The 71,635-nt window shown below is 43.3% G+C and overlaps 2 protein-coding genes across 3 annotated transcripts; one reads left to right on the forward strand and one right to left on the reverse strand.

The window, feature by feature from the left end:
* Nucleotides 1-814: 814 nt before the first annotated feature.
* On the forward strand, nucleotides 815-57,394 carry arid1ab (AT-rich interactive domain 1Ab). Of its 2 annotated transcripts, none has more exons than XM_085263537.1 (20): nucleotides 815-2,119; nucleotides 24,308-24,529; nucleotides 28,194-28,892; nucleotides 29,708-29,815; nucleotides 44,163-44,403; nucleotides 45,199-45,273; nucleotides 45,761-45,931; nucleotides 46,436-46,736; nucleotides 48,223-48,371; nucleotides 48,511-48,608; nucleotides 48,691-48,900; nucleotides 49,039-49,243; nucleotides 51,074-51,206; nucleotides 51,583-51,758; nucleotides 51,844-51,973; nucleotides 52,097-52,216; nucleotides 52,397-52,493; nucleotides 52,664-53,483; nucleotides 53,770-53,900; nucleotides 53,997-57,394. In XM_085263537.1, exons 1-20 carry the CDS (start codon nucleotides 1,223-1,225, stop codon nucleotides 55,929-55,931), a joined length of 6,918 nt encoding a protein of 2,305 aa, XP_085119663.1. In that variant the 5' UTR covers nucleotides 815-1,222; the 3' UTR covers nucleotides 55,932-57,394. The 2 variants fall into 2 exon arrangements, with proteins under 2 accessions (XP_085119663.1, XP_085119664.1); XM_085263538.1 differs by having other exon boundaries at nucleotides 815-1,101.
* Nucleotides 57,395-63,688: 6,294 nt separating this feature from the next.
* Nucleotides 63,689-65,215, reverse strand: LOC146549675 (uncharacterized). Its single transcript, XM_085263182.1, has 4 exons — nucleotides 65,088-65,215; nucleotides 64,950-65,008; nucleotides 63,812-64,866; nucleotides 63,689-63,744 (listed from the first exon to the last, which is right to left on the reverse strand). Exons 1-3 carry the CDS (start codon nucleotides 65,126-65,128, stop codon nucleotides 63,815-63,817), a joined length of 1,152 nt encoding a protein of 383 aa, XP_085119308.1. The 5' UTR covers nucleotides 65,129-65,215; the 3' UTR covers nucleotides 63,689-63,744; nucleotides 63,812-63,814.
* Nucleotides 65,216-71,635: the final 6,420 nt, after the last annotated feature.

Consider the following 71,635-nt stretch of genomic DNA (forward strand, 5'->3'; position numbering starts at 1 on the left):
ACATGCGCCACAAACATGCACAGGTTGTAATTTCATGCTTTCCTCCGCTTGTGCTGTTGTAGACACATGGAAGCAGTCACTTCCACCCATTAGCACACTCTTATAGAAGATGACATTGTAGCCTATTTTGTTCCACCCCTTTCACCAGCTGATAGAAACCCACAAATGAATGTAACAGAAGCGCTCACAGCTTAAGCACGAACTGCACAGTCGTGGCTGAAATAAAAAAAAAATAGTATGGCAAAAGAAGGGACGGCAGAAGTGTTTTGATAACACAAAACAGTCAGTATTTAGCAGTGAGATATATAAGGAAAGACCATGAGCACCAAGCACGTGGCTATTTGAAAGATATTTGAAGTAAAAATGAAATGTGGGAAATTCTGGTTATTTGTAACGACAAACAGAGCTATTCAACATCTACTTTGTAAAGTTACGTGTATCTTAGCAGGTAGTATCCCCAGTATAAAAGCATACAACTAAAATCGTGTTTTATTTACTAGGATTATATTATGTATTATATTATAACGCATATTGATTAATTCCTATTTAAAATGAAAGACAGCACAGAGAATTAGTGTAACTTATTTTCTAAATAAACATCTCTCCAGGAGACATTAGCTTTTTATTAATTTGCGTCATTTAATTACCCTCTGTACGGCTGGCACTTTATGCTAACAAACACCGCTTCTCGAATACGTCGACGGTTTTATGTATGCGCTCAGTTCAAAGCGTATTAGACCTTCAATAACGGCTCTCCTTGTGTATAAACAACAGGGAACAAGCAGTCCGAATCCAGTTGCTGTAGATTCCGCTCCGGGTTTTTATTTTCTCGCGACATGTCGGTAAGATGGCTGTATCTCGCGGAGCCTCGTGCTGGTTTGGTTGATTTCTAGCTCGCGCTCTCGTTCTGTAACAGAAGGCCCCCCTCCAACACACACACACTCACTTGTGTCGGTTAAATTCACTTCCCTGGCTCTGTATTTATACATTTTTTCTTTCACAAACTTTCCCCTCTCTGTTTTAACTTTAAACGGAGTCGCGGTGGATTACCGGATACCGGTCCGGGCGGAGGGAAAAGGGGGGAATGAACCGGGACAACGGGTACGTTGTTATAAATATACTTGTATTTATATTCAATGGTTATTCGAAGTTTGATTGTGTGTGAGTCGCCGTGCTGAGAGAGAGGCAGAGAAAGAGTGGGGGAGAGAGAGAGAGGGATATCATGGCCGCTCAGGTCGCTAGCGTCGCCACTCTCAACACTAGCCCGCCATCCGAACTAAAAAAGCCGGATCGGGACACACAGGAGGAGTCGGTACCGGGAGAGAAACAGCATGAAAATAAGGAACCGGGACCTGACGGCGGATCTCCTGGGCAGAAGGAGCTGCAGGACGGGACCGATGCTGGAAATGCTGGGGGAGGAGGGGATCCTGACATGAAGAACGGCAACGGGAATTTACCCAGGGTAAATAATAATAGCAGTAATCAGAATGATACAGGCGGGCCCGAAGGGAATAACCATCCCGGGATGGGACACCACCACCCGGGCCCCTTTCCTCCACCTCCTTACGGTTACAACCAGCACTACACCCGGGCCCCTTTTCATCAACATGGCGGACAACAAAGCCCTGGCATGGCAGCTGCATCGGGGCCGGGCATGATGGACTCTTACCCCCCTAATTCACACGAACACGGCTACCCCAACCATTACAACAACTACAGCCCGTTCCAGAACAGGACTTCTTACCAGGGCCCGGGATACGGGGCCATGAATTCCCCGCGTAACAACCAGCCTCCGGCTGGGGGGCAGCCAGGCAAGCAACAGCCAGCAGGAGGAACCACAGCTATGGCTGCCTCTTATAATAATCAGAGATATAACATGGGAAACCAACAACCTACGTCTACGCCAACTTTAAATCAGCTTTTGACATCCCCCAGCCCTACCAGGAGCTACCCGAATTATCCCCAAGGAGACTATAACAATCAGGAGGGGGCCAACAAGGGACCAGGGGATATGGGCAGCAGTCAGTATGGTGGGGTTCATCCGGCTTGGCAACAAAGGACCCACCATCCGCCTCCCATGAGCCCGGGAAACACTGGACAACCTCCAAACAGAAATCAGGTAAACTTCACTCACTGCACTGACACACTTTGGCTGACTTAAAGTCTCTCAGTCGCTGAGAAAAAGCACTGTAGAGTTGAATATTGCATTGGACCAGCCATTGTCTATGTAGCAAGAGCTCTAAAATGGCTGCCTCTCTCTCTCTCCCAATACCACCCCTGCAATAGTGTTTAGACAGAGAAAGAAGCCGCATATTCCGTCAGAAACAACTTTCCGAGACGTGGGTATCGGTGTGTGTCCCTGCTTGGTACAGGGCAAGAGTTAGACTAAGTAGAACAAGAGTTAGCGGGGAGAAAGTGTGTGCGTGTGTGCAGGGAGATGAGGTGATATTTGTTCGCGGTATTGCTCTAGCCTCGCTGTCAGTGCTGTAACCGCTGTCATTTCTGCGAGAATCCGCAGCGAGTCCGGTTCTGTTCGGTGCCGAGCTCCCTCCGGTGCTATCAAAAGTTGTGTCAGTGGCTGTCGAGGCGATAAACAAGATGCAAATGACAGCGATAGCCGTTAAATAATATTTGCATAATCATTAAGAAAAAGAGCGCTGTGTCTGTTAAAAAGCCGCTGCAGGCCGGAGTAGAGATGTGTCTCAGAGTCGGGAGAATGGCAACAATTCCATCCCGATAAAGTGTTTACTCGGATCAAAGTGTGATTGTGACCGCGATTGATTGTCTCGACTTGAGGGTTTTCATTCATTGCGGGATCGGTTCGACTCGGTTCGCTGTCTTTTTTTCTCTGCCTCTTTCCTCCATGTGCCGCCTGTAAACACGGCCCCGGCGCTCGGAGTTGGCAAAGTGCAGATTGCCTTTGCTTTGGGATTTGAATTATGGAGGTAAAATCCTGCTGTCAGAGCCAGGAGACAGTTGGTCTTAGGTTGACATGCGAGCCGAGATCTGATTGGCTCCCCCATCCCTCTGCTCTCGGCCATTTATAATTGCATCTAATGGAAGGCTGCAGAAAAACAGCCCCCTCTGCCCAGTGTTCCTCCACTGCGTAAAGAAAACATAGTCCCTGCCTCTCTTTTTTGATTTTTTTGTTGTATTTATTATCATTTTGAGCGATTTTGAATGCAGCTATATGGTCGTGTAATTAAAAAGAATTGTAAAAACATATTTATTATTCTAGTGATATCAACAGAAATCTAAAACCCAAAGACTACTTATTTATCTGTAAATGCTAACCTATGATTTGGTTGCATTTTATTTGTGAAAGCATTTTGAGAATACAGTTTGCTCAGTTCCTCCCACTGCAGTAATTTGCATGATGATGTAGTGATGTGGAGTCACCGTTGTTTTTATTTGTGTGATTAACCTGACACGTGCTCAGTCACTGCTTTGCTGTTATTGACCTGGCATGTAAAGTTTGGGGGTTTTTTTTCTTCATTTTTTCCCATTTTTGCTTGTGGGGGGAGGGGGGTACACAGCGTGCACTGCTCCTTCAAGTCAACTGACTCCAGAACAGCAGAGAGAGTAGGTGTGGTCATATAGCCCCTCTCCTACAACTGTGTTCTGTGCTGTTTCCAGATCAGGAGTTGAGGAGACTGGTGTGGCCCTGAAAGTCTTGTGGCCACGTGATGGAGCCTGCCTGGCTGCAGTTGTGTTTACAAGCAAGCAAGGTGTCAGCCAAGTGTCACAGCTTTTTTTTTCTTCTTCTTCTTCCCGGCAGGTAGCCTAATTTACTTCCACAGGCAGAGTATGTCAACAGTGCTTACCTACATCTTTCTCTTAAGAGATAACGGCCCCTTGTGTAGTGTTTTATGCTACAGTTATGTGTCATAGGCAATGTAGGTAGGTAGAGTTGGATGCATTTGAGAATATTTTGTGGGTTTTGGCTTAATTAATTAAACATATATAGGCCACAGAGGGATGCTTTATCTGTGTACATACAGGATTGCGGGAGGCATAAAATTAAACTCTTTATTTGACATTTGCTTAAAAACAACATTTTTATATCTCTTCTGTATTCTCATTTACTTTCAGTGTCCGTTTTCTCAAAACATTTTGCACGTGGCTTTTGTAAATGAAAAGTGATAGATGGGCTGTTTGTTTTTATTTCCCACCAAAAGATGTTTCATCAGACTTTTCATCCAGAGAGGTGAACCCACCACTTGTTGCTTTAAACTTTTAAGGCGACAGCTTTTCACACATTTTGATTGCCGCTTTCGCTGCATCCACAACAAGTTAAATTGCCTGCACTTAGAGCCGGATGGTGCACAGTTGTAGAGTGGCTGCAGAAGTGCTCGGTTCAGTGTGTTTTAGAACAAACACCCAGATATTCCGCAGCAATTGGACACGGGCCGTGTTTGCTTATTGCCGTCGCTTTATACAAAAAAAACCCCACATATTCCAGGACGGATGAGGGGTGTCGCGCTGAGTGCGCCCATCTTTCTCCGGAGGGCCCCTCGCTGCTGTTTCCAGGAAAGTTAGGATGCTCCTTTTTACTTTCAGTTTGTCACCTCCAGCATGTGGAATAGTGTCTGTGCCCGGGGACGGCATTAAATTTAGGCAAACTGGGAATTGCTGCTGTCAGGGTGGATGAGTTCAATTTGAGCAGGGTCCAGCCTTTATTGCTGTAGAGTTGCCATATTTACATCACTTGCTTAAATATTGGATGTCGGTAGTTAGATACATGCAGATTACGTTCCTGACATTGCATATATATTAAATAGTGCACATCTGAATCCTATCTCGTTTTATTTCTTTTCAGTTGAATATATTTTAGAAAACCTTGCACATTTTTCTAAGTGTCAGTGTGTCTAAATGGCATTTCTTTCATTTCTAAACTGAGCATTCATCAGGTTTGCGTAGTACTCAGGGTGTCAGATTGAGAGTTATGAACTTCAAATAACCCTTTTTTATATTTTCTATAATGTGTCAAAGAAATGCCCTGCCACCTTTCTTGGAATTTGTTGCTATGTTTGTGGTCGGTGATAGATTGTTAGCACAACATCTTTAACAGATTCAAATGATATTTGTGGGGGAGCTTTAATTAATTATTAAATACGCTATAGAAGGTGCTCAGCTGTAAATATTTTAATTGCCAAGTACCTTGTTATTGCAGTGTTTCCCACACATAGACTATACTTGGGCAAGCTGCCCAAATGTAGGGTGCCCTAGTGCATCTTTTTATTACTTTATCCATTCTTTTTAATGTTAGTGACTAGAGTCACCCTTGGGTAGGGTGGTTAGGTGCCTGCTGTGCTGGTCCTCGATGTCGGTCCGCTGTTTGCAGTGTCACATCCTGTAGTTTGACAGAACTCCACAGTCTTAAACCACACCAGCTGTAGTTCTTGTTTTGCTCTATAGAACCACCATAAGCTAGAGGGCAACTCTAACCAGACCCTGGAGTTCGTGGAGAACTGGTTCATGTTCCACCATGCTTAGCCCACTAAGCCAGCATCAGTAGATCTTCCTTTGCAATCTGCAGTTGAGGGAAACACTGCCTGATATGCTCAGCTGCCTCTCCAGTAAGTCTCAGTGGTCCTTGTTCTGCTCTGGAGGTGTGTTGAATGCTGGACAGTCACTTTAGTGTGAACCTGTGATGCAGGTGCCTCTACTGCACTAATTTGACAGCTAAATAGCAGTGACCTTAGCAAACTGTCCAGCCAGGAAATGGTACTGGTCAGTGCTTGTTGGTTAGCAGTAGGTGAACTTTCAAAATGAGATACTATGATGTGCCTCTACAGCTAAGTGTGTGTGAAATGCTGCAATTAATTCCCAGTGGGTGTCAAACTCTAAGGCTACGTTCACACTGCAGGCGAAAGTGCATCAAATCCGACTTTTTTGACCCTATGCGACCCATATCCGATCATGGTATGACAGTGTGAACGGCACAAATCCGATATTTTCAAATCCGATCTGGGTCACTTTCGTATGTGGTACTGAATCAGATACATATCTGATGTTTTAGAAAGCGACTGCTGTTTGAACGGTCATGTCGCATTAAATCCATCTTTTACGTCACTGACACAAGACAGACGCCAATTATCAGCTCCGGAGAAGACATTGTGAACGCTTCCTGGCCATCCAGTGAAACTGTTGGGAAGATAACGTTGAAGAAACGTGAACATTTTATTTGTACTGTATAATCTGCAGACTCTGACAGAAATCTGCAACTATCCTTTGAAGCACCGCTCCTCTCAAAACAGCAATAAGGATAATTATTAGGCCATATGCAAATAACAAAATAACTTTATAACTTAAAGCAAAATTTGGAAACGTAAAGTCCAAAACAAGTCTTTATATTAAGGGCCATCAGGCAAACAATACTGTTTAGTCTGGATCTAAACAGAGCGCGTTGTGTGCGACGTCTTCTTTTGCGCATGCGGGCCGCTTTGAGGGTTCACACTAGAGCGCGTTTGTTGTCACATTTTGTTTGTAGTGTCAACAAGCAGACAAAAAAATCATATTTGATCAAAAAATTGGAATTGAGCATTAAGACCTGCAGTGTGAAAATGGGTTTAAAAAATACTGCACATGGATTGCTAAGTGTTCTTTGATAGCAGTCACCCCCAGTGAAAGCAGTGAATTATCGTTAAAATATGCAAACAGAAGTTATAATGAGCTAAAATTTGTTAATAGAATGATTTAGCTTGAGAATGCATTAGCTTTGTTTGTGTTTATGTCCTTTTAGCCTTGTATTTTCTCAATTTCTTCCACAGGAAGACTGATGTCTAATCCAATACTTTTCCTTCATTGGATTTAAATCCATGGATGCTTTTCCAATGGGCTAATGAGCCTTCAGAGCAATTCCTTGCAAAAGAATTCAAGGTTTTGCTGGAAAGCTGGAGGATAATTGAACATTTTTTGGTTGTTAAGCAAATGTAAAGGTAGCAATGACTGTATTTTAGCAGAAGGCAAAAGGGCTTTGACAAACTATCATTAGTGTAACTGAATTGAGCAGACTCACAGTAACTTTAACTCTACAAGAGTTTGTCTTGATGTCAGTGGTCCAGGTGCAGAGAACACATTACCTTAATGGATATGATCTAAGACATGGTGTGTGGAGGACAGGACCTTTCACTAAGGGCAAATAAACACGTGTGGGACCCAGACTGTTTTCAAATCATAGCAAAGATATGTCACATGAGGCCACTGCTACATGCTTGTTATGTTTAGTCAGGGAGATTGTATGTTTGATGTCTGACTGCAGAGTTTGATGTGGCAGTCAGTAGACCAAAGTTCAGGTCAGTTTTTCACACAGGCTACCCTCGGCTGAAGTGCTGCCGACTACATTTCAGCAGAGTTTATTAAAGGCTTCAGCTCTTCTGTCATGAGCAGTGGCACGATCAGCCTTTTAATTGGTGGCTCTGGTAATAATTCAGCAGCTGTTGGTTTTTTTTTTTTTTGGGTTTTTTTTTTTGTTGTTGTGTTTTTCAACAAGCCACTCACCTGCCTTGGGCCACCTGCTCAAGATGAGTTAATGCGTTAATTGAATGGTGGATAAGGGCTCATATTATGGGTTTCCATAACACCTTGCACACAAACAAATACTCTGAAGTGGATTGTAGTGGGGTTTTGTTTTTTTGTTTTTTTTGCTTCTTTGTTTGGAATGGTGTAACGCCAGGTGTGTCCCCCACCTCCCACCACCACCATCACCAGAGATGTTCAAAAAGTTTCCCTTTTGCACGGGTAAGGCCACAATTACACATTTATTAGTTTATTTAATTAACCAATAATGACAAAGCACAATAAACAAAGTTGTAGATTAACTTGGATTTATTGTTATTATTGTTATTATTATTTTTGTAGGTACTGTTTGAGAGCGTGGGAATTTGTAATGACATTGTTTGCTGCTGAGAAAATTCTAATTTGCATTTGGTTTGAGTTATTTTTTTAGTTTATTTTTTCCACTTAAAAATCGAATTAGAAAATAAGTGAAGATAAGAGAATATTTCCATAGCGTCAGTGACTAGTTAAATTTCAGTCTTTGCCAGCTTTTTTGGGTCCAGCCTCTTGAATCTGTGCAAAATTATCTCTCCTAAAATTAAGCGTGCATAGTTGCCTCAGTTTAGTCATTGACAGGAGTACCACTACTGAGATACAGACTGTTTATACACATCACTGTATAGCACACTATCTACCGTTATTCAGTCACTTGAGAGCCTAATGCTGGTCTTTGACAGCTGGGCCAGCAGTTTCTGTTTTGTTCCTGTTCACTAAACACAACTCCCAGTTCTAAGAAAACACACAGCGCAACTTCCCACTACGGTTTGGACCCCTGTTTAATAGGGCTTGGTGCCGTGGAGAAGAGGAACACTGAGCATTCGAAAAGGAAGTTCACTCTCGGCTCTTTAGTCTGCTCTGCTGAGTAATGATTCTCCACAGGCCTCATGGACAGCATGCTGCCTCCTGGCAACTGTATTTGTGTGTGTGTGTGTGTGTGTGTGTGTGTGTGTGTGTGTGTGTGTGTGTGTGTGTGTGTGTGTGTGTGTGTGTGTGTGTGTGTGTGTGTGTGAGGGAGAAACGGTGTCAGTGATACCCGGGGGAAGGGGTGGTGGTGGTGTTTTGTGAATGATCTTCGTCTGCCCCTGACAGCTGTGTGTATTTCTGTGTAAAGTGCAGCAGTTACGTGGTTGTTGTGTGTTTGTGTGTCTGCCACTGCCTCAGGATCCTCTGACCTGCTCTTACTCCACGTGTCACCAGCCATCCGTCTTTCTTTACTAACATCGCTCTTTTTTTCTCTCTCTCAGCCACAGCACACAGCTGTGTGGTCCAGCTCAGTGTATTTTTGTTGTTCTTTTTTTTGTTTTTCCTCAGCTTCTTGCTGTTCCACCGGCATCTCCCAAACTTTATTGATTTCAAGTTGTCTCTAAAACAGTTTGTGTTGGGAGTCTGGTTTAATGACTCAAAAGGTTAATACAGACACTGTCATGGTGGAAATGACTCGATCTGAATAATTGTATCCTCTTTGTTGCAATTGAAAATACATTGGGAAAAACAAGCTCCTCGTGGACAAATGTCAGGCTTGGGCTATTGCATCAGGGCATGCTGGAATGTAAAGGTAATTCATTTCTTTTGACATTTACCTTCTAAAAATGCTTCGGATTAGCATAGTAATATCCTTCTGTGGGCCTGTGTGGGACTACAGACTTCATTTACATGACGTATGGTGTGTGTGTTTTTATGGAATAAAGTGGTTAACCTTTAAATGGGTGCAGTTGTTGATACTCTGTGGTAGAGAATGATGCTTCCTCCCAGCTTTCATGCAGCTTTCACCTTTGATCTCCGCAAAGGGGGGAAAAAGCCAATGGCTCATCTATAAAGCAGGGGGGAAAGGAATATAAGGGCACAAGATGCTGCTGATCTTTCTACCTTCATTTCCTTTGTGGAACTCGGCCGTGATGTGAGCTGGAGGTGTAATTGTGCCCGCTGGTCATTACCTCGCTTTCTGTTTTGCCTAATGTGATATTCACAGGGTGTTTTTTTTTTTTTTTTTTTTTTTTTTTTTTCGTTGCTGTCAATAAAAGCAAAGCTGTGGAAATGACAATTCCTGTGAAAGCCCCATGTTTGAGGGGAAAAAATTCTGTTAGTGATTGATAGAAAATAAATGTGTAACAGTGAGGTAATAAAAAGCTACAACATCAGAAGCAAATGAGAAAAAAAGATTTTCTGCCTTTAACAGATTAGTTAGAAAGTAGTATTAACTGTTCTAATTAATGATCATTTATCTTTTTTCAACGAATACAGTTGGTTGAACTTTTCAGATGTTAGTACAGTCATTTTCTTTTTTTATTGTGTGACCTGCAATTTCTAATTTTGTGTGAGTCTGACTTTCAGTCTTGCTACAAAGCATATTTTGTTATATGGAAAATTCAGTTTATAGTAAAATTAAAACAACAACAACAGTAATTTGTTAACTTTTATAGGTTAGTGAACCTTGATCGCTCTGACAAAGATCAATATACTGTAAAGTAGTGTTGGAAAAGAACTCGTTAGCAAACCTCCAGAATTCTAGGTAGCACTGGGTGTTTCTTTCTCACTCTGTCTTTGTGCACTTCAAAAAATGCATACTAAGCTTAATCTATCTTTGACCACAATAAGATCTGAAATGACTCCCAATGAAGGAAAGGAGATCTGATCTGAGTCTTTGGTGAAAACAAGCAAACAAACAGAGGGCATATTGCTCATTCTCAAATCAATAACTGATCATAGGGAGTATATGTTGCAGACTGTGTAACTGCTTTGTAATTGTAATGTCTAGGTATGTTTTCAGAGAGTCACTGCTGGATACTTTGACATACACACAATACTGCTAGATGAAGTATTTTTTTATGCAACTGGTTCCACATTTCTGTTTTTTCACATTATTAGTCTTTCATGTTAACAACTACAATTTTTGGGTTTTGGACTATGACAAAGCGGCTATGTTTGACAGTTTTTAAGAGTTTGTAGATGAAAAGATGAAGTGTCTGATAGAGGAAATAACTGATTAGTTGGCAGCCTTGAAGTGAATCCCCTCTGGACTGTCGGTGAGATAAAACTTAAATGTCACTTTTGTGTCTGGAAATGTAAGAGGCAAGCTTTACTGCTCTTTGACACAAGAGATTATAAAGTAATCTACTTAACAGTTTAATTGACAGTGCACATAATCAGTAGCAACAACCTTAGCAGTGACTGACATCAGAACAGTTCTTACTGCTGGAGTCTGACTTAGATTCTGTTTAAAGTTCAAAATGATGCTATTAAAAGTAAGGTACTTGTTGTTGCTTGACATAAAATAAATATCATACACTTTTACAATAAAAACAGGCCACGTTCCAGTTCAGTATCGCAGTTGGTTCCTGTACCAGGTATCAGCACCCTGTTTGGTTGATGGTTTGTTGAGCACATGGATGAGCAACCAGTGCTCAGTAGGTGCAAAGTTGCACAGGGACAAGCAGAAGAAGCAGTTTACTAGCGGTGTTGTTTCTGCCTTGTGTAGCGGGTGATTTCTGATGTGCCAGGCTGCTGTTAAGATTGTGCTGCTTTGGTGATACCTGTGGTGGCATGGCTGTAGAAAGAACAGTAACAGGCGTTGACATATTTCTCTCTCTACCTAGACATTTGCATGAGCGTGTATGTGAGAGGCGATTCTACCCACAGGAGAGTGCAAATTAACAACCCCAACGGTCTCACCACTCCAGTTTACTCTCTCTCATTTGTTTTGAAGCGTGTTGAGAACAGTTTTTTTTCTTTGTTTTTTTTTTCTTTGTTTTTTTTACAGCTGTCTAGCTTTATTTATGTATGTGTTTAGATTATTTTAAGACTAGAAAGCCCTGCTGTAAAGTACAAAACCCCTTTTATTTCATTAAAATGACCCGTCTGTGATTCAGATTATGACCAGGCATGTTTTCCTTATGTTGACAGAGTGTCTGACGTCAGCATCAGAGTTGTGACTCTAACCATGAGGCAGCCAGTGACCCAGCCAGGTCCTTAAGTGGCTTCGCCTCATTCAGCAGCCAGGGTATTTTTGGCATACTAGTGAGTGACACACTTATCGTAATGGGTCGTCCAGGGTTCCAATGGTCAGCCTGAATAAGCATCCTTCTCGGCAGTGCCTGCTGAGCCTCGGCAACGTGATGTAACCGATCGCTGTCTTGCCTCCAATGCTGACAGAGCATTGGAGGAGTTGCTGTGCCCGCTAACCCATCGAGTGGCTTATCTCTGAGCAGGAGAGAAGAGCAGAGACCACTTTTTCTTCCATGAGCGTTCCCGTTAAAGTGTTGGTGTGACCAGAGTGCCAGTGCCACTCTTGAACTGTACTCAACAAGCCACACAGGTGTGCTTTACAGGATGAGTGTCCACTGTAACTACATTTTAACAATATTCTAAGGGTTGCTGTGTAATTGTTAATGTGTCATTAGGTTTCAAATTGTTTCACAGGTTATAATTGAAGAAATGTTTTGGCTATGTTTCACAGTCAAGGTGGGCTTAGTGTATTTTATATTAGTTCAGTATTCTGCTTTTTTGAAACCTGATTTGAAAGTAAAAATGCATTTTCAAAATGCCTTTTGTTCTGTTTAACAGTGTGTTGATAAGTTCTTCAACAAAGGTGCAATATACATGTATTACTTTCTATTACGCCACTGTTGCATGTTGAACATCTGGTTTGCTGCCTGCTGTTTCTCACCACATGCTGCACTCTTTCCACTGGCTTGCTCTCAGCCCTGCTGATCTCCCATCCAAACTCACCTTGTCTCACTCCTGGGACACAGCCGCTGTCACCTGGAAATATATGTTTGGCCTGACAGTTTGACAGCTGGGAGTCACAGCCAGTGTTCACTCTCTTGTACCACCAAACCTTAACATTGCACTGACAGGTCAGGGAGTTTTCCTACGCTTTTTTTGTACTGGGTGGTAACAGAAAGATTTTCTGATCTACCTAATTGGAGAGCCACACACACTGAGTCTATCAGTACAGTGTGGGAACCAGTTAGCACCTCACAGCTATGTTGTTAATCATCAGTAAACAGTCGCTCACATGTGCCAGTCGCCACAGTGATGTTGGTACTGATGAGTTGAGTTTCTTATTTTTAAAGTTATGGTCAAGTAACATTTTGGTCAACTGTGCAGAATCATGGTTCTGTATAGTTCTAACTACCTTTGGTCATGCAATGGTTAGTGAAGTCCTACTATGGAACGCTCAGCTTATTCAGTCATGGTTTTAGTTCTTTGAAAGCAGTCGCAGCAGAATGGCAGACACACATTGGCCATTGTCTTTTAACGGACACGTCGTTAGCATGTTTTGTTTAGTCTTGAACTTAATGAATTGATGCTTTTTTTTTTTTCTTTTTTTTTTGTAACAGGATAAGTGCAGTCACAGGAAACCCAGTGCCAAGTTTGGGCTTTAACGTAACACCCCAGCTGTATTCATTTAACAGAAACATGATTAAGCTCCTGTATTTAACACATATTAGCTTCAAATTTCCTGGTGTATTAACATATATGTTTTAGCATAAAAATGTCTAATAATTGTTATAGCAACAGATCATATTTCTGCAATCTAACCACAAACCACTTTGAGACAGGGGAACTGGAAGTAATTATTCAAAACTTTTCAACATTAATAAAACTGCTGACAACCTTGCTGTAGTTTTCACCTGCCTTCTCTACACATACTGTCAGAAAGCCAGGTGTTTCAGATTCCCCTATCTTTAATATCACATGACTAGGGTTTAAGTGGTGCCTACTGGTTCTTTAACTTTATGAACTCATCATTTGACAGTCACACCATATTCACAGGTTTTCTTGATAATTTCGCTTGGAAATATGTCAAATTATACCTGTTTTTAAACCATATCTCTTGAGCTTTTCTTTCCATCTCGAGTGTGGATGTTTAAATCGGATATGAACAAACTTCCCTTCAAAATGCGTGGATGGACACAAACCACTTGTACTGTTGTTATTATGTCTGGAATTTCTCCTTATTTCTCAAACTGTCACAGAAGATGGCTTCCCCTCCCTGAGCTTGGTTCTGCCAGTTGTCTCTTCCTGTTAAACAGGAGTTCTTCCTCCCCACCATTGCCATGCTTGCTCATAGGGGACATCTATCCATACCTCGCTTCATCTTGATCTCGAGAGAAGTAGTTTGAAAAAATAAATTTGAGGTTGAGTTGTTACCAGATCTCCCATTTTTTTGTTGGAAGATTGAGTTGTCTGAGCTCATGATCTGGTGGGATGATGAGCAATTTAGTTGTTATTATCTGAGTATTTGTTCCCCAAATGCAATTGAAAGTTCAAAAGCTACAAAGTAGAGCTCCAGTTAAGTTGTTTTTGTCAAACTACATTGCCATTAACTGAGCCAGCAGCATGTGCAGACACTGCTGTCTGTGCTGCCGCCACAGTTTATTTCTCCCTGTGTGATTGTTAAATGTCAGAGTAAAGTGGAAGCTAAAGAAAGAACCGACTAGTCTTTAAGGTTTTACAAATGTTCTGCTATCAAACCTTATATTAACAGACCCAGGAATACCTGTAATATATGCGACATCTACCTATGGCTGCTTGTCATTGGAAATAAAAGTGCCCAGAAATGCAAAGGGTCCCTTTTAAGCAGCAGTGCTTTCCTTTATACCTTTTAACCCAACCCTAATTCATGCAAGAGCAGCGCCTTGTTTTTTTCTTCTAGCTCCTACTTTTCTGTTGTCGCCTCTGTTGTTCTTCTAAGCTTTAAATAGCCCTGGAAAAGCTTCACTTCTTCCTTCATCTCGCAGAGATGTGAAAGCAGATTTTGTCATCCGAGTGCACGAGTTCCCTTCTTCTTCTCCTCCCAGAACAGCTTTTGAGTTCTTTGGAACAGCTGGGTGAACATCTGGGTGTGTAGGGTGCTGTTCCCTCTGCTCAGTACGGATGATAGCACCAGCAGGCGCCGGCTGCCGCCCCCTCTACCCAGCCCAATCCTCGTGCTTGCTTTTATTCAGAGTCATGCAGCGGTCAGCACCAAGTAGAGGTTGATGCATTTGGAAAGCTAAGACTTAATTGTTTAATTGAGAATGTGCCCCCCTTCTTAGCTTGCTTACTGTAGCTTACAGGTATAGATTTTTCCACAACTATTTGGACACATTGGTAGGCTTTGCTTAAGCTTTCCTTAAGCTCTTCTGAACAAGCAATCTCAATTGTTTACTACGCTGGAGTTGGGACTTTGCTGTGTTTGGCACTCGGTTCAGTTACTATAATGATCACACAGTTTTTAACACCCCTGGGAAAATTTTAAAACTTGTCTTTTAATTCGATTTAAATAATGTTATGAATTATTAAGGTAATAAGAATTTTTAATAAGGTTTCCCAAAATGTAATTAGCCCTTAGATACTGATATCCAAATGGGACTAACATTACAGCCTGGGGCAGGTCTTGGTCATCATTTATTTAAATGAATCAGTATGATTGGTCATTGCTGTAGTGCAACTTTTTTTTTTTTTTTTTTGGCATAAAGCTTCTGATGCGTTTTTATATTACTTGAAAAAATGTCTGTACTGTGCTGATGTGAGACCTGAGTTCTGGTTTCAGGATGTTGCGTTTCCTGATATGTCACGTTGAAGAATATGAATGTTTTTTTGTTGTTTTGGTTTTATAAGAAGGACTTTCTTTATACTAATCACTATAGCCTTAGTTGAATAAATGCTAAATGATGTCAAAACATGGACAACATCAAGATCAGTTCATATCACGGTCTAATGTAATTAGGACACATATAAAGAGTAGGAATGGAAATGGGTTAAAATTACAGCTAGCTAAATTATATTCCAAATAATCTTTAGGTGGAAAGTTTTTTAAATCCAGCTCTCCAAGTTTGGTGCTATTTTGTCACTGTCTTGTATCATTTAACAAAAAAAATCTGTTTTAAGTCTAATCTTAAAAGTGCACAGTGTCTGTCTCCTAAATCTAAACTGGGAGCTGGTTCCACAGAGGAGGGGCCTGAAAGCTGAAGGCTCTGCCTCCCATTCTACTTTTAAGGAACCACAAATAAGCCAACAGTCTGAGAGTGAAGTGCTCTATTGGGATGATTTACAATGACTTTAAATTTGCTTCTGAATGTAACAGGGAGCCAATGAATGCAGTCAAGGACAGCTACAAGCAGCTTAGCCAGCGACAGGATTGCTTACGTGTAACAGTTTTGTACTCTGGGAGCGATGAAGGCTAGAAATTCTAAAACAAGTCATCAAATTTATTTGGATGTGAGTTAATGAAATATGCGGTTTAGGTATATTTTATGATGATTTTGGTTTTTCCCTTGCATAAAAGATAGGATGACTTCCACCAAAATCAAAAACTATACATGTTCCAGATGGGGGAATAGTTAATTTAAGCATTATTTCCACATTGAAGACACCCATAAACATATGAGTAGGTGAATTGAGAATAAAATAATCCCTACAGGTGTAAATGGATATAAATCTAATAATACTGTATTTTTTGGACCGTAAGGCGCACCGGATTATAAGGCATTAAACGAAACAAAACAGTCAGATAAGTCAAACTTTACTCAACTCATTCCTCTTGCTTCCTCCACTTCTATACCATTGATTCATTAATGTTGAATTCTCTGGTAGCGGCTCTATAAACACTGGAACAACAGTATATGTTGTTCCAGTGTTTTTCTAATTTTTGCTTTGTAACTTTGCACTGTCCACTTTCTGCTGTAACAAAACAAATTTCTCACGTGTGGGACTAATAAAATGTTTTCTTATCTTACATTAATGACTAATCTCATATTGTGGCTGGATTACCTCAGTTGTTCTCCCCTACTGAAGTTTGGTCCATTTACAGCAATTTTCCATGCGATTGCATTTGTCAAAATAAAACATCGGGAACTTTTATCAAGTGGAAAAAATTTAGCGTTCATTCTCCAGGTTCACTGTGTTACGCTTTGTTATGCTAACATAGCTGTGTCGCTAGCGATCACTAGCACAGCATTATATACCATCTAATCCAACTTCAGTAACCCTACAAACGTCACTGTTGTGTAGTTTTCTGTCTTCATTCATGTTGGAAGTGATAGCAGAGCTGTACATTTTATTTTTTTCCAGAAATCTCTCAGTCAGAACATGATATATCATGTTTAGATAACTAGCGAAACAAGCGAGCTAACTTCCTGCTTACTTCTAACTCTGTTAAATTAAATAAATTCTGTTTTCATGGATGCCTGGATGTTAAACTTAATTGTTACACCTGGTAAAGCAGCAATACTGATCATTTTGTTAAAGATGAAAGAATTTACACAGTGTTCGTTTGACTTTGGGACCTGACGCGGACGAAGTTTTGGACCCAGATTACTATGAGTTGCGAGGCTCCTGACTACGGTAGCCATAATGCTCAGACAATCCATCCAGTGGTGCGGCTTCGTAGCTTAGCAAAGTCCTACTAAAACATTTTTTGACAGATTTTTGAGCGCCGTGTACCACATAAAATCGAGGTCAGTAAACACAGCCAGAATTCATAGATAAGGCGCACCAGATTATAAGGTGCACTGCCGATTGTTGAGGATTTTAAGTGCGCCTTATAGTGCGGAAAATATGGTAGATGTAACGGCAATTTTTGCTGCTATACCATAAATAAAGACAAGAGGTTTAATATTCAGCCTAGGTTCTTGGTCCTCTGTCTGCTGTATGTGAGTTCAAAGGGAAGTGTTACCAGCATGACTCCTTACACAGCTGTAAAAATGTCACTAGAGAAAGTGGATGAGGAACACCGTCACTTACTGTGGAGGAAAGTGCTTAACCCTTCACTTGTACAGCGACAGTGTTCGGAGCTTAAACAGTGAAGTCGGGTCACACTGGGCAGCTCCCACTGTGAACGTGAGTGCCGGCATTAACGTGGGGTCAGTTTTCGCTGCGCAGGTTCACCTGACGGACCCTTAGAAACAAATCTTAGCCTCTGACTTGACATTGGTGATAAAGAGCAGGATATCCTCTCTCTTTATGGATGTGACTTGTATGACGTAGCCACCGTCTGAGAGGGGCCGTAGCCAGCAAGTGTTGTTGCTGTAGTGTGTTTGCATGTCCAAGGGCTTTAACACTGAACAGTAGTGTGTGTGTGTGTGTGTGCCGAGTCAAGGCCATGTGGCTGTGTGGCGGATTAAATTAGCAGCAGTCCCCCCCCCCCCCCCCCCCCCCCCTCGGTCCATCTGCTCTGCTTGGCCCCATAGACTCCAGCTTTGCACTCAAGCTTTGCCCCACCCACTTCACCCTCCCCAGTGCCTGACAAATCCCTTTCCCCAACCCCATGTCACACACGCGCTTTTGACTAGTTGCTATATCCACCAGCAGCCCCTGTTATCATGACACAATATACTCCATGCAACCTCTTCTGCCAAGAGTGCTCTGGCTTCCCTCTATGCAGATTAGCCATGTGCTAATTGTAGTTATTTTTTTATTTTTTATTTTTTTATGGAACAGAGGGGAAGCGTTTCCTTCAGAATTGATTAGATGACTGAGCAGAAAAAGGAAAGAGTACCGTGTTGTGGCTTGAGACGTAATCCAGCACGCATAGTTAAGGCTTCTGTGTGAGGAAGGTTTGTTGTAAACCTTTAAGTCACGTCGAGTCAAGAACGATGTGCCAGGAGTTTAGTGAGATTCTGCCTCCAAACAAACACCTCAGAGACTTGAACTGATTCTGATGAGTCGGTTTGTAATACATTTTGATGAGTGCATTTATACTGATATCCTTGGTTTTAGTGTAAATTTTATTGATTTAAATCTGTTATATATTATTCATGAGGAAATGTAGTTCTAATCATTTTTGCAATGCCAAATTATTTCCATAGAATACTGGTTACTGGCATATTTTCATCTTTCGCATGATAAGATGCCAGTAACCTTTCTAAAGGTGTAAAAAAAACAAAAGAAAAATCAACCTGACAGGAAAAAGTGGTAGCTGCAACACTTTGTCACATACCTTTTGATCTGTGTTTGTCAGGGAATTCCCCTACATAACAGAACTTCTTTTTTTTCCCCCCAAGTCACATTACTTTTATAATGCCATACTAAAAATTTAATACCCACTGAAAATGAATGTTAACTTATTTTACACTCTGATTTATGGCTAAATGCTGAGGACAATGACGGGCACACCACCTCGCCGGTTATATAACAAGCAGTCTATTTCATGAGAATAGACTGTCATAGAATATTTTATTTGTAATTGGAATGAGTTATTTTCAGATACCATGTTTTTTCTTTGTTGTCTGATTTGCTCTTTTATGTTATTTATGTGTGGCTAAGGTAAACCACTGGCATTCACAGGGTCATGGTAAATGTTAAAAATTAACGGACATCTATTATGATCCTTTTCTAAACCTTATTTTTATATTTGGATTCTATCATAATAGCTTTGCATGATTCACAGATCAAAATAATTCTTCATTTATCTCGTGCTGAGCCTCGCTACTGCTCCTCTGTCTGAAATGAGCCTCTATTTAACTTCTTATTTGCTGCCCCTCATAATCTTGCTACAGAAGATGTGTGACATGACCATATAAGGGATATGCTCTCTGATTCTCAGTGGCACCACACAGATCCTACAGGAGAAAATATATGTGTGTGTGTGTGTGTGTGTATATATATATATATATATATGTGTGTTGTGTATGTAAATGACACTAAATGGGGAAAGCAGATTATAAAAGAGAGTTATAATGTGACAAAGCTAATTTAGTGCTATTGTTACCCAGGAGTATATATTTCTAAAGGTTGCTAACATCTCGTAGGGTTAGCCATCAAGCAAGAGAGTGCTACCTGTTAATTTGGGGGGTTTTGTAAGTCGAACAATAAATATAACAGTTTCTCTGAGGTCTTTTTTTTTTTTTTCTCCCAGATGCTGTGTTTTAATGTTCAGTGTAATTTGTTTGGGTGTGTCATGCTAACATGCTAGAAGCCCTTTCAAGGTAACACCAAAAAGCAAATGTTAAAATTGGTGAGAGCTCTGCATAGTCTGTTGAATGTAATATTGGATGCATCTTTGTTGTATATGAAAGTAAACTGGAACTTAATGTCATTTTTTTCAGTCAAAACATAACATTTGAATTCTCTGCTGTACACTGTGGGGATTTTAACGGACAAAGTCAATTGGTTAGTCAAGAAAGGGGAAATAGTTCAAAGTGTTAAATGCTGTTCTAAAATAGACTCAAATGTTTATCATTCACAGAGTGGCCTTTGTTGAAAAACTGGAATTGAGAATCTAGCTTTTAATACTGTATGCTGTAAGAAAGTAGTTTTATAAATTCCATGAGATGGACCATATTTTGCCAGTAAGTGGCAGGTGGCAGGTTTCTCTGCGAGACCTTTATTGTGGCCATTTGTCTTTCAAAGCACTTGGATTCAAAACACTTGCACTCAGCTCGGTAGTGTTGCGTGCCTTATCGTCTTTCCGCTGTGTCCATCTTGACCTCACCACTAAAACCACTGACATTCTCCTGTGATACATCAGAAACGATTCTCTTTCTGTCCTTCGCCTTGAACATTCAACCACCAACCATGCCCATACTGTTAAAGATATGGCTGTTTCACCTTGAAATCCAGTGTCCTTTTAAATAGATCAGAAACTAACAAATGATATGTATAGATCTCCTCTATTGGAATTTTTTCCCTCAACCTTGTACTGCTAATCTTTGCTAACATAATTCTACTTTTATTCTTTTTTTTTTCTTTTTTTTTTTTTTTTGGTTTTGATAAAATTCTCAACTTGAGGAGCAGCAGCAGTGCTAATTCTGTAAGCAAGAGAACGATAAACAGACTCTTGTATAGCATTCACAGGCCTCTGTCTACAAGATGCAGTAGACTCTTTAGTTGGGTTAAAGCAGACATTCGCGCACCTACAAAGGCCTCTACAAAAGCTCTCTGGGAATTTGAAGGATGTGTAATGGTATGTCCGATGTGAACAACTTAAGCAATCCAAGGAAAATACTGGTAAACAGATCAATGAAGTGCCGAGCAGTAGGCCGGCCACAGCTATCTCCCAGCCTGCAGAGTACAGATGTGTTAACATGATCGAATGAGGCAGAGAGGTAAAACAAACACCCTGCGTTCCTCATCTTTATGCTGAGCTGTAAACCATATGCATTTAAACCCATCGAGCCAAAACATGAATGTGATAAGATTATATTGAGCGCGGTTTTCGACACATCCTACCCATATTGTGTGGTCATGATGGCGATTCATTGGATTTTTGGAGTTTGGCTTCAGCTACTTTAATTATCCAAACAGGTTATTGAATGCTAATTGACTGACTACATTGCAGATTAAATTTGTCACATTGCCAGTTGTGTGATAGCAGATTTATAATTTATGGGTGTTTTTTTTGTTGTTTTTTTTGGGGGGGCGGGATTTAACGCATATGAAGGCCAAAGCCCGCAAAATAGGGCTCAAGGTAGTAGTTATTTTTTATGCTTTACTGATTTCTAAAAAGGTCAGTGACTTTGATCCAGTGACTTTGCAGTTAATTATTACAATAGTTACATTACGTAGAAACAAAGTTTATAAATCTGTTAATGCCGTGCTGCTCATTGTGGCAAGTCATAATCACAAATTATTGCGGTCAGGAATGTCATCGACGATTAAAAACAGTTGCTCAATTCAAGCTTTTGAAACATCATGCATTTATTGAACTTTTTTTTTAAGAGTGGATTTCCCTGAACTCATGAAGCCTGTCAGGTAGAGACAACTGCTTGTCCCCACAATCTGGAGTCTACACCGTGGAAGGTCTGCGGGTGTATCAGAGAAAATAAATACATTTATACTGGCTGTATACTGGGAGAACTGGTCCACGTAAAGTGGAAAAACAGCAAAACAGGAGCATTATTGATTCAACGAATACGACAAATTAATTTTTCTTCTAAATGATGTTTTCATAATCTTTAGAAGGACAAATTGTGCTAACACAATTCAATGGAGTGCAGTCTACCTGTTTCTTCTGATTTTTCACCTCATTTTCCTACAGAAAAGATTTAGAATGTTTAATAGTTATGACTCAAAAAATAAGAAAATGAAGCCTAATTTTAAATACGTTAACACACTTGTGAACAGTGCACGCTCACCTTCACTATCTCCTGACCTGATCAAAGCACCCCTATCTGCATCTGTGGAGTGGGTGATAACTGAGACACGAGAGGGAGAAGAGTGGTTGTTTCGGGAGCCGTTACTATGCACGTTCCACTCCGGGCTGGAAACCCCGATTGTAGTCAAGTCGTACTTGCGAGCTCTCTCCCCACTGAGCTGGGTGCCGAGCTGTCATGGTTCTTAATGGAAAAGCCAGTTTGTTCGCTCATTTAGAAATATTCTCACTGCTGGCAAAAGTATCGACCGAAATTGGTGAGGGGAAGAAAGGTTGATTGTTTTATGGCCCAGTCATCGCTGGGAGATTTTTGTCTAAATGAGAAATAGATTTTACCTTTAGTGTGCCGGCTTTTGTAGTTTGTTTGCATGCTAGTCATTTTTCATGTGGATTGGAGGACATTACCGGTGATTCAGGCCTCAGTGGCACACTTTACAGATGACTCAGGAGGCTCTGTCTAACTGCTTAAGCAGCTCATTAGAAAAGAGCTATAGGATATTTCTGTCCAGTGAAAGAAACCGCTCCAGTTTTTTTTTTTTTTTTCCTCCTCTTGGCTCCTCATTGCCATAATTGGACAAAAGAAACTTTTGGAAATGTGTAAAAAAACAGCAACAATGTGGTGTCTGCTTCACTGCTTTCTACCAGTCATATTTAAGCGGTGTAGAGTGATGTTTGGACTCCTATCTTGGCATGACTGGGGAGGGGGGGCAGCAGGCATGGTGTCCTTTCTTCGAGTCTGAGGTTAAAAGTGCATTAGAGGTCACAGTGGAGCCTGTTACCTCTACCCCTGGTGCGGTCGGTAATGACCCAAGGGAGTGCAAGATACCCCATCCCACCTCCCACTGTTCCCACCTACTCCTTCCCTGCACAGACATCCAACACAACACACAAACACACACTCTTGTGAACCTGGAGGAGCTCAGGAGAGTTTGGCCTGGAGGAGGCTAGAGGGAAAATCTGGAGTGGAATATGTTATCTTGGATAATGTCGGTTGACCACGCTGACAGCTTGTTGATCCACCCCTTCTCCACACACCCCCCACCACCACCTCCAACAGCTACAGTCTTCTGGAACACACACACATATTTTCACACACTCGCAAACACACAAGCCTCCTACTGAGTCACCCCCTACCCCGACCTCCCCCTCTTTCATTGCAGCACTGTCATTCATAGAGTGCCAAAGCCTGCTGCTTTATTAAAGCCCAGGAAGAGCAAGCCCTGGCCCGGGTTCAAACAGCAGTGCAGCTGGGACCTGTTACATTTTCGGCAGACTGCCCTCTCCGTCTCACTGGCTATAAATAGCCCCAGTGGTTGTCTCCCTTAACCGAGGAAAAGAGGTTTTTGGGGGAGGAAAAACACACCCGTACGCACACGCGCGCGCAGGCACACACACACACTCACACTTGCACACAGATTAATAACCGTGGGAAGCAATGAAACCTTTGTGTCTGCTGCCCGAGGTCAGCAGGCCAGGAGGTGTTGCTACTTCAAAGACCCCGTTGTGGTTTGTACTTTCAGACGCCGCTGCGGTGGGTTTGATGGGAACATGCACAGGCTGTCAGAAGTGTGATGTGTTGATGGCATCAGACCATGGCAAACGAGCAGAAAACTTGTTGTGAATTGCTATTTGTTTATTTTTCCACTTGATGACCAGTTAATAATGCTGCAGTGGAATCCCATTTTATTAATTTTTTTAGAAATATTGGATATACTTTTTTTTTTTCTCATGCTGGGGGAGTGTTGTGTCGGAAGGGATCCCACCATGTGTTATGTACACACAAACACACTGTCACCGACTTTATGGCATAGACATTTTATGACACTGGTTCCAGCTGTTGACAGATGAAGCTACCTCATTGTAAACCACCACCAACCCAGAATATGCCATCTGACTCCGTAACATTCCCTGTTTTTACCACGTGGATCTCTACGAGTCCAGGATGCCCTAGGTCATTCCCCACATCCACCACCCCACCCTTTATCCTTACACGGCTTCCAGCTGAGAGGTGGGCACAGCTCCAGCCACCGCAGACACTTCCACTTCCTTAAGCTTATTTTCATAGAAACCTTTACCAACGTCTCTGCCGTAACAGTATCCACCCACTGGCACAATGATCTCCTGGGCCGGGAAATGCTCCTGGCGGATGTAGTGGGCTTATTCATTCATTCATGGCCAATTTTTTTTCCCTTTCTATTTGGAAAGTAAATCCACTACAGTTTTTTTCCCCCTCCCTTCTGCTTTTTGTTCTATATTTGCTTGATTACACTGTGGCTGGTTTATGAGCTGATGCTCATAGGACACACTGCAGTGGAGTCATGCTGAGTAATGCCTTCTCAAGACAACTCACTAAAAAAGGTTCTAAAATAACTCTAGCTAAATTTGACCTGGACCGCATTTTCTCATCCTTTTCTGTCACTTCACTGTACTCGGAACAAGATCCCTTTATTTCTATCACTATAGAGCTTGTTAGGAGGTATGACTGAACCCTCTAATAGGGACTCTAGACATGCCATTACCATCAGCACTAAAATCACAATAATTGTGTGGATCACACAGTTATTTCTAAAGTCCGCTTCACCATACAGCTTTAATGTCAGAATTGTCATTCCAGCAATCTATTTCGTCAGTTCATGGATGTATCACATATTCTCTTTGTATCTTCTCCAGCCTCCAGGCCCAATGGACCAGGTAGGGAAGATGCGCAGCCAACCATATGGAGGACCCAACCCCTTCTCGCAGCAGCAGCAAGGACCTCCCACAGGGCCTGGACCCCAGCAGGCAGGCTCTTACCCAGGGCAGGGCTATGGCCCTCCGGGCCCTCAGAGGTACCCTATTGGGATGCAGAGCCGACCACCCGGAACCATGAGTGGCATGCAATACGGACAACAGGTCAGTAATGATTAACTTGGCTCTCTATTTGTACAGTTTTAATTGAAACCTTGCACAACCAATATTTGCTGTTAAGACATTTCTGTGCAGATTATTTTTGAAATATCTGGTGACTTAGGCTAAATTCTTTTCATCAATTATGCTAGTAAATTTAGCAGATTGTCCACTAAGTAGGTGATGAGATGTTTTTGTACATTTTGGTTTACTGCACCAATTTAAGAGTCCTTAAAAAGAAATGTAAAATAATTTGAATAAGAAATATGACAAGAAAAATATTTGTAAGGTGATATGTAGCAGTTGAGTTTAAAAAAAGCAGCACTGTGCAGTCAGAATTTATTCCACAAATTTGTACCATCTAGTGAGAAGAAGACATGAACTAGGATAAGAAACTACAGCATGGTTTGAGAGGAGAGCCTGTAGTATCGATAGGGTAACACTCTTCTGCCATACTGCCAGAGTAATAGAGCATTGGAACAACTATGTCATTACTAGAAAGTCTAATCCAGGTCAAAACAACTCTTCGTTAGCAGAAGATATTTAACAAATGTCATGTATCCAGGTACAGTGACTTAAAGGAATTGAAAGCCATTAAGGCATGACCCTGTTCTGGCTGTCATAGGGAAGATGGTGTGTGTGTGTGTGTGTGTGTGTGTGTGTGTGTGTGTGTGTGTGTCATATCTGACAGTTAGCTTAGCATAACAATTGTAATTAAACAAAAAGCTAAAGATCTGAAAGACTTACAGTGTGGCCCTGTGTCTGTTTTTTTTTTTTTTAACTAGATATATCTTATAAACTAGAGAGGATAAAGTGCATTAACATATAACCAAATAACGTTCACCTGCTCTGCTAGACATCAAAGAAATATCAGCATTGTCACCTTGAGTGTCTCTTACCTTGCATACTTAAACAGGACTTTAAATAATAAGTTATTAGGGTGGATGAAAGCCCCAACCAAAATTCTGCCTCTTCTGTCACACCAACCCTTCCTCAACTACATCCACGAACCTCCTCTGAAGAGTCCAACCAAACTGTGTTTCTGTATCTTTTTCACTTGAATCCCAAAAGGCTCTGAAGAAAGAGGAGGGGTGAAAAAAACTCTTTACAGGGATAGACACAAAAGAGAGCAGCCCATCAGTTTCCCACTGTCTGATTTATTTTCATGCTTGAAAGCCAAAGATGGGGGGGAAATCCAAGCTGTGTCGACAGGCACAGTGGGCAGCACCTTCTGACAGCGTTGTCCAATTGAAAACGGCAAACATCCAGTTTGCTATAGCTACTTACTCATAGCTAGGAATAAGCCCCTTCTTGAACTCTCTCAGCCAGGCAGTTCATCTTAACAGAGAAATGCATGCAGGGAATCCCGTAGAGTGAAGCCTTTTTCTTGTGCGTCCGCTGCCTGTGGTCTTGTGCCCATTGTGTGGTGTGATTATCTCATACTGGCCTGCCTGGTGTTTGACCGTGGACTCGATAAGTGCCCTGCAGAGAAGAAAACGGCTTCCCCGCCTTTGTCAGACAGATACAATACAGCCACTTCATGTTGTTTTAAATGTGAGGCCATTCTTTACTATCTTGTATTTTCTTATAGTTCTCGAGTAGCTGAGAACCCCCTCACCCCCCTTCAGTCCCCTTGCGAAGAAGAAAAAACCCCACACATGGCTCCCCCCCCTTCTTCTTTTCTTATTACAGTGTTTCCTCACAAGGTCAGCGCTTTCTCCTTCCATGTTCCTTGAGGGTAATGAAACAAAAACACTGGTATTGAAAGGCATTCCGCGAGCAGGTTCGGGCAGAATATGAAAAGGCTCATATTGAAGTTCAAGGAGATGAAGTCAAAACTCAATTTTTATTTTCATGCCAGTAATTTAAAGCAATACACGGCTGAATTCCGACACTTGGATGCTTTTTCTTATGTGCTTTGACTGATCAGTTTATAGTGAGGAACACACCACTCAAACTGAGGGGTGGGGGGGCAGTTTGTCTTTTCTGTTTAATCTGTGAGGAAGATGAAGAGATGCTCTGATTACTCTGTGGAGAATGAATGGTAAAAAATGAAAACTAAAGAGGTGACTTTGAATATTGAGTTATTTTTATTAGAGATGGACCGATCCGATATTACGTATCGGTATCGGTCCGATACTGACCTAAATTACTGGATCGGATATCGGAGAAAAATAAAAAATGTAATCCGATCCATTAAATATCACGAAAGCACCTCACAAAACTTGCAACACGCTGTAACTCACCTCAGAACGTTAGCAGTCGGAGCAGTATGCATCACGTGATAGAGCGGCTGTGGCATGCGGGACCTGTCGGTGGTCTGGATAGCATTTGGAGCTTCGCTAGCAACCTGGCATTTCATCTCCGACAAAGTTATCCCCGAGAGAAGTAAAGCAAGTGTGTAAGTCCATCTCTGAATGTTTGTAAAGCATTCCCACGTTAAGCTTAATGAGCAACTGCCTCTCGCTCTCCGGCTGCTACTTCAATCATGAAACTGCTTAAATGATCAGCTGATCGGCTTTTCTGTCGCGAGTCTGTCTCTCTTGTTTGTTTTTGGTCCACTTTGCACCAGAAAGAGGAAACCAGCGGCTGAACAACAGCAGCACGTTTAAGCTTGATAAGCTGTTGTTACAATTTATTTAATATTACTTTCTACTCAAGGATCTTTTTCTACGTAGCTGACGGCTGGTAACTGTGCAGGGGCGGATCTAGCAAAGTTTAGCCAGGGGGGCCGATAGGGCATTAACTGGGAAAAGGGGGCACAAAGACATACTTTTCTTTCTTATTCTCATTTAAAATGTCTAGCTTTTAATAAATAATTATCTGACACCCAAAGTTTTAATTTGATGTAAAATGAATAGAAGTCAATTACTGTATATAGTAACTATTAAGTCTAATATATATACCCTAGTAAGCTATAGTACTTTTTACTTTGGGAAGGTACCATCTGTGCAGTCTGCAATTTTGTTGAAGAAAGATGTTGAATCTATTTAATATTTCTTGAAAAAGAATTGATTTCTGTGCATTTTTTTTTCACACTGCATCAAATTAAGGTTGATTACGTCGATTAAGCATCATGAGGTGGAGCGTGAGGGGTGGTTCCCTATTTTTTATTTATTTATTTTTGTTGTTGCTGGGAGTTGGAACCCTATTAGTTAGGTTGCTTAATATTTACGCCAAGTACTCTTTAAAATACCAGAATAGGGAGGATGGTGTAGGTCTAAGTTTATTAGATTGATCAGTATTGCTGAACTATGAAATATTTTTTTTGTATACAGGTATAACAGAATAGCTTTAGTGTAGTTGTTGTTTTAAACTTGAGTATGAACTTGCAGACTTGCAAAATGCAGCAAGATATTTTAAAAAACAGTTTTGTTGATTAAAAAACACTATATCGGATTCATATCGGTATCGGCAGATATCCAAATTTATGATATCGGTATCGGTATCGGACATAAAAAAGTGGTATCGTGCCATCTCTAATTTTTATATATTTCTGCAGATCCCATCAGTACACATGCTGTATTCAGGTAGTGACTGATATTCCACAGAGGGGCTCCGGATAGTAAAACTGTGCCTGGTTGTGTCTGCTCGCACTTTCAGATCAAGCATCGCTAGTCTTCCCCTTTGAAGATAAACTACTGTTGATAACTGATATCCTATTTTCTAGATGTCAGCATATGGACAACAGGGCCCAGGAGGCTATGGACAGCAAAGTCAGGGCTACTATGGTCAGCATGGCCCTGCGCCTCACCCTGGACAGCAGCAACCTCCATACTCTGGCCAACCCCAGGGAACCTCTGGACCTTCATACCCCCAACAGGGCCATCCTTCACAGACTCCAGGCCAACACGGGCAGCCAGGACCCCCATACCAACAATCTCAAGGTCCCCACGGCCCTCCTCAGAGTCAACCTCCGTATAGCCAGCCCCAGCAGTCTCAGCCAGGACAGCCACCCTATGTATCTCCCCAGCAACAGCAGAGTCAACAACAGCAGCAGCAGCAGCAGGGACCTGGTCCGCAAAGTCAGCAGGGCTCTCAGGGCCAGCCTGGGTACCCGCAACCCTCTGGTCCAGGGCAGCCACCACAGCAGCAAACCCCACAACAACAAGGGCCCCCACAACAACAACAACCACCACAACAACAACAGCAGCAGCAGCAACAACAACAACAACCAGGAGGTCCACCTCCTCAAGCCCAACAGCCTCCAGGTCATGGCCAGCAGGGCCAGCCATCACCATATTCTCAGACTCCCCCGCTGCAACAGCAGCAGCAACAACAACAACAACAACAACAGCAGCAGCAACCACCACAACAACAACAGCAGCAGCAGCAGTCACCTTATCAGAGGTTCCCACCTCCTCCACAGGTAATCCTTACACAAAACTCTATTAGAACACTTTAGCTGTAATTTGATGTGATGTGCTGTGTCAGGGGCAACTGTGTTTCCATTAGCAGGAGATTCCTGCGCTGACACATGCTCTTGACTTTACTGTACTTAATCAGTGCTGTAATGATGTCCGTGCCGATCTAACAGTGGCACTGTAAACTGCCTGCTTCCCAGGAAATGCCTTCACTTGATAACTTTCAATAGTCGGTTGAAAAGAACATTGCACGCTCAGCTTTCCATAGCAAAAACACATGGAAGAAGTGAGATGCTGCTCTACAAGGGTTAAACAGGGAAACAGCCATGAGAGCTTTTGAATAAACCTTTGGTGTGGCCCACTCAGAGCTGCTTTGTTGGTAATTAAGCTTTAATTACTTAGTTAATTAAACAGGCTCCTGTCTGTTAAATGGATAGTATGAACAACAGGAAATGGACCGCACACAAGACCGTTGACAGAACGGGGCAGTTTTTAGTAGTTTCTTGTAAAAAATAAATAAAAAAATATGATAAGTTGAAGCACAAGCTGTAGAATAAGCAGTGAGTTTTCCCCATGCCATGTGAGCCCTGTGGCAACACAAACATGACGTACAGTAAATATTCAAATCACAGTCGGTCACGGCTCTCTACATTTATCCAGCCCAGTGGAGATCTGTTATTTGTATCAGTGTGACAGTGGTTATATTAGCTGTGCACTGCAAAAAGGGAACAAGCAGTAATAAATGCTCGACTCTGAGATTTTATTTTATTTTTTTTTACATTGTGTCCGTTTTGTCTCTTGTCTTCGTTCTTCCAATCAGGAACTCTCCCAGGATTCCTTCAGCTCACAGTCCAGCGCTCCTCCATCTAACCAGCCAAACAAGAGCAGTCAAGAAGACAGCATGCAGGCGCGGCCATCCAGTCTGCCGGTGAGGCTTCTGTCTTCGCTTTTAACTTCTGAATTTTGTAGCAGGTTTCATCGCCAGAATTCCACAGACCACATTCACAGACGCCCTTGATGAATATCCCACAGAAGCAACATTTAAACTAACATTTATAAACCATTTGTAATCGTAACCGCATAGTCAGCCCAACATGTAGGACAGCACTGATATAATTAGTGATGTTAGTCAGACTTGATTGAATTCAGAATCTATAGCCATATGTGGTAGAGGAAAATCACCCAGCTCTAAATGTCATTATGGCTGCCTCTGTGAACATGTTATAATATTTTTCCTTTATTATTTCGATAGAGTGGAGTGGAGATTGACAGGAAATGTGGGGATAGAACAGGGGAATGACATGCAGCAAAGTTCTGGCTGGGTGTTGATCCGGGAACTAGGCTGCTTTAGCCGATTTGGTAAGCGCCTAAAACCCCTCGACCATGGGTTCACCCCTTAAATGAGATTTAAGCAAATCCCATCCTGGTGTTTCTTACTCTGTACCCATTTCTCCTGCTTGAAACTCAGACTAAAATTGAACTTATTTCTCAAAACAGTTGATGTTTACTAGGCTTTGCTCTGTGATTCAGTTTGAGTTACTTCATAGGTGAATTTGTATAGTGTCACTCAGAGTGAAGCAAACATGCAAATGTGGAGTAAATGTTGGCTTTTGGATTCCACCGTGCAATCGATTGTGCTTGTGAATCCAATGGTTTGGTAGTCAATCTATTCAGAGCAATGTGATGGAAATGTTATACATGATCACAACTCTGTGGGTATCATGTGCTTTAGTAGAAAAAGGCCCAATATTTTGTTCTGCAGATGTTAGTGGAGTAATAGCTTTGTTGCTAAATTCACAGTATCTTGAGAAATTTCTCCCTCCTAGATGGAATATTTGAAACCAAGTATCTCCCACCCTCTACCTAACTTCCCCCAACATGTCGTGGCAGATCGTCGTCCCTCTCCTGGAGCCTGGTTCTGCCAGAGGTTTCTTCCTCTTAAAAGGAAGATTTTCCTTCCCACTGTCGCCAAGTGCTTGCTCATAGGCGGTTATCTGATTGTTGGGGGTTTCTCTCTGTTATTCTAGGTTTTACTCTACAATATAAAGTGTTTTGAGGCGATTGTTGTTGTGATTTGGCGCTGTATAAATAAAGTTGAATTCAGTAGTATCTGGATATCAGTGACAACAGCACAAGAATTTTTGAAGGAGAGGTAAAGAGCGCTATAATGTTAATTTAGACCCCAACCCTTCCCACAAGAAGCTGATAGCACGAGCAAGCAAAGTCACGGTTTCCATTTGCTCTTAAAGAGCAAAGAAATCAGAAAGTGGGGAAAAATAGTTCTGCCTGGATAAGGATTGTTGAAAGTGAAGCAAATCTCGCATCTGATAGCCCTCTGGCTAAGATAAAGGTGAGAGAACCCCCCAACCCCACACACACACACTCACCCTCCACCAGCCCTCCACCCCATGCTCTGTGTTAAAGAGGTGTCTCGCTGTAACACGTTGCAGTTTCCATGGCAGTGTTTATAGGTCAGACTGCAGATCTAACCTCATTCTGGGCCTCAGGGAAGGAGAGTGAGAAATGAGATCATTAATAAGAAAGAATGAAAGTGAGGGAGCAGAGTTTGGAGGGGTGGGAGGGGGGGAGATGTGTGGGACTGAGGGAGTGCAAGCAAATAACTTCAAATAGTGTGAGTGATTGGTTGGAGTGGAAGATGCTGAAAGAGGGAGGGATGAGAGGCAGCGCTGTCTACGCCAGTAGGGGATGCCCTCAGGATGTGTTTCCCTCCTCTTTTATTTATTTCCCTTATTTATTTATACACCTCTCTGTGGACCTGGCCATTGGTCAGGAAGGCTAGGCCAGGGCTATTTTTATTTATTTCTTTATTATTATTATTTTCACTTTCTATCTTCTCAGGGATTCCCCATCAGTGTTGTCTGATTGGCCGACAGAGCCATTAATCTGGTTATGGTAGTGGTAAACAGATCTCCTCCTCCCGTTCTTTTTCCTCCTCATCCCTGCGGCACCAAAGTGTGTGCAGATGAGACCATGCTAACTCAGAGTATAACCCTGCCAGCCTGAGTCCGAGCAGCTGGGGTGACACCTGCAGGTGTTAGAAGTAGATGTGCATCGATGATACCTGTTGTACAAGGTGCTGAAGTTATTCTGTAACCTCTGCTAAACTATAAAAGCGGCAGAAAATATCACCAACAAGTCAGAAATGCTGAGAAAAGGATTTGTGACAATGAAACTCTACAATAAAGAGTGGTGTAAAAACTCCAATGCTTTGTGCGATAGAACTGAAATATGTGTAAAGACTGCTCTCAGTAAGAAAAAAAATAGTACTTAGCCCGGTCCTTTCCCCCGAACTCAAAATAAATGGATGTGTTGTTAAAAAAAGAGCCACACATTCATTACAGCCTGCATCACAATTCTGCTGTTGTTAACAGGACACCTACTTATACAGACAGTGGTCCTTACTAGGGCTGGACGATATGGGCTAAAATTCATATCGCATATAATTTGAAGCATGTGCGGTAACGATATATATCGCGATATATTCTTTTCTTCTGTATAACGTATTTTCCACACTATAAGGCACACTTAGAATCCTTTAATTTTCTCAAAAATCGAGAGTGTGGCTTATGTATGAATTCTGGTTGTGCTTACTGACCTCGAACTGATTTTGGCTGCAGAAATCTGTTAAAAAATGTTTTAGTACAACTTTGGTAAGCCGCACTGCTTGATGGATTGTCAGAGCATTACGGCTGCCGTAGTGAGGAGCTTCGCGGAGTAATCTGGGTCCAAAACTCCGTCCCTTCAGGTCCCAAAGTCAAACGAACACTAAGAGTTAAAAACGGTCTAAATTCTTTCATCTGTAATTAAATCATCAGCGTTGCTGCTTTATCGGGTGTAACAATTAAGTTTTACATCCATGCATCCATGAAAACAGAATTTATTTAATTTAACGGAGTTAGAAGTTAACAGGAAATTAGCTCGCTAGTTTACACCTAAACATTTCATACCAAGTTCTGACAGTGACGCTGGAGGATGAACGCCAACTTTTTTTCCACTCGATAAAAGTTAACGTGAGGGATTCTGATGGTTAGGGACAAATGCAATCGTATAGCAGGATGCTATACACGGGCCAAACTTCAGTCAGGAGAACAACTGAGATTATTCGTGCACAATACAAGGTTAGTCATTAATATACTGCAACAACATGGGAACAGAACAGCTGCGAGAGAATTCAACATTAATGAATCAATGTTACGGAAGTGGAGGTAGCGCAGTTTTTGGCTTTCCCCATATTTCAAAAGTGCTTCATCTCTTTGCTATGACTGTCGCCCGCCATAATTTGCAGATGATAATGGTTGTAGCCGCTGCGATGCTTTCGACCAAAACAGGCGCAGCTTGATGACATCATCAACATGCGCTATCGCGATAGAGCGATATAGTCAAAATCTCTATCGTTGGCCAAATTTATATCGTTTCTATCGTATATCGTTTATATCGCCCACCCCTAGTCCTTACTACTAGCTAGTTGAGGTAGGCAGCTCGAGCTATGCTGTGTCACACACATAACATGGCACTCTCTACTTATACCATATAACAAACACAGCACAAATTGGCGGTCTGTTTAATTTTTATGTCGCTGCCCTGCATCACTATCCATCCCTTCTAACACCTCAACGTCCACCGACAGGCTCTAAAAATTATCACTCCAGTTTTTGTGCATGATTTCTGGGGACCTGTGAGGTCGGAGCCCAAAAACCAAAGTCTTAACTGCTCTGCCATAATAAAATAATTTCAAACGTGAGGTCACTGCAGTAAAGAAAACAAGATGCATACTTGTATAAAAAAAAATGAAATGATAATAACATTTGTGACCAAGGAATACAAATATCAAAAAGAATGAATGTAGTTATAGTAACTCGCTAACTTGAGCCGTTTTCGGGCTTGAATGTGAAGTTGCCCTTTGTCCCGTGTTGAACACACCAGGAGACAGTCAACCTCGGATTTGTTGTCACCACTGGAAAACCTCTGTTTGGTTTAGGTGGGAATTGGCCTGGATGGGTACCTATTGCATGTGCTCACTTTGACATTGTTAGGAAGCAAGCCAGGTTTGGAAGTAATATGTGTAATATCTGATCTGATTATTGTTGAATTTTTCTATTTTAACATGCAGTTCCCCCAAATAACCGAGAGAAAGATTTACAGCTGCAGTCATAAAAAGAAAAGATGATTTTAAGGGGTCATGGTCAGACTTGTTGGGGTTCATATGTGTTGGTTTGACCACATATGAAACCAAGGTTGTATAAATCAAATGTATAGAAATGTTTTTTTGTGTGTGTGTTGTCCACACACAAATTCTTCCTTGTATTCTAGCCCAATAAATGTGGAGGTTTTATGTGGTATGATTATTTTTATTTTACACTTATTAGTGGATTGATGAGTGTAATAGATACAAATTTTCCTGTTCTTGTCTCAAAATAAGTAACTGGTACTAAATTGTGTTTGTACTTCTCTCGTTTAGGAAGCGTTTGCTAATCTTAAATAACTAATTAGCCTTACGCCAAGCAAAGGAGCGTATTTAAGTGCATCTGTCAGAAAGAAAGGTACAGGTTTATTTTGAAGGGGGGAAAAAAGTATGTTTATTTTGTAAGAACCTGCAGTAATTTGTATAGACTCATTTCTTTTAATCTGCCTGAGATCTTGTTTGAATCCCGATCCAACAGCGACTGAGGGGTAAATGCCATTTAGCTACTTTAGTAGCATTCGTGCAGAGCCAGCCAGACATCACCTCATCGAGAGCACAGATGGGTCTGTTTGAGGCAGGTGCTTAAAAACCCAGCGTCTGTTAGGCCGCTGCTGAGGTGGGAATAAAGGTGTACAGAAGGCTCAGTGCCTGCTGGAAGGCGCAGGTAGGAGAGCAACAGTCGGTTTGAGAACAGGGCTGCGGATAAGAAGTGGAAGAGAGAGAGATTAAAACATAGAGAGACACACACACATGTGCGGTCAGAGTGGAACTAGCTGAGCAGGTTCAACTGGTTCCTGGTTTGTTTTCCCTCTAGCTCCAGGAGACACATGCACAGTTTAACTGTTGAGTATTTACCTCGCTGTTCATTTGATCAGTTCTGAGGAATCCTTTTTTTATGTTTTTACCGTTTGGTTATCTAACTGAAGCTTGTCTTGGGGGGGGTGAAATACAGCAGCAAAGTAGTAGTCTTTGTGGTCTTCGAATATACATCTGGCCTTATAACACTTGTGGCATTTCAAGGAAAGGAAATGAATTAAGAGATAAGAAGTAGGTGAGGAAAAAAAGGGTTTGTGTTCTTTTTTTCGATCAAATACTTCACATTATTGACTCTGTTTGTAATGAATAACCATAGTTCATGATTAAAGGGGGACTCTGCCATTTTTTTTTTTTTTAAAACACATGAATGACTTAGCTCTTCTTGAGGAGCTATTTAATTTCCCCTCTGGCAGCTCCTCAACGAGTTTGATGTCTGTGCTAATGTCACACGTCTGGGACACACCTTTAATGTTGACGTGTGATGCTGGTCAGATTTTTGGGGTGTCTGTGTGTGTTGTAGTAGTAGCCATGCAGACGTGAATACTCGGGAACTCGTTCGTCGAGGGCCCAGCAGAAGTAAAGCAGGCGTCTTTCATACTCCTTAGATGTGACATTTCCTCTCTGTGTAAAAACCGTGGAAAGGGGAATAACTAGCAGGACACCATCAAGCCCCGTCACTCCCACCCACCTCTCTTCTAGTCTTTTTTTTCCCTTCTTTTTCTTTAAAATCCCCTTCTTGTCCTTTCCCAAGTCTTTTGTACACCCTTTCTCCACTGTGGGGCTAATCCCACTCAGGACCGCCCACTGCTTGTGGTGCTCCTCTTTTCTGATGTGTCTGAATGTGCTCTAGACTTAAGAGGAAGGTCACATGTTGGTCATACACTTGCACTCGAGTTTGTTTTTTCTCTCCTCTGTCCTGGTCCTCTGGTTTCTCTTCTCACAATAAGAGTCTTTACCGTTAGGAGAATGTATTTCCCTAATTATGCAGATTCTTGAGCCTTATGTGTAAAGTCATTGATGCATTTCTGCTATTTGTGTTCTCAAGTTCCTGTTTTTTGTTGTTTTGGTTGGACAGCCATTCACTGAAGATCCTAGTTTTCCCCACCTTTAAACGTATCACTGCTTATCTTGAGTCCCGCCTTTGCGTGAATCCACTCTTATCCAGAGCTCAGGGACCACCCACACCAACAACAGTCCCCCCCCCCCCTCTTAATGACCTTTAATGTTATGTGCCAAGCCTTCTGATCTGGAACCGAGGGATCTTCCAGCCTTGCTGATCAACTCCGAGTCCCCCCCCTCCCCCTCCCTTCCCTTCCCCTCCCTTCCTTCTGCCTCCAATCCCCATTCCCTCCTCAGCCCAACCCAGCTCTGCTCTCATGCGGCAGCTAAGCTTGTTTTTGCGACATAGCTCTGGAGCAATCAGCCTGACAAGGCCGGCCCACTTTTTTTTTCTCTCTGTCTCTCTCTCTCTCTTTTTTCTCCTACCCAGCCCAACCCCCTCAGCGCCTTTTTCATTATTACACTCTGTTTTTGTGCAGCATTTCTTTATTTCTGTTTGAAATATATTTCTATATGAATATATTTCTCCCCCCTCTCTCTCTGACTCGTTCCTCTTTCTGTCTAAATTCTCGTTTTCTCTTTCCCTCGCCTGCGCCCTCCTCCCCCTCTCTTTCCTTCCTCGTTCGCTCTCTTCTCTCAGTAAATCAGCTTTCATAACGCTGTGCAGCGCAGCCTTGTTTTGCGAGGTTCTGACAGTATTCAGAGTCCTGGGCCAGTTTCCTGTTGCTATTCTGGGGGCCTTGCTTCCTGTGTGGACATGTCTTATTCAGATTCCAGGGTGCCTCCCCCCATTCTCCCAGCTCGTCTGTTTCTTTCTCCTTCTTTTCTTTAGATGATTTTTAATGAATCTATTTGAGGAAATTTAGTCTGTTGACAAAGTGTCTTGTTTTGCATTTACTTCACTGAATTGTTTCTCCACCTGGAAAAAAAAACACCCCAAAAACTTAACAAAAAAGCCCTGACACACACACACACACACACACGCACACACAGAGTGCATCAAGCACTCTCCCTTCTGCGCTCTCTGCACACTCACTCACTCTCACACTCGCGTGCACACTCTCCCATGCCCCTCCCCTCTGCCTCCATTTTTGCTGGGCTGAGCTAGTTTTGCAGCACAAAGACTGTGGCTGACTGCAGCACTGTATGTCCCTGGCTTTCTCTGGCGCTCGCTGGAACAAGCTGCTGAGCACGGACTGATGAAAAGAGGCTGACAATGAATTTAACTCTCGCTCTGCGAAATATCCCTTTTCATATTACATATGATTTTTTTCCTCCTATCCCCAGTTAATTCACTGCTGGTGTCCGTTGCTTTAGTAGCGCCCTCTAGACACACTGTGTGACAGTAAGAGGGAGGGGCGTTGCTGGTCTGGAAAGCAGGCAGACTGGCTGTAGAGGTCTGGAGCTTCCCCACCCTTCTAGCTCCCCCACCTCACCCCGAGGCCCCTCCAGCCCCCTCAGCCCTGCGCATCCCATCACCCCTCACCTCGGGCTGGGCAGCTGCCTGCCTCACTCGGGCATCTGTGCGCTGCCCTGGGACTCCCTGCTACTATTGTGATCTCCACAAAAGGCCCCCCACGCACACACCATCTCCCCATTATTCACAGCAATCAGACCCCTCCAACCACCCTCTCCCTCCCTCCCTCCCTCCCTCCTCCTCCTCCTCTCCACCGCCTCCCTTCATCTACTCTGTGGTAGCTCCACACAGGCTGCTGCAGTGTTTGTGTGCATTGCACACCTCCTTTTTTTTTCCTGTTACCCCCACAGTGAAGCTCAATTAGGCAAATGTGGAGCGTTTAAAAAAGACCTCCCTACTTATTGATTAAGATTCATAGTTGGCCTAGATTTTTTTTTTGACTGCAAGCCTGTATCACACAGCAAAGTAAAAGCTGAACAGCACCGATCAGTGTCAGAAGGATTAGATTTTCGTATATCGTGGCATCCTCCCCTTTTTTTGTTTTTGCTGGTTCACTCTTTCATCTTCTACTTTCTGTTCCATGTTATTATCCTACCCACGCTGCTGATAAAGTAGCAGTGTAATGTTGATCTCTCGGGAGTTTGAGCTTGCTCATCTGTGGAGGTAGTAGACATTGTGTCTGAGATATCTGTCCCCAGCAGGGTGCTGTGAGCGTTGTGACACCCTGCTGTTGTTGTCACTATCCACCTTTGTTATTTACCTTGGGGAGATGAAATTGCACAAATGCGATTTGTTAATTTCAAACACTAACTGGGGTTCGAGTCATCTGCTCGGTGGCATATATATATGGTAAGGGTGCATGGCGCACCTATAGGGTGCTTTGGCTGTGCCTGGAGTTTCTCGTCTGTCTGTGCTGTGTGTGTGTGTGAAACCCTGTAATGGCTGCTGCTGCTGCTGTTTGAGGCAGGGGCCTGCCTTGCTTCTCCTCCTTTCTCCAGTTCTTCCCTCATAGTGGGATGGGAGTGCCCCCTTATGGTTGAGCTCAGCCCTGCAAATCTTGAGCTGGGGCTGGAGCAGCCTCTCCCCAGGTCTTTGGTTGACTTCCCATCAGCCCTTGGTATGTGGATACAGTCCCCAGATACAGGTGGAGGCTCTGGGGTGGCGGCTGACATGTCGGCAACGCCCACACGTCTGTCTTCTTTTCAGCAACCCGCTGGCATTTCATGGTAATGTAGCATTGACTGGTGGTTTGACAGAACAAATATCTTAAATTGTACTTTGTCTAAGGACTGTGTGTCATTGGTGAATGATGAAGACAAGCGCTCTGATCATAGGCGAGAGATAATGTGCTTTTGGGCTCAGTAAGTCAAGTCAGCACATTCAGATTCTGAGCTGAGAGAAAGAGAAGAGAAACTGCGCTGAGGAAAAAAAATTCACTTGATCTTAAGCTTGAAAGGGAAGCGATGACTTTTCCCATGACCCCATTCTGATATCAAAAGCCTACTTTGTCCTGAACAAGTGGTAAATGCGCAGCGCTGGAGTGCTCTGCTGACGAGGTCGTTGGCATATAAACATAAACATCTCCAGAATGAGATGGCAAAAAAAAAGACAAAAAAGTTTGAGCGTGCCCTGTCCGCTTTGTGCTTCCGTGTTGTCTCCCAGTCCTCCCCAACAAATGTAATTAAAGGAGCTGGAGGGATATTGGGGGGTGTGGGGGGGTGAACAGGGCTTTGGTGCGTCTGCGTTTCCTGTAACAATGACGGGCTTCTTCTTTTGTAGTAGCTGACTGCACCGTGACCCTGCCAGGCACACAGGGAGGCCGTCGACAGAGACATGCAGACCTAGGAATGGCAGCAACAGGGGGGAGGGACTGTGTCGGCTCTAACGTGTCAACCACGTGGATCACAGTAACCATGGCAGCCCTTGACATGCAGCCAGCTTCCCCCTCTTCCTCTTCCATCCCTTTCTTCTTACTCTCTTCACTTTGCCACAGCGGATGTGTCGACTCTGAGCGAGCTGGGTTTGTTTTGTTTTGTTCTTTGCTGTATATATTGTGTTCAGCATCTGGAGGCCTGAGAACGAGGAAGCTTGCCAGCCCAGGCAGCGGGTGAGACTCTGAGGTCTGAGGATGACAGAATGAAGCGGGTCAGGGCAAGTGTGTGACTCAAAGATGAACTTTGGCACCCCCCCTCCCTTCTCTTCTTCCTCTTCTTCCTCCTCACCACCAGATCTAGTTACACCACTGACCAGGGTTACATGTTCCAGATACGTGTCATTAACTCCGAGCCACTACGCTGCTTCTTCCACTTTCTGCTTCTCATAACCTACCAAAGAAAAAAAAGAGGGAGGAAAAAAGGCTGGCTTGGCAGACTAATGGCTCTGGTCGAGCTTGATTGATTCAGTGAAGTAATCTGCAAATGGAATACATTAGGACGGCAGAGAGCAGAGCAGATGACTCAGAGACAGCACGGGCGAGAGAGATGTGGAGAATGTAAGAATTGTGGGAGCAGCGAAGATTTTCAGCATTTGTGAACAAGAAGTGCGTTAGAAGAAGGAGACGAAGAAGAATAAAATTCTGGAAAGTTTGTATCGTTTTTAAAATGAATTTGAAACGAATTCATCGTTCGAAACGCTGCTTTTTAGCCTTTGAAAGCTCCCGAAGTCTGTTCTGCACTTCTCAGCTCTGAAGTTCCATGTTAGGCAGTGCTGGGAAAAAGCACAAAATGGCTGCCACAGAGAGGCTTTCTACAGAAAGAGCTGCAGCTTCTCTGCTGCTCTCTCTGCAACACGGCTCACCGGTCCTCCCCTTTCTTCCCCTGCACATAGAGAAATGGCTCGTTTCTGTATTTTCATATTGTCAGTTGTCATATTTGCCATTGATAATGCTGCTGTGACCTTCCTTCAAGCTCCCCCCCCTCCACACACAGAGTCACACACCCCACCTGTGCTCACACGCTACTCCAACTTAACCACGCCACTTCTCAACTCCTCCTCATGCCTGATCTATGTCCTCTCTCCTCCTCTTCATCATTTGCCTTAAATAATGAGCGTGTTGAATAGCAGAGCCTCAGCAGCATCAGTATCACCAGCATCCACCACCCCTCCCCCTCCGTCCTCTCCTCGCTGTCCGGCTTGTGCAGTCAGCAGAACAGGCTGGTGCTGTGCAGTATTGAGCTGGGAAAAATCAATGACTGCAGAGTGGGAGTAGGTAGGAGCTTGTGTGTGTGTGTGTGTGTGTGTGTGTGTACAATTCTTCTGCCTATCCAAGCTGAGGATTCAGAGCTGTCAGATATTTACAGAATGTTAAAGAGCTCAGTCTGTACGCTGCATACGTGCCACTGTAGCAGTGCACACAGGCTGCACAAACGGAGCTTTTGCCGGCGTTATCGGGCCATTAAGGGATATTTTAAATTTTGCGGTTTTCATGCCGTACCATGCAGCGTTGTCACAAAAACACATTTGTTTGGGGTTTTTTTGTTTACTTTCCTGTTTTTCTCAGATGTTATGTCACTTTAAAGTCCTGCTGATTTATTCTGGTCCCAGTCTGGACCTGTTAGCACCAACCAGCTTCTTTTTGTTTCTTACAGATATTCTGTAATCTGGAGGAAAATAAAAATGGAAGACTGCTCTCACAACTTTATTCCAGCTAACTCAATCCCAGCTTTTTGCTGGACACATGATGCACACTTCAGTGTACCAATTAGCCATGCACGCCACACAGTGGACTTTAAAGTGTGGCAGGAATGACGACCGCTAACAGTCCGTCTCAGAGTTAGGAGTTCAATTTTAGCACCAGAACAATGCAAACGTGGTTATTTAATATGATTCTCTTGAGCTTTAATCAGTGCTGCTTGGAAATGGTCGTTGGAACCCAAACACAGCCAAAGATCGTTGAAATCCTGGTATTGCGTGATAATATGGTGGTCGTACTTTTAACCCGCCATCCTAACCCATCTAATCTTGATTGGTGTAAAGTGATAGTTGCTTTAATGGCATGATTCTTGTCTCTGTGTGTAGCTGGTGGTCATCAACCTCTAGGCTCCAAGACGACAACATAAATGTGTGTTTCATGCGTAACTAGTTTGGAGTTACATCACTGCCAACCTTTGATTAAAAGTAAATCTGTCAACTGAAAATAGGCTTAATAAAAAAAAGGCAGAAACTCCACTACACAAACTACACACAAACGAAACTACACAAACTATAATAATCAGACAGTTTACCTCAATCCCCAAATCTTAATATGGTTTAAAAGCCACTGTGAGGCGGTACTACCAAGAATGACGACTGATATACTCGATTGATCTTGTTCTGCTTTTACACCCCCATGGATCTCTAGAAGTACCCCACATCCACGATCATGTGTTAAATCCTTTTTTCTGTCTCATGATGACAGTTTGTTCGTCTTGAGTGTGCATCCTCCTGCTGAGGTGTCTCCTCAGCTGAACCCACTAACTGAATCCTTTCCTCTTTGGTCTGTGTTGAGGAAGCTGTGGTTTAGAACTTGTTTTGTGGCTGAGATTTGACTCTGAGCAGCAGCTTCTGAGTCTCTGTGAGTACCAACTACAGAGGTGGTCATCGTGGCATCTGGCCAGTCGGAGCCCTTCAGATGGAGCCCTCTGTCAGATGACCAGTCTTGTGATCTCTTGGTTGGGAACAGGAGAAGGAGGGGGTGGGTGTAGGTCAGCTGACGATGCTGGCTGCTGGAAAAAGGGTTCCTGCTATGGTTGTTTGAGCAAAGAATGTCACGCTGTTCGGTTCCCTGTTCTTGATTCCAAAGCACGAAGACCTAATGATGTGCCTCTAACCCACTTTTGCATTTGAGAACATTAATTGGGCGTCAGCCAGGGAAACACTTTGGAGTGCGATACTCCCTTCCTGCTGCGTTTCACGTGGTTTTGTTGGTGCCGTATTTCCAGTGTGGGTCAGAGAGGCCTGGGTTTGTGCAGTCGCCGGAGCAGGAGAGGAAGAGCCGGAGGGAGGGAGGGCCGAAGGAACGGGGTGAGGGTGGATTGGAGGGGGAGGGAAGGGTGGATTCTGAATCAGCGTTGTCCTCCTGTCACTCCCTCTGGGGTTCCTCCATCAGGTCACATCCCAAAAATAGCAACGGGCGCCGTTTCAAGTGCAAAACCGCCGGCTTCGGGGCTGCAGCCAGCCTGCGAGTGTGAGATTTCTATGGGAATAGTTGGCCACAATCCAATGAGTGCTGCTTTATTTTTCTCTCCCACCCCCTCCTTCTCCTCCTCCTCCTCCTCACTCCCTCCCATTTTTTTCCCTTCCTCCAATGTGACTGGCAGATGAGCTTGCATTTCTGAGTGAGCACATGGTCTCCACGTGAGTGGCCAGTGTGTAAACATTCACCTTCCCACAAACATAATCATTGCCGGCTGCCTTCCTACCTTCCTGCCCGCCCGCCCGTCTTTGTGTCGCAGCCAGCGAGGCTCAATAACAACACCACATGGCACCAGAGCCCGTGCCCAGCACCAATTATTTCAACTGCCTCCCGAGATGACTCGCTTCAAATGTTTGTTTTTTTCCCCCCACTTTCTCTTTGCAAGTCAAACTCAGTTCTCCTTGCCAGCACGGATCATTATCGGCATTATGGGAGTGATGTGTGGAGTATTTTTAAAAAGGTGGGAAAAGAAGTCATTGTACCCAAATGTATTATTGAACTGTAATAGGGCTGGCAGCCTTCTATGAGAGAGTAACATACACACCCCGGTGAGGGCAAAGATTGCTGTAATGCATCAGTGCCCATTTGGATTTCCACTCACTTGATTTGACTTCTCTTGACTTTGACATGACACTGAAAATAAAACAGTCTCACCCTCCTCATGCAGGTCAGGAGGAGAAAAGCCTGAATATATTCATCGTTTCTTATTCATTTCTCCCAAATGTGATTCCCAGAATGCAGCCGCTTTCTTTTTCTAGGTTTTATACATTTTTAGAGCCTCATTTACATCCCAGTGCACACACACACCCTTACCTTTGATATCAAGTATCAGTTCTTCCACTTAATTTCTCTCTTCCCATCATAAGCTGAGCCTCCACAATGAGTGGCAGAGATTTTTTTTTTTGTTTTGTCTGATGAAACCTGAACAGTTTTCTTGTTCTGTATTTTTAGCCCATATGCTCATCAGTTACTTTTAAAGGCAACTTGTTGGACAATGCGTCTTTTTGCCGCAGCCCCGATGCCATGATCATGGTTGTATCACAAAGAAGAGAATAACTCCATAACTCTGGTGGATTTCTGCTTCATTTGTTACCAGAACCATATCTGAACATTTCATCTTTGATTAGACTAGCATGCCTTACTACAGCAATTGTAATGATATGATATCTATCCCGGTGTACCTACTGACTACACTTCACTGCATATCGAGTTGATATTGCTAATTGCTTGGTAATTTCCCTTCATAGCTACACGTTTAGCTAACGGCTAGCCATTACAGCTTGAGAACTGTAGCACTGGCCCTTTTCTCCTCGTCTGTGGGCCTCGCCGCTGTTCTGGAGCTGCTTATCTGCTTAGTGGTTCTTCATGTTAAGGAGAACTCATCAGCAGCTGAGTCATCATCGCTTCACAAAATGATGCAAATGCTTCCACAAGCTGTAGGAACTGATACTTTATGGAAAAGCGAGAGCGAAATGTGTTGACTTGTTATCAGTAACAAGTTGGTGATGTGAATTGTAAAAATAAATTTGTTAAGCCACTTGTTACAGTGTAAACGAACGAATGCAGTGTCATCGTCGACTCATGTTCTGTTGCTCTTCTCCTTCAAGGATTTATCCGGCTCCATCGACGACCTTCCCACTGGTACAGAAGGCGCTTTGAGCCCGGGTGTCAGCACCTCGGGCGTGTCCAGCAGCCAGGGCGAGCAGAGCAACCCGGCCCAGTCACCCTTCTCCCCGCACACTTCGCCTCACCTTCCGGGCATACGTGGACCCTCGCCGTCACCTGTGGGTTCCCCAGCTAGCGTCACCCCTTCTCGCACCGGCCCCCTGTCCCCCGCTGCTGTGCCAGGTAAACGCACAATACCGTTAATACTGTTGTTTCAGACCTACAGCAGCACACAGCTAAAACATTATTCTGTTTCTACTCTGCTTTAATACAGTTGTTTTAGATCTTCCGGTCTTTAAGTTCAGTCGTTTTGAAATGGTCTTTGAAATCTGAAATTCAGCTGCGAAAGACTACGTAGGGGGATTTTATGGCAAGGAAAAATGTGAAAATTAAAACCAAGTTTGTTCTAGAAGAATAATAGCATTATGTGGGTGTCAGTAGATAAAGTACAAATGCAGAATATTTACAGGAAAATCACCATAAATATGATGTCCTGAAACAACTGAGCAGTTATTTATTTTCACTTGCCAAAGACTGCTAAATGTAAAAATGGACCTGCTCGATACGGCTAACCAACAACAATAATTTCAATGTCTTTGTAGTCAGCTATTCATCGTATCCAGCAGAAATCCTGTCTGACATATGTAATAAAAAACAGACAGATTTAGAGTTTTAATTCAAAACTCGATGCGGATCACATTTGTAATTTATGAAGCGATTTGCAAGATATGGAACTTTAAGTTTCTCCTAACATGATGCTAGTAAACCATTCGCTGACGGAGAGACGGAGGTTACAGTGCCACCCTCTGCTCATTGTGGAGAGACTTGCCACAGTTTATTAGCTTGAATGTGACTGGGTCACACTCATTTTATGGCCAGTATTTCAAAGTTTAAGAGCAAGAACTGATTGTAAATAAAGGAGACAAATTTCCGCGGTTCCCACGGTAATTTCAGACCCATGTCATCGCTGTCCCGCAGGTAATCAGATGCCTCCTCGGCCGCCCAGCGTCCAGTCAGACAGCATCATGCACTCATCCATGAGCCAGGACAGAGGTGAGTGTGTTGGAAATGTTTGCAAACAGAAACCTTTAAAGAGTATCTCCTCATGTGCTCAGTGGCCAGCAGTGTGTGCGCCCCATTCTCAGCAGCTTTTAGGTGTGATTGTTTGCACTTGTATGCATTCCTCCCATCTGCAAGCACTCCCCCAGGCTGTGCTTCTAAATAAGAATGTGCTCTACTTGCCAGGTCAAATGAGAGCAGGCAGACACACTGTACTGTGTTGTGTTTGTGAGGAAGTGAAGAGCTTGAGCCATAATGTGTTGTGCAAATGTATGCTAAAGCAGATGTAGCGTGGAGTTTTGTTTTTGTTGTTTTTTTGTTTATTTTCTTGGTTTTTTTTAACATTAAGTGTTTAACATAAGATACAATCGGCATCTAATTATTACCACTTACTATTGGTTGCTGAATTAATCAAACTTTGATATGTGTGTGTAAAAAAAAAACTAACAGTGTTGCTTAATGTTCCCTGTCTTTTCTCCAGTGTACATGCGCAATCCTCAGATGCCTCCTTACGGGTCCCCTGGACAGCCTGGCTCGGCCTTATCTCCACGCCAGTCTTCAGGAGTGCAGATCCATGGTGGGATGGGCCCTTATCCTCAGAACAATACCATGGGAAACTACGTCCCTCAGGGGGGCCAGTACGGCCCGCCAGGTGAGACATGAGGCTGTGAGTGTTGGGTGGTGTTGCTTTGAGGGCCTTCTGTACAGCAGGAAAAATAAGAGTGCAGTGTCTCCGCTCTGTCATATCAAGCAGACTTTTTTTCTTTTTTTAATACTCAAAATATTATGAATGAGTTTACAGTGGTTGTCCTGTGACCATCACAGTTTCACAGATAGCCCAGATTTTTTTTTCTAAGAGGCTTTGAAGTTTCCTCTCACTTCTTACATTCATGAAATTATATCAGTGCACTTTGAAGTCTCAGATGGTTTCTGTGGGCTTTGAAGAAGTTCTGCTATGAGTCATAGCAGAGAAAGGCGGGAGCCAGATAAAGCCCGCTTCATCAGGCTGCTTGTTCTGACAAGCTGAGGTAAATTTAGAGCCGGACTGGTGAAACTCTTTATCCCGTCAGTGAGAAGTGACTAGATGAGATCTGTTTTAGGCTGAAACACAGCAGGAGGGCATGAAACTCTAAATGTTGATCTGTAACACTTTCAGGTTATCCCAGGCAGCCCGGCTACACAGGGATGCCCAACGCCAATTACCCCAGTGGCCCCGGCATGGGTGGCTCCATGAACCCCATTCCCGGTCAGGGCAGCGGGGCTCCGTATGGAAGCATGCCACCGGGCAGGATAGGTCCTGGGCAGATGGGCACTCGGCCTTACGGTCCTGCCATGGCCTCCAATATGGGCGGCATGCCTCCTCAGGTGGGGTCCGGCATGTGTCCCCCTCCGGTCATGACGAGGAAGGATGGTGGTCCTTCCGTGCACCACGGACCAACAAACTCTATACACAACAGGTGGGTGCTCCTGGCTGCATCAGTGACATCTGTGTGAGCCTGTGACTGTTGAGGGTCATTGAATTTATAGCTTTAAGGAGATTTTCTCATCACTTTGCTGTGTGTGTGTGTGTGTGTGTGTGTGTGTGTGTGTGTGTGTGTGTGTGTGTGTGTCCTTGGTTTGCCTCACACACAAGCCAGTCTGTTACATGTTTTAGTGCTTGAGTGGTGGCAGTAGCCCAAACGCTTATCTATCACAGAAGAGGAGATGGTCCCTGCAATCACTGAATCACATCCTTCCTAAGCAGGGATGCCTGTTGAGCCTACAGAGCAGCTCTTGTGGGCTTGGCAAATGGTACCCTGTGACTTAAATTAATGTTTCCTACAAATGAAACTGAACTCTGTGAAGGAAAAGACATAATTCAGTCAGGCAAAGTCTGTATTTGCAGTGGATCCTTTCAGGGATTACTTCTGACTAATTATTAGTTGATTAAATAGGTGAAAATAATTAGATTAGTCAACTACTGTAGAATCGCTGAGAAAAAAGTTAAAATTAGCACAATAATCAGAAGAATTCTTTCTGGACTCAACGTTTTGATGCTTATGTTTTGTTTTTTAAAAGGAAACATGACCATATTTGGACAAGGCCCTAAGGTTGCGTCTATGAAATGTTTTTCTTCTTCTTATTTTTGTACTCTTTGCTCAAATTAAGGTAGAAAAATAGAATGCTAGAATTGCATTCACCAAAAACTGCTGCACAGACATATTGGATGGGCTGGGTAGTACGATTAAGTTGACAGCAAACCATATTATTTGTCAGAAAATTCCATTAAAATTTATCCAAAAGGGAGCAACAGCACAAACACCGTGAGGAAGTCCAGTTCAGAGACTCGAATTAGCAGCGCTGAGACGTAGCTCACCTCCAGCCGCCTGTGTCAGCGCATCTGTCAGTCATAGCGGCCATAAAAGTCTCTGAATGTTTAAGTTAAAAACAACAGTCAGTCACTGTGGACTTGTTCTACAGGAAAATATTTATAGAAGCCAAAGCCACATTTTTTTTGTATCAGGCTGTGAACACGCTTTTTGAAACATCTGAGTCTGTGGAGACTGACTTTCTTTTGGAGCCAGGTTCAAGTGACCATTGTAGAAACAGCACTAATTTCACTCTGACACAGCCTCGAGATAGTACCATTCATTATCTGGAATAAAATTCTGCAGAACTGCACTGACTCACAGGGATTTCATCTACCCTACCTCCCCAGCTTGCTTGTTTACAACTTCCTGTCACAAAGAGTGGGACTGTGTGCCCTGGCAGTGGCAAGTTGCTGCTTGCCGTCTTAGAAACAACATGTTAACTCGGTTTGACATTAGAAAAATAGAAATAAGTAGTTTAACTGACCAGTATTTCTCGTTTCTGCTACAGGGGTGGCAACTTTTAATCATCCTGTTGTTTCTTTGTGGTTATTGTTTTTTAGCATTTCTTCTAATCAAGCATTCTTTTCTGTAGGCCACCCAGCTATCCTAACATGTCCCAGGGCATGATGGGAGCAGGCTCTCCGTATGGCCCAGGCATGAACAGCATGCACAGTATGATAAACCAAGGTGGGCCAGGGCCGTATCCAATGGCAGGAGCAAACATAGCCAACAATAGCCCTGGTGAGTACAAGTGAAACTATAGCCCTGATCAGGTGATTGGAGTACAGCTGCAGGCCTGAGGGTTGTGTCTATAAAACAGTTTTATAGACTGGTAATCGTTTTATTTTTATACCCTTCTGTCATTGCCCCGTTCTCCCAGGAATGGCTCCAAGTTCAGAGTTTGGCATGGACAAAATGAATCCTGCTCCGAAGATGAACAACAAAGTGGACGGGACTCCCAAGCCAGAATCCAAGAAGGTACACATTCAAAGTCCAGCTTTTTTCCCCCGCCCTCCCTTTTTCTCGTTCTTACGATTTTCTTCCGTCACCCGTCCAACAGAAGTCGAGCTCTTCCACCATCACCAATGAGAAAATAACCCGTCTGTACGAGCTTGGCCCGGAGCCAGAGAGGAAAATTTGGGTGGACCGATACTTGGCCTTTGCTGAGGAGAAAGCCATGGGCATGAACAATCTTCCCGCTGTGGGCCGTAAGCCCCTCGATCTCTTCAGGCTCTACATATCCGTCAAAGAGATCGGCGGCCTCACCCAGGTACACCTGGACTTCCACCTGAATTTGATGTGAATCCTTCAGATCAGAAGGACGATCGTCGGTAATTTAAAAAAATAAATAAATAAAAAAATTCGTATACAGCTTTCTGAACCACCTCCTTCCTCTCTCGCCCACCAGGTGAACAAGAACAAGAAGTGGAGGGAGCTGGCTACCAACCTGAACGTGGGCACGTCGAGCAGCGCAGCCAGCTCGCTCAAAAAACAGTACATCCAGTGTTTGTACGCCTTTGAGTGCAAAATGGAGCGCGGCGAGGACCCTCCCCCAGACTTCTTCAACACGGACACCAAAAAGAACCAGCCCAAAATCCAGCCTCCCAGCCCAGGTGAGCGCTGCTGCTCCGCTTCACTGTCACACAGTTTACTGCCTCCTTAGATTTAAAATGCAATGAATGAAGCTTATTTCAGATTTCCTTTTCTCCCTTGGGCGCAGTTTGGATTAAGTACAATTCATAACATCATCTCTGCTCTATTTGCCTCACATCAGCTGTCTATAAACTAGTCTATTTTATTATATCCCATTAATTGCCGTTTTTAAAGCCATTCATAGAGCATTGTTTGTCATCTCATGTAGGAGCAGCCACCCTCCATAAATCGCTGCTCCCCTATATCGTAGGAGTTATAAATGACGGCGGCGTAGCTGTAAGTCCTTTGGACGGTTCCACAAACACATGCCTTGGGGGAATAGTCCTTGGCATTTGCACAGGACATGACGAAAGACTTGTCCTTTCCGACTTCCCCACTTTGATTTTTGTGGCAACGGTGATGACAGCAGAATGCTAAATGTTTCAATGAACTGGGTAAAAGTCAGCGGATGAACTGGCGCTCATTCATACCAGTTGTTAAGGGTGAGGAGGTTGCAGCCAGGAAGGGTCATTGCTTGTTGCATGAGATGCTGTTTATTTTGGAGGGGACTCCTTGTTTATAGCTGCCAGGAGCAACCACACCGGGAGCAACCACATGCTGCTTCAGTCTGGCTGAGACCCAGGCTGTCAGACACGGGGCACTGAGTCAGCGCCGGGGTGTTGTTACAGGAGACATCAGGGTGCTTGTCAGCTGGCATCAGCCCTCTAGTTAGTACGAAAGAAGGGCAGGGGAGGGTTTTGGGGGTGGGGGTGGTGGAGGAAGTAATGGCAGGAGAAAGGCAGGAGGTGATTTGGCGATAGCGATGCTCCGTCAGTGGCGTGTCCTCGCTGCCTGGTGCCTGGCCCTGGGCTACAGCAGCACGGCAACACTCCCTGGAGATTAGTGCTGAGCCAGAAATGATGAATGGGGGAAGAGGGTTTTGTGTGTGTGTGTGTGTGTGTGTGTGTGTGTGTGTGTGACTGTGTGTAAAAGTCACACGATTCTCTCTCTGACTCTATTTCTATCATGCCCTCCCTCCCTTCATCTTTAGTAGAGGGAAATCCCTGCCCAGAGGGAGGAGGGGGTGAGGGAGGGTGAGCCAATGAATGTTGTGTGCATGCGTGAGAGCTCGAGAGGCAAGAGGGTGATGTGAGAAAATGTGAATAACTGTGACCTGCCAGTGACCCGGGTGTTGTGTGTGTTTGTGTGTGTGTGCCAGTTTAATGAATGGGAACCTGTGACTCATCAGACTGGCTTGCTAATAGTGAGAAGTCCTGAGCTGAAGTTAAGGATGATTGCTAGTATGTCACACACACAACACAAACAAAATATCAGTCACACACACACACATTCACACATAGCTGGCTGTCTCCTGTCTCTACAGCCCAGGCAGTAATCTGTCACAGTGAGGGTTTACATCACTGTTTCCTGGTGGTTCCTGGAGCCCAGCGGTGTTTGAGGAGGGGGCAGGAATCCTGTGATGAGCAGGAAGATTCAAGATTTTTTGCTGGCTATGCACTCAAAAGCCAGTCAGCTCGACACAAACTGTGCAGCGCTCAGGAATTTCTTAATGGGATTTAGGATTGCCAAAAGCAGCATGTGCTCTAAAAGCCCCCAGCAGTGTTCTGCCTAACCCGCCTCACTATCAACTATCAGCTCTTGCCTTTATTCCTCGAGTGAGGAGGAGGAGAAAGGGATGTTCTTTGAATTCTCTGGAATCTCTGAGTGTTACAAACCAGAGCACTTGACTGTTTTTCTTTTGTTTGTTTTTTCTCCCACTTAGTCATTGTGTGTATCCTTGTGTTTTGCAGCTGGTTCTGGATCCCTGCAAGGACCCCAAACCCCTCAGTCAACCACTAGTTCAATGGCAGAGGGGGGAGACCTGAAGCCCCCCACACCAGCCTCCACCCCACACACGCAAATGCCCCCAATGCCTGGCGTAAGGTACGATTCAAAAACCAGCGTCGTGCTTCTGTGGCGTTCGTACTAAAATCTCCACCTGTGGTGAAATTGGATCAGAGAAGCAAGAACTGGAATACGAAAAACAGCAAAATATGCTTTAAAGTTATCACTGATGGGGTTCTGTTCACATGTACACACAAACACCAGACTAGTCAACAGGAATATGAAAGGATTATAGTTATAAAGTATGCACTTTGGGCTTAGAAGACTACAGTAAAAACTGTCTTCTGTGTCTTGTTAGAGGGACAGACAGAAAACATTCAAAAAAAGAAATTAACAAGAAAACTTAGAAAAGTCTTAATTACTATGAATTTTTCACATTCCACATTTTGCTAAAAAGCCATCTGTTTTCCTACAGGAGTAGTGTTAATCTACAGGATCCCTTTGCTGATGGCGGAGACCCGGCGTTTCCCCGGAGGAACGCCATGACTCCCAACTCTCAGGGCTATCAGCCTGGGATAGGCACCCCGGAGATGATGGGTCGGATGGGTCCCTACGAGTCCAACAAGGACCCTTTTGGAGGCATGAGGAAAGGTGAACACCGTCCATGTAACCAAACCCCAGATTCTGTAAGGGTTCGTTCATAGCCATAACTAATATTATGTTTATTTATTTTTAGCAGGGGAACAGTTCATGCCACCCGGCCCCAACAGTGGAATGGGGGAACAGTATAACAGAGGTCCACCAGGCCCAATGGCCAACATGCCAATGAGCCAGAGGCAACAGTACCCGTATGGATATGAACGAAGGTAAATGTACTATAGTTGTAAATAAGATAAGATGATTGTGATCTGACCTGTGCCATTTCAGTGTCCTTTTCTCTTTCCGACTAAATCAAATCACTTCATGATTATTGCTCGTTGCTTTTATAGACAGGAGCCAGGCATGGGCCCTGATGTCAACATGGGACCGGGAGCTCCTCAGCCCAACATGATGCCTTCTGGAGCTGACACAGGGATGTACTCGCCTAGCCGTCCTCCGCCACAGCAACGGTCTGTACCATTCAGGGCAGAGACTATTCTGTATAAAGATTAAACGGAGAGACATGGTTGCATGTCAGCATTTTGTCAGTAAGATCATTGATAGATTTAAAGATATTTACAGAGTTTCTTATTGTAACTGAATCATTTACTGAAATGAAGACATATAGTAATCTGAGTGTGTATTTTTAGGCATGAGTCCTATACAAATCAGTTCCCTGGCCAAGGAGCTCCCCCTGGTGGGCCTTACCCAAATCAGCAGCCAGGAATGTATCCACAGCAGCAGCCAGTAAGAACAGTTTGTCCAGCATTTGCAGTACTCCTATTATTACTTGGGTTTCTCTTTTCAGTGTTCATGTAATGTACTATGTTCTGTTCCAGCTGAACAGAAGTATGAGCTGTTGCTAAAATTATTGTGCTCAGTTGAGGATTGTAATGCTTAATTTTGTGTGCTGACAGAACTACAAACGTCCTGTGGATGGTGGGTATTGTCCTCCTGCCAAGCGCCATGAGGGAGAAATGTACAGCGTTCCTTACAGTGGGCAGCAACAGCCAGGACCCCAGTCCTCGGGGCCCCAGGGCCAGCAGGACATGTATAATCAGTATAATGCATACCCTGGAGGGGAGCGCCGACCGCCAGGCCCACAGAACCAGTTCCCCTTCCCCTTCGGACGGGATCGAGGGCCGTCATCTGCAGGCCCCAATTCCCAGTCTCCGATGCCTCCCCAAATGATGGCAAGTCCCATGCCTTCAGGCCCCGATGGTTCCCAGGGCCCAATGTGGCAGGGCCGCAATGAGATGGGCTACCCCAACTATCCCAACCGACAGGGACCCCCTGTGTCGGGCCAGGGTCCCGGCTACCACGGCATGAACCGCTCAGAAGATATGATGCCATCAGATCAGCGCATGAACCACGAGGGACAGTGGCCTGGCCATGCCAACCAGCGACAGCCTCCGTTTGTCCCCGCAGGCTCCGGACCACCCATGACCAGATCCCTGCCCTCCACCTACTCGGCTTCCCAAAACCACATTCCTCAGGTGTCGAGCCCAGCATCCATGCCCCGATCCATGGAAAGCAGAACGTCGCCCAGCAAATCCCCCTATATGCATCCTGGAATTAAGGTGCAGAAAGCTGGACCTCCAGTTCCCGCGTCCCACATTGGCCAGGCTCCCGTGCAGCAACCCATGATCCGGCGAGATGTGGCCTTCCCTCCTGGCTCTGTGGAAGCTACCCAACCCCACCTGAAACCCCGCAGGCGGCTCACCATGAAAGACATTGGTATAAAATGTGATTTGCCTGATAACTTGTAACATTACACATGTAATAAACAATATGCTTATGTCTACCTGACCTGGATTGACCATTTGATATTTCTCAGTTTGCGTTAAGACAGCTTTCAGATACAAATTGCGTATTCACACTAGGTGACACAAGTATGTAGTATGTATTGCATGTAGTATGGAGTTAAAGTCCCAAGATTAGTAAACCTTTACATGTTATTTAAAGCTGCAGTGACCGATCATGGTTACTTTTAGTTATATTCATTCTGTTTCTATTTTCAAAGGCACTCCTGAGGCTTGGAGGGTAATGATGTCATTAAAGTCTGGCTTATTAGCTGAGAGCACCTGGGCCTTGGACACCATTAACATTCTGCTGTATGATGACAATAGCATTTCTACTTTTAACCTTTGCCAGGTAGGTTGCACACATCCACAACCTGTTAGCATTTGTTTCTGTCAACATTTCAGAATGACTTGTCAAATGTAGTGACCACCTTCTTTGCTTTCACAGCTACCTGGATTTCTGGAGCTGGTAGTGGAGTACTTCAGACGCTGTCTCATTGAGATCTTTGGCATCCTTAAGGAGTATGAAGTAGGAGACCCTGGCCAGCGCACCCTAATAGACCCCAATGCAGCTGAGGACTCTGATGATGAAATTCCCATGCCTGAGGGCGAGGACATGAACTCGGACGAGGAGGACGAAGAGGATGAGGAGGTAGAGGAAACAAAGATCAATCCTGACACTTCTTCACTGGTCCAGATAAAGGAGGAGGAGGAGGAAGAGGAGAACTCCCACAAAGATAAGTCTTCAGAGGATGAGGAAGATGAGAAGGAAAGGGAGTCTTCTATCAAGGAAGCCAATACCTCTACCTCAGGGTTCTCCCACGACCCCAGTATACACTCGGAAAAGCCCAAACAGGCTAGCAAGTTTGATAAACTCCCCATCAAGGTGGTGCGGAAGAAGAATCCCTTCCGGCTAAACCGCTTGTCCAAGCTTGGGCAGCGGCAGAGCTTTGACAGCGGCCTGATACACTGGAGCGTGGGTGGTGGTGACACTACTGAGCACATCCAGACCCACTTTGAGAGCCGGATGGAGCTTCTCAAGCAGCGAAAACAAACAACAGTGGCCGCTGACAACCGCAAGAAGGTCAAGGTGAATGGGACAGCGGCAGCAGCAGAAAACCCAGAGAAGCCTAAATCCAGTGGTGACGATAAGGTTCGGCAGCAGCAGCCCCAGTTTTCTGAACCTCACAAGTCTCCAACAAAGACTACCACGCCTCCTCTTCCCATTGGCGCACCAGTCACTGCCACCATTGACGATGTACTATCCGCTCGCCCGGGGTCGGTCACGGAGGAAGTAGTTCGTGGAGGTGCCGAGGAGCAGAAGGAGAACGGCAAGTATTTGTTCAGCATCAACCCCGATCTCCAGAGCCGCCGCAACATCAAGATCCTGGAGGATGAACCTCACAGCAAGGATGAAACGCCACTTAGCACTCTATCAGACTGGCAGGACTCGCTAGCTCGGCGCTGCATCTGCGTCTCCAACATTGTGAGGAGCCTCTCCTTCGTTCCTGGCAATGACCTGGAGCTGTCCAAACACCCTGGCCTCCTGTTGCTGTTGGGCCGCCTGGTGCTGCTCCACCACAGGCACCCTGAACGCAAACAGGCGCCTGTTACCTACGAGAAGGACGAGGAAGACGAAGGCGTGAGCTGCGAGAGAGACGAGTGGTGGTGGGACTGCCTTGAGGTGTTAAGGGAGAACTGCCTGGTCACTCTGGCAAACATCTCCGGCCAGCTGGACCTTTCTATCTACCCAGAGAGCATATGCCTGCCTCTCCTTGATGGCCTGCTCCACTGGGCTGTGTGCCCTTCAGCAGAGGCCTTGGATCCCTTTCCCACGCTGGGGCCCCACGGCTCCCTTTCACCCCAGAGACTGGTCCTCGAGACCCTCAGCAAGCTCAGCATCCAGGACAACAACGTCGACCTCATTCTGGCCACTCCGCCATTCAGCCGCTTGGAGAAGCTCTACGGCTCGCTCGTGCGACTCGTCGGCGAGCGCAAGGTGGCCGTCTGCCGTGAAATGGCAGTGATCCTGCTAGCTAACCTAGCCCAGGGTGACAGCCTTGCAGCGCGAGCGATCGCTGTGCAGAAAGGCAGCGTGGGCAACCTACTGGGCTTCCTGGAGGACAGCCTAGCGGCTACGCAGTACCAGCAGAGCCAGAGCTCCCTGCTACAAATGCAGGGTGGACCCCAGTTTGAGCCTACTAGTGTGGACATGATGCGGCGGGCAGCGCGGGCTTTGCACGCCCTGGCTAAGGTGGAAGAAAACCACTCTGAATTCACTTTGTACGAGTCGCGGCTACTGGACATCTCGATGTCCCCACTTATGAACTCTCTGGTGTCCCAAGTAATCTGTGATGTACTGTTTCTGATCGGCCAGTCATGACAGCCGTGGAGAGGTTTCAGCTCTGCCTCTTTCTATTCCCCCTAAACCACCTTTTTGTGTGTGCGCGTGCGTGCGTGTCTGTTAGTTGCGCGTGAGTGACAAAAGCAAAACTTTTTTTTTTAGTTTTTTTTTTTTTTTTTTTTTTTTAATTTATGCAAAATCAACTCGGATTCCACTGTCTTTCTTACCCCTGCTTCTCTCTATAAGGAAGGAATATCATGAAGTAGCTGTTGATTTCAAACATCTGAAACTGAAAGAAACTGGCAAAGAAGAACAGACTGGGACCCAGGCATAGGACAGAGTGTGCTGCTGCCCTGTAGAAAGGACTTTTTTTTGTTTTTGTTTTTTTTTTTATTGAAAAAAAAATCTCCAGAAAGAGAAAAAAAAAAAGAAAAAACTGTAACCAAAGTTGCTGTCTCGTTTACAGTGAGTTTGGGGGATACACGTGTTCGCTTTCTCCCTCGGGGGAGGTGGGTCGTCAGGGGAAAGAGGGCACAGACTAAACAATATTATGGTTCATGTTTGGAGGCTACATAGACTCATGGACTGTGGTGTGGTATAATTGCTGTAACTTTGGATGCTATATACTCAGCCCCACAGGAACCACATTATTGGCTGTGAACAGATGTCTGTCATGGGAGGCCTGTGCAGTAGATTGTAGGACTTTTTTCTGTACTGTACACCTTAAAAACTGTAAACATACTGTAATAATACTGTTTCACACTGAGATCCGCTGGCTTGGCAGCAAACTGTAGTTTTTAAAACCAGTTTTAGTTAAATGTCGAGAGAGAAAAACGGCTTTCCCCCCAAAGTACGGTGAACCTACAACACCCCGACCTCTTCTCTTTGTCCCTTGATTGTATGACTTGACCCTTATATTCAAAAGTCACCTCTTTAGGACTGGTCCTCAACTCTAGATGCAGTCCAAGCTGCAGTGTATATATGATGTTGTACATTACACTTTCTCTTTCTCGACTTCTGTTGCTCTTCACCGTTTTTAATCTTTGACGAGTTTCCCTGCATCGAGAACGCCATGTGATTACTTGACGCCCGCCCTCTCCGTTACTTCAGCGCCTCACCCCGCTCGTATCACGCTGTGTGAGCGTGGGGACGGGGGTCGTTAAGCTGCTGTCAGATCCAGCGCCACCCCCTCCTCTCAGTAAACACAACTTCAACTTTCTGTTCGTCTGGGTGTAGAGAATATTAACACAAATCGGTTCCATTCGAGCTCCTTCATAAACGACAAACTAGACCTTGATGAAGAAACTGTTTTTATTTTATTTTTTTTTTCAGTGATGCGGATTCTGCATATTTGTATTTCAGATGATGTAGCTAAAAACTTGATGTAAATTCCTCTTTTTTCCTTTTTTTTGGCTTAATGAATATCATTTATTCAGTATGAAATCTTTATACTATATGTTCCACGTGTTAAGAATAAATGTACATTAAATCTTCGTAAGACATTTGCTGTGGATTTATTTATTATTCTTCTTGACATGGTTGAGGCCGCAGTGAATAAAGCCCTGAATTTTTTATTTGGCTCGCATTTCACTCGCGCTGAGACAATCTGATACGACTAAAGCAGCTCAGAGCGCTTGTGTTTTGCTGACGCTTTTGATATTTACACACGGATGCGGAGACACGGCACATCTCTGTGCAGTATGCTGCTTATTGAATGCACAGCCATGTTTTCCCATCCCTGTATTGATTGACATCTCACCCCCATGTTACAAGGCTGTCCTTGTCCCTGGGTCGCACATGCTGATATTTACATATATATTTACATTACTTGGGGAACAGCCAGAGCGCTTCGATACATACAGATAAGCTAGGAGCTGACATTTACTGCGAGAAAAGCTGACTTTTTTTTCCCCTCCAGAATATCATCTGATGTTTTGACAAAAGTTGAATTCAGTTTGGAGACGGCAGAGCACCTGGTTTAATGTGTGATGGGGGGGGAGCACCCCTACTTATTTAGCTACAGCCGACAGGATAATGAAGTTTTAAAGTATTTCCATTCTTGTCCTCAACGGAGAGACAAAATAGCATCCATAAAAACAAAACAGTCGGCCTGAGCTAAATGTGGCACCAAGTACGTTTTCAAAGCCTGCTGCCGCTTCTTGATGTTGTTTTACTTTAGTCGTATTTATTCAGCAAGTCTCACTGAGATCAAGATGCAGGAAAAAAGTAAAGTCCCGGCTTGCTTTAGTGTGTGACTTTAGTGGAATGCTTCAAGGCAATGGATCTAAAATAACCCCAAGTGCTATAGATAAGTCCCAGAGATCACCCGCAAACTCAGATCATAATAAAAGGAGAGATCTACATAAAGTGCAGCTTAAACGGCTCTAAAGGCTCACCAACCAATTTAGTATTGTACGTCTCGCTCCCTACCACTGAACATTTGAGTTGACAAACGTTAACATGCTTTTTTCTTATTTTAAAATAATGAAACTGTACTTTGAGCTCAGAGACTGTGACTGAAATTGCACAGAAATCATTTGTTTGCTGATATATGTTGAGCTGTTTCAAATGTTTGATTTCAAATAATGTTGTTTTACATAGTTGCTCCATTTTTGCTCACTTGCATCTTGTAGTGCTAGCTAGATGGCTACATGCTGAAGTTCTGCAAGAAGAGCACTGACTGCTGTGTACATGAATACATGGCAGACATAAGAATGGGGGCCGGCTTAATGGTAAGTGGAACTGTGGGACGATTTGCAGGGCAAGTATCTCCTGGTATCACCTGAAAGCAACGCCAGGCTGTAGCACAAAATCAGCTCCCTTTATATTAATATGTTTTATTTGCCTAATTTGATTTAATTGATTATTGATCGAAGATGGCAGGTCACTGTTCTCGATGGTTACCATTAACCCCTGCATGGGATTATAGTGTTTCCCACAGAAGTAGACGGTGTTTGTGGGAGTAGCAGGAGGACGCAACATGCAAAGTTTGATGGTGTGCTTCATCCTTGGTGAGCTTGATCTACACATTTGGACCTACTTTTACTGCTCAAAGGGAATCACCTGATGGTTTTAGTCCTCTCTCTAATACTAGAGTCTTTACTTACAATATAAACAATCAAAATTCAATGAAAGAGGTGCTCATCATTTTTATATATTCAAGTGCTGTCATAGGGCTTTGAGGAAATCGTATGTAAAGCACAATATTTATGAGCGTTTTAAGTTGTAAATCAGTCAGATTTGACCCAAACACGACAGGAAGGTTAATTTTGTCCCACTGTAATCTCTTCAAGTCATTTGTCAGTAATGGCACAACAGCAGAGGTCTTTATAGAGTCCTTGTAGGGCGGTATCATGCTCATACTGCAACTCACCAGTGAATTATTTATGGCTGTAGAAGTCAGTTACATCTCTGTAACGGCTCGTTTTGACAGTGACCAGTTACTGTACACATTGATTGGGGTCTGTGCCGAACAACAGACCTCGACTTATGGAGCCAGTTATGAACTCTTCTTCTCTGTCAGCATCTCAGTAGATCCCTACTAAGGAGAGCCATTAAAACAACCCCCAGTTCATCTACGAACCTACTCAGCGCCATTCATACCGCCACCTGAAGCCAGCTGAGGCCTAAAGACATCTGTCATGGATTTCTTTTTTCAAAGAGCCATGACAAACACTCTTGACAGCCAGTAGTAAACACATGCTGCCAGAAATTTTCCAGGTCTCTAAAGAGATTCTCGAGCCGTTATAATCACATCAACAAAGCACTTAACAAATCTCCCAAAGCCCCGTCCCACTCATCCAGAGAGTCTTCCAATGTACAGTAGTGCTGGCAGCACTGATTCCAGAGCATGTTGTGCTGAGCTGCGTACACACTGGAAACGATTCACTCGTCGTGCATCGCTTTGAAGCTGCCAGCCGGTCGCTTGCTGACATTCCAGGCTCCCGTGACCTTGTAATGTATTTACTAGCAGGTTATACATGTCAATCACGGGTCGTCTTCACTCTCATTGACTTCAGTCACTAACCTGAAAGTTTATTGCAGGTCCGGTCCACTTTGCCTCACCAGCAGTTATTTCACATGCAATTGCATGAAGTTGCCAAATATCTTTCACCTTCTATGGTCTCTGGTCACCACGTTACTTCCAGTGTGGACTCGTCCCCTTTCTTTCCCTTCCTTACAAAACAGATTTTAGATGAGTAAGTACTTTTTGATTGCCAACATCTGCAGTTGTTAAAGCAGTAGATGATCATATGCAGCATGTAGAAGGTTGGAGCAGGTTTATGATGCTTTATATGCATCAAATGAGGAATCGTGTCTTTCATTTTATTCATTTTATTTAACATTTACACTCAGTATTTAATTTGTGTGAACTTTTTCCTATAAGTCAGCCGGCTCCTCTCTCTGCTCTAAAGACATGGTGCCCTCATCTGGTCACAACATCAAATTACAGCGTGTATCTGCATAACTGCTGTAAAAGTATGTCTTACCCCCCCTCACACCAGTGTGACAGCTGGTGGGAGCAACTCTAACACACTCACTTCTTGTATTGGGCCAACCTTTATTTCTTTATACTTCCAAGGAGCCAGACTTTGTTATCATTTTTTTTTTTAAAGCTATCAGGTTTTTCAGTGGATATTGGCTACTTTTGAACAAATTTCCACTCCTTGTACTTGTACATTTTCAGAAAATGCGTTTTTTGTGTGAAGTCACTTAACAAACACCAAAGAAACTCAAGGGATGTCTACTAAATCTTTAGTTATTGTGTTCCTAACAGCCTAACACAAAACAATCTGTTGAACAGCATCTGGAAAGTCATGCTCTTAAGATCTAAGACAAGATATCTAGCAATGACCTGACACAGGATTTGGCATCTGGCTGTTCAGTTCTACTGTTGATCAAAGCCTCATCTGAGATGCTTTCAGTGGATCAGTGGCTGTCAAGAAGCCACTCTTTAGGAAGGGAAATGGGGAGAAAAGACTGAGGTATTCAAAATTACACAAAAACCGGACTGAAATGAAATGGCAACAGGTGGTATGGAGAGCTGAAAATATTATTTTTGTTTTATTTGTCCTCATTATATATGCAGGATGTCAGGAGAGAGGTACAAGGCACAAGAGTATCTACAGTCATCTGTAAAACATGAATAAATCTGTCTTATGTCAATATACTCTACCGCTACTATTAGCCTGAATGTACAAATCCTATTACACTTTTTTAGGATAGAAGTATAACTTTGTAATAATGTAACAATTTAAAGAAAGAAGAAACTCTGGATTAAACAAAAAAAAAAAGGAGGGGGGAAAAACAAGGAAACGATAAGTAATAAATTATTAATAAACGTCACAACACTGACAAGGAATGGTGACAGCTGGATGCTAGCAAACATCTGTATTTAGCGAAACAACAGGTTACTCTGGCAAACCAAAAAAAGTACGACCAAGAATAACCTTCATACATTAGAACATAAATATATAATGTTTTTAAAAGCACAAACTACACGAATAAGAATAAAAAAGGCTGACTCCGTCACACCTGCTCCAGAAATGTCTGATAATTAGGTCAACAACGTCACTGCACGATTCAACCGCAAGGGGGCAAACTAGGCTTTTCTGATGAGGGCGCTCTCCCTCAAATAAACAATGATACATCATATGTGTGTGTGTGTGTGTGTGTGTGTGTGTGTGTGTGTGTGTGTGTGTGTGTGTGTGTGTGTGTGTGTGTGTGTGTGTGTGTGTGTGTGTGTGTGTGTTCCGGTCATTTACTGTCCCTCAGGTTGGGGTATGTTGATACATAGTGAGCAGCCAGACATGAGCCACCTTCTTCTCCCAGGAGTTTTGTTTAGCTCACTGGAGTTTGGACTTAAAGAGTTTGGTTTGTGGCATCTTGCATAAAAGGAAAGCCAGAGGTTGGAGAGGACAACCTTAATGTAGACATTACATATGAACCTTATTTAGTTAAATGATTTTCATATTGTCATTGTCCCTTTAATCAGAGTGAATTCAGGAGGGAGAACGTAAAGCAGGCCATTATCCCCTTATGATAGTTTGCTTTGTAGCTCAGTGTACATGGGTGAATATGGATGCACAAAAAGTGCAGTTGTTTACTGTGGAGCACTAAGGAACATGGAAGGTTATCAACAGCTCATATGTATATTTTTTGTTATATTAAGTATAATTGATATGAATGATCCCACAGTTCTGTTGTAATGACTTCAAACTATATATGTGCCCTTGTCAAGACGATGGGTCAGATTGGGAATCAAAAGGGGAAGAGGAGGATCGAGAGGAGCCTCATCCTAAATACTTTGGCTTATATCCTTTTTGTTAATCTAAAAGGACCTGAAAGTATCAATGAGCTGAACATGCATTTGGTGATGCATAAATAGTAAAGTGACTGTTCTACTTCAGCACTAAAAGCACAACATGTTTCATTCATAAAAGCTTTTATTCTCCATCCAAGTGCTTTCTATGTGACATTCACAATAACAAATGCACCAGGAATAACTCAGGGTTATTTGTATATAAAGGCACCAAATCTCAAACTAGAGGTTTATTTGCAAGGTTCAGTGTTGATGACAAGCAGTCGACCATGAACTGTAAGTATAGGAAAACAACGTCCTCAGAGACTTGATTTTGGAAAAGTATCTTCACTTCTGCTCCTTTATGATGAAATGTTTCAGTCCACAAAAAAAATAAAATATCCACCCACGCTGTGTATAGATTCAATTTCATGTTGCCATTTTGCCAAAAAAAAACCAAAAACAAGGTTTTGCGAAACAAAAAACGTGATCACTTTGTGTACAATTATCAAGTGTTCAGGGAGTTACAAGTGTTTTTCCTTTGATAGTGCAGGATGGTTGTTTCTGTCCTGATGTGCAAGTGATAGCACTCAGGCTAGCTGCAGAGCTGATGCATTTGTCTGCAGGTCAGAGTGACCTGCTGGGGGTAACAAGCAAGGACACACACACACACACGATTGTCACAATACATGCCAGGACAGCCCAAGGAATAGAAGTCTACTCCTTGTTAGAAGGGTGCTCTTGTGGACCCAATAGATCCACAGCGGGTCTTCTGGTGCACTTTTTGGGTCCTTTTAACTCCGTGCCATCAGGAACCGTTTTACAGCGATTTTAATATTTTCTCTAGAAATCCAACTACTGACATAGTCTGAACAATACGTTCAAATTAAAACTCAGAGGAAAGTGAGTTTGCCGAGAAATTATTGGAGTGTCCCCTTACAACACGACCACAGCTGAACCATGACTCAGCAGCTTGAGTCATCTGTCTAAACAGATTTCAGCCAAGACTTAAGAAAAAAAAGTCTCCAGAAAGTAAATGGCCCAGTCTCCCATCCCCCACAGGAAGCAATTGAGATGTTTCAACTGATCTGACTCAGGACATCATTTTGTAGGCAGGGCGTTTACGCACAGCTCTTAACTGCGTCACGTTTTCTTTAATCTGGGCAGAGCAAGGTGTAAGTCATCCAGGCTAATACATACAATGACACAAGTGTTTACAATAACTGGACTCTGTCACCACTGTATTGTGTCAGAAATGTCCTGTAAGCACTTCCTTCTACAATTTAAAACCAAAACCAACAGTCGTTTGGAAATAAGCTAGAGTAAGATTGTGTTCTCTGAAGTGGATCTTTGCATCAGGAGCAATTTCGCCCCCCAAAGAGTAGTTTAGCATCACATCATTTACTCACTAGAGGGCACCAAGTCTACATCCATAGACACAAGCGTTGGCTTTTAATAGTACCTCACAACTGGGAGATGAAGTCAAGACAGAAGACAAGATTTCAATTTAATTTATTTAAGAAAACGTTCAGCTATGTCTTCTTGCTGCACCTGTTGGTAGGAGAGACACTTTAGATACCAGCCAGATATAAACAGAACAAAGTAATGAGATACTCACCTTCTAGTATCTTGGACGTAGCTTGATTGTCATCCATTTGGCACGCGGATGCTCAGATTTTCTTGGGTTGAGATATTCCATCTGCTGTGGGGGAGGTGTGGTAGTTTGTGGCACCTGCTCGACCTCTTTGTCACCAAGCCGTCTGATAGCATAGCCTCCAAAGTGTTCAGGGACCTCATAGATCCTGCTGTTACTTCCATAGGCAGGCAGACTATGAACTTCCTGGGCTGGATTCCTGATTCCCCATGGTGCTTGAAGAGGGTTGCTACTGGTGGGCCTCCGCTCTGCGAAGGTGTAGCTGGGTTTGTAGCTCACCATCATGTTCGAAGTGGAAGACGGCATGTAGCCTACTTGGATGTTCCCAGTATTTGCAGGAAGCCATGTGTTTCCGTATGATTTCCTAAAGCCATGGACGGCGAAGTCTCTAGCAATACTTAAAGGTTCAGATTTATGTTGAGTGACCCGTTTTGCAGGAGCGCTTGCTGATGTTTGCCCCCGTACAGCTGCACTGGCAGGTTTCTGTGCTACAGAATGCTGAGAGGCTGGTTTAAACAAGGAGCTTCGTGTAAGAGTTTGAAGAGATGCGGCACTGCTGGAGCCAGCCTTACTAGTTTGGGGTGCACCACGCTGAAACGGCCAAGTCATTTCCTTGTTGCTATCAGGAAGGCTGTTCTGGTTTTGACCGAGTCCATTCAGCGAGTTCCCACTTGCAACAGAAAGGCTAAAAGAGGAGCGGTTTGGCACCTCCAGAGCATTAACGCCCTTCACATTTGTGTACCAGTTAGGTTTTGTCACCAAGCTGCTCTGCACTAACCTTACCAAGCTTTGGGCTGGTTCTGAAACAGTCTGTTTATAGCTGCTAGCAGAAAGCCTTTCACTATAGCCTCTGTTAACTGTAGTTCCTGTGCTGAGGCTACTGCTGTGAGCTACTCGTGGAGAAATGAAGGCATGTCTGATTTGATCCTGGGAATAGCTGCCATCTAGTCTTCTTAGTCTACCATCTTGCTGTGAAAAGCCAACATAGCCGTTAACGTTGTGCATCTGGGGGCTATATGCTGAGAAAGAAATAGAGTGTAAGCCCACTGTGGTAATCAATCACAGCACTAAAATAACTTAAACATATAAATTCCCCACTTACTTCGTGTAGCCCATGAACAGCACACATGCTCTGCTTGAACTAAGAAAATCAGCAATATCCTGCTCAGAAGCAAAACATCAAGGTCAGGAGAAATGGGACAACAACAAGGTTAAGAATAGCTGCAAAGTAGAGCCTTACCCCAAACCAGCTCCACAAGCCCTTCCAGATTTCCAAAGCATGCTGCCTTACTCAAAGCAACAGTAACACAAACACTCTGAAGCTGCTCACTCTGCATGTGTGTGCCGCAAAGAGGTGACATTTCTTGCAACCTGTATCCAATCACAGGCTAATGAGCAGATTGTTTACAGCTGCTGTTGTGCTGCTGTCAGGCTGAATGCTGGAGATTGTTCCAGAAAGCAGGTCTGACAAAGTCTCATCCTGAAGTCAGAGTCGATTAACTCATTTTTTGGTTACAGTCGACTGTAACTTTGTTCACACAGAGTTACGTGTGTAGGGGTAGTGGAAAAAACCCCATCATCATCACCATAGCAACTGGGAAAATATAAAACTGAGCCTTGAGTTTATAAATCATTTTGGGGCTTTTTTTCACCTTTATTAGAGAATTTTTGTAAAGATGAGACAGGAAAGTGGAGAAGATGTGCAGCGAAGGGACTCAGAGGGGTCAGAACCAAACCTGGGCTGTTATATTGAGACTCATGCCTTCTGGTCATCTGCTCAACCACTAAGTTAAATCAGCATCCCACAGAGCCTTAGGTTTATTTGGGGGAATAAGGAACACGAGTGTCAGTGTGAATTATAACATTTTTCTAAAATAAATAAATAAATAAAAATGGAGGGGAGCACTTTCCTTTCGCATCATCTCAGTCATCCTAGCTTGAATCTTTTATTAATAGACCAAACTGGAAATCCATCCACATTTATTTTTCTTGTAAATCTCAATATATTTTTATTATGCTTTAACCTGAAATAGAGAAAATGCAAATGAAACCAACTGAATGTAGCCCTATGGATCAAACAGATACATATAGAGCAGCTCAATTTATATAGCTCCTCATATCTAGAAGTTTACTTACATACAGCATCAAATCACAACATCAGTCAATGAAGGTGCTTTATAAAGTAAGATGAAGACCCTACAATATTACAACAGTGGAAAGGAAAAACTCTCTTTTAACAGGAAAGAACGTTTTACAGAACGAGGCTCAGGGAGGGGAAGCCACCTGCTCCTGATGGGAGAAAGAAGGATGAAAGGCATACTGTGGAAGAGAGCCATCCATCCCGTCAGGGTCATGGGGTGTTGGAGCCTATCCCAGCTGCCATAGGGCGAGCAGCAGGGTACAGCCTGGACACATCACCAATCTGACACTGGGCTAACGCAGAGAGACAGATAACCATTGACATCTATGGGCGATTTAGAATCACCAGTTAACATGACCCCGCTAACTGCAGCTCTTTGGACTGCAGGAGGCAGCCGGAGAGAACCTCAGAAAGGCCCGAGCCAGGACCTCCTTCCTATAAGGCAATAGTACTAAGCACCACATCACCATGATGCCCAAAAGAGTGTCAGAGATTAATCATCAGCAATAATGATTAAATGCAGCACAGTGAGTGAAGAAGAAATACTCATCGTATGATTTTCAATCAGCCTCTAGGCCCAGGCTCCTCCAGCAAGGCACCAACAAGTAAACTGACACTGACTTCAACGGGCCACCACAAGGTAACACCAATCTCAACATTTTCAAAAAGGCAAACCCAGGAGTTGAAGAGGAAATCGCTTAATTTCATGTCTGATGAACTGAGCAAAGTGGCTAAACAACAGGGTATGCTACATGACAGGATGAGATAAAACAACTAAAAAACTTGATAAACAAGAAGGACAAGAAAATAGATAACTTGGAACGGCAAATCGAGGACCTTGAACAATACACAAGAATGGATGACTTAGTGATAAGTGGACTGGAGACACAACACCGAACCTAAGCCAGAGTAACAGCTGGCGGAGGTAAAGACGGTGAAGATGCCCCAGTAGAGGAGCTGCATCACATCATTTACTCACTTGAACAGCAAGTATTAAAATTCCTTCAAACGAAGAATGTAAGTATTCAGAACCATCATATCGCCGCATGCCACACGCTCCCCAGAAAAGACAGTAAAACAAAGCCATCAATTATTCTTCGGTTTGTGAGTCGCAAAACAAAGATTGAGTTACTGAAACAGGGAAAGAAGCTAAAAGGGACCGGTGTTTATTTAACTGAACATTTAACGAAAAAGACTGCTGAAATTGCAAGACAGGCACGCAGCCTGAAACAAAATAAGATACAAGCGACATGGACGAGGAACTGCAAAGTAATGAGACTAAATGGCACTCCCGAAGAAGTGAAAGTTGTGATGATAAGAGAAATCAAAGACTTAGAGCAATATAAATAATCAGGAATCTACTATAGAATCTATTGGAAAAGTGACGATTGGATAATGAACAATGGGTATGGAAAGTGTTTGCAATATCAGAAACATGGCTCGATAATGAGAAAGTTAGTGAAATGGGACTGGAAGGATACCAATTATTTACAATGAACAGGGTGAATAAAAAAGGAGGCGGTGTTGCTTTATATATAGATAAAGTTTTGAAATGTAGTCTGATTGAATGTATGTCAAGCACCATAGATGACGTATTGGAATGTGTTACTATTGAAATCCATGTTGAAAAAGCCAGCAATATAATTATAAGTTGCATCTATAGGACACCAGGTTCATGCCTTTCAATGAAAAACTTGCTGCTATGTTTAGCAACCTAAATGATAAAAAAAAAAAAGGCAAATGGCCTGCATTTGTATAACGCTTTACTAGTACCTAAGGACCCCAAAGCGCTTTACACAACCAGTCATCCACACATTCACACACTGGTGATGGCAGCTACATTATATACAAACTAACTAACCGACTGACTAATTTTCTGCAAACAGTAACATTTAACTTACCTGCTCTACTAGGCAGAGAATTCACCTCTCCGTGTCAAGCTTGACCTTGACAACCATCATATAAGTCTTGTTGGCCTTGTTAACATTATTAACGATGCCTCCTCTACCCCCTGACGCTGAAAAGACCCAGGCGGCGGTAATGATGCGGTCGACTATAACCGTGACAAACGACACACGAAGATCAATGTGCTTCCACCTTCTGTTTGCAGGTTATAAATCAGGCGCTGCAATACCAGCACCACAATCTCCATATCAGAGATTTCAGCTTCATTCTGCTTCTGCTTCTTTTTTTACATGTGACTGCACAGAGTGATAAGCAGAATGCATGTTAGATTTGCATGTGAGTGCGATATCATCAGCGTCCTCTGTTTTTCTGACTGATCTGTGACCATGTGGGAGGCTCCGCAGGAAAATGACCTTTTATACTGTGAGTGTAGGACACACACACGCTAAGGACACACTCCCTGGTAGTCTGACAGGTGTGAATCTTCATCCCTGACTGTGCTTAGTCAATAGTGATGACAATTCCCTGCAAAGACAAACGAATCAGTCACTTTGTCCTGCTGTCCATCACGTGCTTCATCAAACACTTCTTAAGCCTAGCTTTAGTCAAATTTAGAGTCCCTTTTTTCATCTTTTAGGGACTTGAGTGTCCAATATTCTCTATGAGTCACAGCAGTGATAGCAAATTTCCTTGTCTCCACTCTAGGAAAGAGTGACACTTCGCATGCGATGACCAGATGAGTGTGGTGGCTTAGATCAAAGACACAATTTCCTGTCAGAGGAAATAGCCCAGAAGAATTTTTTTCAGGAGCAGTTTCCTCTTTTCTGAATTCTTTCCATTTATGCCTATCAACATTCATATGAAAGTCCTCCGCTGGAATCCTTCCCCGATGACAAAGGTGTCATGATGACACAGAAGGAATGCTTTAAAAAGAAACCTACGCGTGACATTAATCAAACTGTAAATGAGAGCTATGCTTCAACGTAGGTGACTCTTCTCTCCTTGGGGATGGTCACTCTTGCTCAAAATTCTGCCGGCATCGGGTCTCACACTCTTATATTTTCTGCCTTAATGCCGATTTCTACAGAGCAGGGTGTTGTAGCAAATGAAAGGCATTGTTCGGTCTCCGCAGACCCCTGACCTGTAGATGATTGGCACACAGACTCATTTTAGAAGCCTCTCTCCTGTAAAGGTTACACTGTGTAAGGTTTCACTTTGCTCATGAGCTCCGTGCTGGCTAAGACAGATTAATATCTGCGTGTGCAGAACCACAAAAAGGGGGTGTGGTGGAGGAGAAGGCAAGCACAGCATCCGTATCTAATTTATGTGCAGAGCTATGCAGGATATGGGGACTTTTGTCAGAAGGGTCAAACCATGCAACGCCTGCTGAATCAGAAACTTTTGTTAAAAACAAAGATAAAGATACTCAAAAGTGAACTGTGTGTTTCTCTGAACTGTGCATTGCTCTTGTGTGGATGCTCCACTGAGCATTTGTAGTAGCAGGACAGTGTATGTGAGATTAAATCCAATTAAAATGTATTCATGTTATTTAGGAAAAAAGTAGATTTTTTGTTCTTATAAAACAAAAAATTATGTTCTTTATAAAACTAGAGCTTCATGGCGTTGAGGAATAATAAATTATGGACTGCTGCAGGGGGAGTCTATCCCAGCTGTCATGGGGTAAAAGGCAGGGTACACTAAAATGGACAGGTCACCAGTCTGTCGCACTGTCACAGACAGCCGTTAACACCTATGATCTATTTAAAATCATCACTTACCCCAAACTGCATATATTTAGACTGCCAGAAAAAGGTGGAGAAAGAAAGGGAGAGCATGCAGAGCCAGTGGATTGCTGTTGAGTGACGGTGCTAACCAGCGTTCTTCCAAAATCAATCAGTATCAAGTGCTTTCAGGCAACTGGGAACTAAATGTAATACCTCTGCAAACTCCTCAACTAGAGTCAACTTTAGAAACTGTGTTTTATATTTTTTTATATTGGAAAAAAAAAACCTCATAAAAAATAAAAACAAAGCCACAATGAAATTATTGAAACAACAGCCAGTTATAATTGCCTAAATTTTACACTTAATTTAACACATTTGTAATCCTGATGTGCCACTCTGACACCTCTTAACTCTCTAAAGAACAGAAAGTTGCGCAGTATGTTATTGGTACATGGCTGAAGTCACCTTTCTCTTTTCAGCCAAATTAAACATAAAAAGGAAATCCTTTGAAAGTTTGGCCAGATTTAGCCTTGAAAACAATGTTCACAGACATCTACTGTATACATTAGGGGGTATGGAGCCGTGAGCATTAGATGAATATGTGTGGACACACTTTAAACTTTAAAATCCATCTTTAAATCTGGCTCTTGTCAAAGTTTGACTTCATTCTGCAGTTTTTGCTTTATAATATGTTCGTGTGATCTTTTTTATTGCTTCTAGTTGTATTTTGAAATAATCTGCATTTCTGCCTTTGGTTGGTTTTACTTTTTGTCTTCGTCAGGGTTCCCTCCAGTTTTCACACCAACTATCCAGTCAGTCCTCTGTAGCTGCACCACCTGCTGCTTTCTTTAATTTTTCCTGATTGTCTCGTCTCTATTCGAGCATTTCAGCCGTCAACCTGTCCTCCATTTGTTTTTGTCTTTTTGTTGTTTTTTTAAGTTTCCTTGTATGTTATTGGTTTTCGGTATATGACCTCTTGGACTGTTTTCTGGAGTTCTGCCTGACGTTACCCTAAGTTGTTTGCCAAAACCCACTGACTATCCGTTTTATTGGCATCTAGCTCATATCTAGTCTTGGAAGTTTGGGAGCAGTGAGTAAATTCTCAAAGTGGTAACTCTATCATCCTAACAGAGCTAACCAAGCTAACAGTATAGCTTTCTGAGACATAGCTTCTGGAGCCTCATAAAGCCCAGAACCTCTTGGGCTAAACATAAATAGCCCACTTTGAGACCAATCAAATGTCTTTCTTATTAATGTATGACTGTAGGAATTGCACAGCTTGGGCTAAAAGTGGTCTGACATTAAGAAGCAAATGAAAATGACTACATGTTAAAGTTAAGCCTAGTTTTCAGGGTTACAGTAGGGTACAAGGTAAGATTCATGGTCAATAAGTCATTTAATAAGTAAAACATCTATCGTGTGAGCTATCAACACATTAAATGGCATATCTTCACACTGTTTCATATAAGGCTGAAAGTAACCACCCGTTCTGTGTCAAGCAGCAAGGCTGTGGGACAGAAAGCCTCAATAATGAGCAGAAATATGTCAAAAAGCACCATACAGTAAGGAATCTGCAGAGGTTTCCATTTAAATCCATTTATAATGTAAAAATATTAATTAGAGCAGGTTCTAGTGTGTGTAACAGTCTGCACTTTTTAATTTACACTTGGTTTAATCAAACTTAAATCCTTTTTGGAGAGACTGACTGTACATCTAACACCTGAGACTGATACTACAGGCAGGATGTCACACGCAGTGCAGTAACAGGATGTTCTCATCCAAAGTGACCCGTATCAAACTCCTTCATGTAGCAAGATGATGTAAAGTCAGAGAGACAGACAGTCAGCAGATGGTGTCTTCACTCCGGAAGAATCTACCCTTTGGCCTCCGAACCGATTCTCTCCTCCTGACCAATCAGGTGCTTCAGATCCCTGTGGGGTGCATAGGGCCACCTCCAGCTCGGGCATCTGGTCAAGCATTTGAAATAATGAAGGCAATAATAATGAGCTTAAAACTCCG

This window comes from Mchenga conophoros, linkage group LG22 (genome assembly GCF_057382185.1).
Source record: "Mchenga conophoros isolate Kocher_MC1m ecotype Shallow Benthic linkage group LG22, M_conophoros_male_GT1.1, whole genome shotgun sequence".
In the NCBI taxonomy this organism is placed as follows: domain Eukaryota; kingdom Metazoa; phylum Chordata; class Actinopteri; order Cichliformes; family Cichlidae; genus Mchenga; species Mchenga conophoros.

What these genes read in the sequence shown, in the direction of transcription:
- arid1ab (XM_085263537.1), top strand. Translation starts at nt 1,223, where the DNA reads ATGGCCGCTCAGGTCGCTAGCGTCGCCACTCTCAACACTAGCCCGCCA. An exon ending in ATCCATGAGCCAGGACAGAG is followed by an intron (nt 45,274 to 45,760) that starts GTGAGTGTGTTG and finishes TCTTTTCTCCAG; the next exon opens with TGTACATGCGCAATCCTCAG. An exon ending in AGATCGGCGGCCTCACCCAG is followed by an intron (nt 48,901 to 49,038) that starts GTACACCTGGAC and finishes CTCGCCCACCAG; the next exon opens with GTGAACAAGAACAAGAAGTG.
- LOC146549675 (XM_085263182.1), bottom strand. Translation starts at nt 65,128, where the DNA reads ATGCTTTGGAAATCTGGAAGGGCTTGTGGAGCTGGTTTGGG. An exon ending in GCTTGTGGAGCTGGTTTGGG is followed by an intron (nt 65,009 to 65,087) that starts GTAAGGCTCTAC and finishes GCTTCTGAGCAG; the next exon opens with GATATTGCTGATTTTCTTAG. An exon ending in CTGTTCATGGGCTACACGAA is followed by an intron (nt 64,867 to 64,949) that starts GTAAGTGGGGAA and finishes TTTCTTTCTCAG; the next exon opens with CATATAGCCCCCAGATGCAC.